The 71463-nt window shown below is 39.3% G+C and overlaps 4 protein-coding genes and 1 pseudogene across 6 annotated transcripts; 3 read left to right on the top strand and 2 right to left on the bottom strand.

The window, feature by feature from the left end:
- The first annotated feature begins 3483 nt into the window (after positions 1 to 3483).
- Positions 3484 to 12099, top strand: tsku (tsukushi small leucine rich proteoglycan homolog (Xenopus laevis)). 3 transcript variants are annotated; one of them, XM_071471654.1, is made up of 3 exons: positions 3484 to 3896; positions 8454 to 8764; positions 9763 to 12099. In XM_071471654.1, exons 2-3 carry the CDS (start codon positions 8459 to 8461, stop codon positions 10501 to 10503), a joined length of 1047 nt encoding a protein of 348 aa, XP_071327755.1. In that variant the 5' UTR covers positions 3484 to 3896; positions 8454 to 8458; the 3' UTR covers positions 10504 to 12099. The 3 variants fall into 3 exon arrangements, with proteins under 3 accessions (XP_071327755.1, XP_071327756.1, XP_071327752.1); XM_071471655.1 differs by lacking the exon at positions 3484 to 3896 and adding an exon at positions 3938 to 4654; XM_071471651.1 differs by lacking the exon at positions 3484 to 3896 and adding an exon at positions 4892 to 7706.
- Positions 12100 to 18746: 6647 nt separating this feature from the next.
- mmp13b (matrix metallopeptidase 13b) lies at positions 18747 to 22658 on the bottom strand. The gene is made up of 11 exons (XM_071471644.1): positions 22533 to 22658; positions 22256 to 22366; positions 21671 to 21798; positions 21431 to 21579; positions 21202 to 21327; positions 20945 to 21100; positions 20662 to 20782; positions 20267 to 20400; positions 20006 to 20165; positions 19766 to 19869; positions 18747 to 19648 (listed from the first exon to the last, which is right to left on the bottom strand). The coding sequence occupies exons 1-11, from the start codon at positions 22653 to 22655 to the stop codon at positions 19548 to 19550; spliced, it is 1413 nt and encodes a 470-aa protein (XP_071327745.1). The 5' UTR covers positions 22656 to 22658; the 3' UTR covers positions 18747 to 19547.
- Positions 22659 to 30820: 8162 nt separating this feature from the next.
- LOC139614384 (uncharacterized) lies at positions 30821 to 46963 on the top strand (annotated as a pseudogene).
- Positions 46964 to 47997: 1034 nt separating this feature from the next.
- tbrg1 (transforming growth factor beta regulator 1) lies at positions 47998 to 54568 on the top strand. Its single transcript, XM_071471582.1, has 15 exons — positions 47998 to 48317; positions 48571 to 48708; positions 49025 to 49082; positions 49205 to 49287; positions 49438 to 49474; positions 49829 to 49891; positions 50443 to 50679; positions 50895 to 50965; positions 51201 to 51442; positions 51601 to 51737; positions 51902 to 52048; positions 52214 to 52311; positions 52488 to 52598; positions 53119 to 53264; positions 53826 to 54568. The coding sequence occupies exons 2-15, from the start codon at positions 48590 to 48592 to the stop codon at positions 53912 to 53914; spliced, it is 1638 nt and encodes a 545-aa protein (XP_071327683.1). The 5' UTR covers positions 47998 to 48317; positions 48571 to 48589; the 3' UTR covers positions 53915 to 54568.
- On the bottom strand, positions 54463 to 59244 carry siae (sialic acid acetylesterase). The gene is made up of 10 exons (XM_071471583.1): positions 59105 to 59244; positions 58797 to 58958; positions 58290 to 58444; positions 57502 to 57640; positions 57075 to 57243; positions 56829 to 56914; positions 56605 to 56738; positions 56186 to 56340; positions 55337 to 55523; positions 54463 to 55097 (listed from the first exon to the last, which is right to left on the bottom strand). The coding sequence occupies exons 1-10, from the start codon at positions 59190 to 59192 to the stop codon at positions 54831 to 54833; spliced, it is 1542 nt and encodes a 513-aa protein (XP_071327684.1). The 5' UTR covers positions 59193 to 59244; the 3' UTR covers positions 54463 to 54830.
- Positions 59245 to 71463: the final 12219 nt, after the last annotated feature.

The following is a 71463-nucleotide window of genomic DNA, read 5'->3' as shown; positions in this document are numbered from 1 at the left end:
ATAAGGCCTTTTCCCCCACCAGTTAACATACTCCTCTGGAAAAATATAACATTATAGCCTTGACCTCTAAGTGAATAGAGATAAATATTTAGTATACAATCATTTTTCTTGCCATGGAGACACCTGTGCCGTGCTTTAATTGGTCTAATATGCCTGCAGTACAGCAGGTCCCACAGATCAAATGAATTTGAACCCTGGCGGAGTGGGAGTCATTAAAGTTAACGAAGGGCTCTCCCTGTGGGTCCCCTGAGTTCTGCTGCGTTCTGCCTGCGTCAGTCTTTTCAGCTCTTTCTCAAAGGTCTCCACTGGTGAAACAACCCGGCTGGCAAATGACAATAAGAACAGCTGGTTGCCACAACATCCACCTCTAGGATGACAGTGTAAAAGACAAAATATGGACTGGATGGATGACTTAAAAGCATGTGAGACCATGCAGTGGGAGCTTAGATTAAAAAGAAGGCGATCACCATGTGTCAAACAGCCACACAAACTTTAGTTTTAATTTAAGTTATTTAGACATTTTTTTAGCTAATGTTACAGATCATCAAGATATCATTTTTATGTGACTTCTGACCAGTTATAATTACCCCATTAGGCTGCACGCTGTATGCTCTTAAAATACAGTAAATAAAAAATTCTGCCTTTGCTTATGCTCAAGAGCTCATCTGTTCAGAATCTATAGAGCGAATGGTTCAACCAACCAGGCTGCCGCTGTGTGTGTGTGAGACAGAGAGAGAGAGACCTATCCACCCCTTCTGTCTCCTTCTTTCTTCTGTGCCTGTCTCTTTCTCTGACTGTGTGTGTGTGTGTGTTTGGAGGATATTAATGCCATGCCAAAATCCCTTTTTCTTTTAAACTCAGTCCTGACCATTGACTACTAAAGACGATCAACATTACATAAACTTTACAGAATCCAATATAATTCATAGTTACAAGAATATTACATTGCATTAAATGCACATGTTGGAAAGTGATTCCACCTTTGTTGACCCATATCCCACCTAAGCTGATGAGCCTCTTAAACGTAACACCTTGACACCGCTGTCCTGCATCCAGGAATAGAGGACAGAACAGACGACTCAGCGCAATGTCCACCCAGTGAGTAGGGAGCACAACACATCAGACGCTGCTCCTGAGACAAACTCTGCGCTCTGTATGGAAAACTGTGAAAGAAACACAGATATTCTTTACAAGCAAAAATAAATACAACTAATTTAAATGATGACAATAAAAAAATATATAAAAATGGTGATGACTCAAAAAGTAGGCAACTAATACTACACAATGATGAATCAGACTTCAAAACCACATCTCTGTCATAATACTGTAAGCAGCTAGGTGAATTGGAAATTCTGTATGGGCAAAAAAAAGGATATAAATAATTAATCTGCCTGATAAAATAGGACATTCGAATAGGGATTTATCAGTGCCTGCAAAAGCAGTCCCCAAATGTCGTTTATACAACAATAATGATTGAAACAAAAAAAAAAACCCAAAACAAAACTCAGAAAATAAGATAAAATGTACTATATTCAGTTAGTTTAATTAGCTTGATGAGAGTAGGCCTGGCCTCTATCAAGGAAATTTTGAGCAATAGTGTAAAAAAATACTTATGGCTTGGATCTTATGGCCCCTCACTGTCAACTGGGACCACATACACACTCAACTAAATCTGTGCATCAGTACAAATCTCAGGCCTATCCTGAACATTATTTACATGGACGCTTTTGGAGAATTACCCCCACATGCAAAAACACACCCCGTGGTCAACTAGATTTAATAGGCCGACTGACCGTGATGATGCTATTGTGATATGGTGGCCACACTGTCCACTTGTGTCTGCTGACATTTTCTATTTCCTTTTACTCTCAGTGAAAGCTGTCGTATGTTTAATAGTGAGTTGATTCACAAGCCTTCACAATGCAACTGCAGACTGAATTTATTGGAGGATGTCATTAGCTCTGGTGCCATCTAGTGGAAGCAGAGTATGCACTGATGCGTGCTCTATTTTGCATCTTAATAAAGGGGGTAGAGTTCATACATCATGGAATCATAACCTGTTTGGGTCCTAAAACACTAGTTTCAGCATAGATTAAATGGGGATGTTTTTTTTGTAACATTCTCCCTTAACAACAGAGCACAAATCCCTTAAGATGAGCTGCATGCTCTAGGAGACAGATTTTTTTTGTATCTTTCTTAAGCAGAAAATGCCCATTATGTGGTAATAATTTTTAAAAATGAGTTTTTAGCAAAACTGTATCACTGCTGTTAAATCTATTATGTTACTACTAATCACACCCTGAGTATGTAAAACATCTAGGATGAATACTCTGCATTCTGTCTGCCTGAGTCCCTATCTTATCTTCACCGCCTTGAAGATTCCCAGACACTGCAACATTCAAGTGGGTTGTGTGTGTGTTTGTGTGTGTGTGTGTGACTGTGTTTACAAGTGGCAACATGAACACAATAATCTCCGCTCTTTTCTTTGGCCTTAGTCTGTGTGGACTCTTGAGAGTGCGAGAGTTGTACTGTATGGGTGTGTGCTGTGATGCTGTCATGCTCTCATGAGAAAAACAATGGCCGAGGGTGCAGATGAAGAGTGGAGGCCCCTCAGCATTTGTGTGAGCAGCAACAGATGTTCACTTCAATTCATCACACTTGACCTGTGTGTCTCTGGCCTTTGTTTTTGAGAACTGCAATGTGTGCAGGATTTGCCCTGTTATAGGTTGTGTCAGGGTCTCTAATATTCCTGCCTAGATTAGCGTTTAAAAATGATTTTCAAAATAGCCTTTTTTCACAACACACTATAATTGCCTATTTCCAAGTAAAACTATGTGAAATACTTTATAAAATTACTTTATCTAAACCTACAAGATCTGCCTGCAAGGTTTTAAAGAACCAGGGCAGATATCCTGCGCAAGCAGCAACAGGAAACGTCTGGGTTTCCGTTCACTTAATTTCTTTTATCAGTTTCATCAAAACGCAGACTTCAGGGCCAAATGAAACAAACCGCCGCCTTGTTGCGCAACACCGTGTTTCAGCTTTTGTTTTCGAGCGGGTCTGCGTTAGCTGCGGCTCCACTGTGCGCCGAGGAGCAGCGTTCAATCGACAGACAGGGCCCGGAAGTTACACATGTGAGCCTTTAAAAATAAAAGCGTCGTATTTCTCAAGGGAGCAAGTAGAAACTCTGTTAAAAGAGATTTAGGCTATTGCCTGTCAGACAAAATATAATGAGACGTTTTTAGCATGCATTATTTTTCAATTCTGTGTGCGTCATAGACTGTATATAAAGTATATATGGTGTGTTTGTTAGGTGTAAAGTTAAACAAACAACAACAAAAGAAAGAAACACTGTGTGACGACTGAAAAAACAAGATTAAAACGTTTAATTTACCGTTGTGGTTTAGCTAGGCTAATTAGCTGAAGTGATTGTTCCACCATATCCTGTGTGACATTAAAAGCACCGTGGCAACCGTAGCCTTGGCAACACAATGAAGAAAACGGGTAACATCAACAGCTCGATAAAATGTACAACAATGGGATAAATGTGTGCTTAAACGCGGAGTGAAACCTTTAACAGGCCGTTTTACTTTTGGAAATCACCGACAGGAAGTGCTCTTATGTTGTACGCCCGCGAATTTGACAGTGGTAAAACGAGCCGAGTCCGCCAGGCAGGACTTTATGGGATGGGAACAGACGAATATGCCCCGGTGTTTCCAGCCGCCGGCAGTTTACTGCAGCGGGGCAGACACACGGAGGGATCTGCGGAGCTCATGTAGACCAGCAGGCGGGCTAGCCACCGGGACTCAGCGGCGCTGCGGGGGTCTGGAAAAATGGGAGCGGTGAAGTGAAAAACGTCCGAAAAAGAGCGTACTGTCTGGATGAAAGGCACCAAAGTAAGTTACTCGGGACATAGGCTGACGAGAAAAGTCATGAAAGTTGGATAGTTTTTTATTGTTTTACCCCTAATTTTCTGTCAAAGTCTCTGTGCGAAACCCTCGTCTGTCAGCGGGGTAGTTTCGGACAGAGGTCCTCTGTGGTCAGATCAGATTTCACGTTTGGCTCCGTGTTTAAGAAACCGCCCCTGGTGTCCCGACGGAGCTGACCAGGCTCTTGTGTGTCGTTACCGCAAATTATCCAGACACAGGGGAAAAAAAAAAAAAAAAAGAAAGTGAGCAAACTCCTGTGAAAGATGCGCGCAGAGTTGACATGTGGAGCCGTGATTGACAGCTGAAAGGGGCGGGGTTGCCATTGAAGGTGTTACGAACGACACTTATAGATTCACATATTATCACCGTTTTGGGTATTTTCTCCGAAAAGGCCACAGTGGAGGTCTCTGCACTCTGCGCGGTTTGCCACGTACGGCTGCAGGAAATTTGATCTGCAGAGGTGCCCATGCGGAGTCTGAACACCCGCCCTTCATGTTTACTTCCCAGGGTATGGCATGGTGGCTCACTTTGTTGTAAATGAGAGAGGGCAGTGACAAACTTGTCATGGTTTTCAGTGATTTTTATGACAAAGAGGCGAAACGAGGACGGAAAATTGGCATTGAAAGCCAGAAAGAAGAACTTTAGTTGGGATATCCACTGGAAGAAGAATTTCCTTTACTTCAGTAAAACTGGCAATGGTGCAATGTAAAAGTACTCTGTTACAAGTAAGTCCTGCATTACAAATATTATACCGAAATATTATATACATACATACATACATCTCTCTCTCTCTCTGTATATATATATATATATATATATATATATATATAATCTGGTTGTTATTACTGATGGATCATTGTGGAAGTAGCATTTTCATGTTATAGCTGATGAAGGTGAAGCTACTAATAACTACTTTATATTCTGGTGGACTGTTTAATCTATAACAATGCATCATACTTTATAAAGTGATCATAGATTTTTTTTGTCACAAACAAGCCATCACAAACGTGTTGGAATAAAAAGTAAAATTTTCCCTCTGGAATGTATTGGAGTACAAGTACAAAGTACTATAACATGAAGATAGTGAAGTAAAATACAAACACCTAAAAACTGTACTGAAGTACAGTACTTAAGGAAATGTACTTGTTTTACAATACAAACTGGTAAGTTATAAGAATTTGAATCAGCTTAATCATTTGTCAAATAATGAATATATTAACCAGTAAGTTAGCATTTTTGATATTATCCCCAGAGCCTACAGTACAGTTAACCAGTGACACTAGAATTTCTTATTGAAAGAAATGGTAATTATATTCAGGCCATGCAGTGAGCTTCACCTCTTATGAATCTTTCATCACTGTCTCTGAAATACTGTCTCTTCTAGCCTCGCCTAAATGTGCTTTGATGGATTTGATCAATCTCTGTGCTTGTGAAAGTTTCTATCCACCGTAACTGCAGGCGTTTCCATTGCTGCCTAATTGTTTTAAAACACTTAAGTACCATCTATTTAATATAAACTCACTGCCTTCTCCTCAGTGTCATGCATTAATTTGGCTTAAAAGGATTAGTGTGGCATCCGTCTTCTAATTACACAGTTTTCAACCTTCAACTTGAAGATTAAATTGGGAAAGAGCGGTCTCAATGACATTAAGAACACGCTGGAGGATACTGAACAAATTGAGGGCTAGATGGGGTTATAGATGCAAATAAATGTGCTAAATGGGAGAACTAAGAGGATATAATGTTAGGCACATTAATTTTGTCTCCTGCTCTATGTGTTTCTTACTTTTCACCATCAACAAATCCACCTCGACAAAATCTCTTTAGATAAGTGTGTTGCTTGTAGGCAATAAAAATGGTGCTTTTATATTTGCTTTTGATAGCTAAATCATTGCGTTTAAACTGATAACACATGATGGTAATTGGATTATCACATTGTTAAAGTTGTGCAAAAGTCTGTACATAGGTCAGAGGTCATAAGTTATAATTTAGTGAAAATCGTGCGATAAAAAGTAACCACTGCTGTAGGTTGGTAAATAAATAAACAACAAATGGCTGATGACCTTCAGAAGATGGTGTGCTGCTCTCCCAGGATAAAAAGGTGTGAAAAAACCTCTGAAAGTGAGAAGGTGTCAGGGTGTGATTTCACAGGCCTTTGCCAATTGTCCACTCTGGGGCGGGGGGCACAGCTATAACTGCCGTTACCATTGGATAACTGCAGTCGTTAAATGTGGCTGATTTGAAGGCAGCGCCAGCAGCAGTTTGCTGTTGGCTGAGATTTATTGACCAGAGGTTGAGAGGAACACCTGGTGCAGAAAGTTCACAGTCCTTGCTGAAGCAACAGATGGAGCCAAGGATACAGGAGGGCAAGGAGGGACAGATGAACGTGGCTGCAAAACCACACAGAGGTGACGAGCTGCTGAAGACCACAGAGTTTGTTGCATGTAGTTTACATCAGGTGAAACAAAACTTGCAATTATAGATAGGGCTTAATAGTATTTCTATGACAGCCAATGATGTGATTCATTCACAAAAAGAAGAGTTTAGCAGTTGCTGTAAAAGCTGAAGGTGTAAAGTTAATTTCCAGAATACTATGCATGACATTTGGTCACATCAGGCTGCCATATCTTTAAAATACAGAGAATTCATCAAGTTTCCCCTCTGTCCTTGATGTTGTTCATTACATGGATGGACTATTTTTTGGTTTATTTTCTTAAGTAAAGTGGCTCAGAGTTTAGTTGAAAGGTACTTTGAATGAAATTTGTTAATATTAAAGTCACTCCCTCTAAATATCAGAACAAAATAATAATGATATATTCATTGAGATTTAAGAACACATAGCAGTAAATGCAAAACCCTTTGTAGTTATCACAAAGTCAGTAGACAGAATGAGTGAAATACAACTAAATGCATTCAGTTGATTACATCTACTCCCATACTATCAGTATTACAGTAAGAAGGGTTAAAAGAAAAGAAACACTGCACAGGGGTGAGCAGCTCTGTCTAAGTAGACTTTGAACCATGGTAATCAGGCTTCATATGTTGGTCCAAACATATTATGCAGCCATGTAACTTCATCCTCTTACATAAGCTAGGATAAAAAACATTAACCCCTGTTAGATGTACCTGTTAACACCCTTAACCCAAATCATCAACCTTAACCTGTAACACTTAACTACAGATCATAAAAGTCAGAGATTAGAAACAATCAAAACATCAGAGAGTGTTGTTATCTTACTGCTTGTTGCAAGAATGTGCTTATATGTATTTCTTGGAAAAGCTAAACTTTCTCGTGAAAAACACTTGTTTTTTTTGTTTGAGCATTTTCTGTGAATTGTGGTCACAGTAGCGCCCTGTTTGGTGCATTTTGGTGCCAAGTGAAAGACCAGTCAGTAATATTTTTTTTGTGTCTCCTGCTTAAACAGTTATTTATACACCCTGTCTCTTAAATTGACAGATTAGAGATAGATGTAAATTTTCAATGCATCTTTGAGGCTGTAATTTAATCTCTCACACAGCTGCAACGCTGTGAAAGATTTTATCTTTAATGCGTGCTATGCTGTGTCATGTGCCGGTGACTTGACCATGACTGTTCATTTTTACCTATTACACAACTCTTAACCTCTGTCCAGTATTCATACTTATTTGAGTGTTTGTGCGTGTGTGTGTGTACACACATAGCTCAAGTTGAACAGAGTTGAACAGGGTGAGCTGCATTCAGCTTTCATTTACACATGACGGATACACATAGAGGGACCTGGCAACAGTTGACAAAAGGTATGAGAGGTTCTCCTCTGGTTTAAAAAAAAATATATATGTATTTTAATTCACTTATATTTTCGTGTGTACTGTAATTTATTAACTTGTTTGTTAATGTTTTTCATGTCCTTTTGTTTCATTTATGTTGTTTGATTTTGAAGCTGTAATCTGCTGCTATTTCAGATGCAGTATCTGTTATAGTATCTGACATATGGTATTATAATTTTCAGAGTTAAAAGTTGTTTCTGAATTAGTTTTGTTCAAAGGCAATGAGGCTGAAAGGAGTGGGTACATTAAATTTTCCTAATTTTAAGATGCAGTAGAGATATTTTTAGGGTCTTGGTTCACGATGCACAGACATTTTCGTTTTTACAGCAATGCATAGTCATTGTAGTGAGTAAACTAAGAAAGTGCAAATTAACTCTTTGATCAAAGAAATCAGGTCACACCCACTGGGAAACCAAGAGGGAAGGAAATTGAGGCTACTCCAGTTGCATGGAAAAAAGCTTAGTCTTTTACCGAAGATTAACAAATACCTTGAAGACAGCATTTGAACAATGACAGCTCCTCTGATTTCTTTAATCACTAACAAGGTGTTCCGATCTGGTGATTGAGGCTATGTAGTTTTCTCAGATGGTGTTTGTAAACTGAAAGGTGATTAGAAACATGATAAAGGATTTCATTAGAGAAAACTTTCCAAACCTCAATGGGTGTGCCGTGGTTAAAAAGATTTCAGTGTAAATAATACATTTGTTCTCTCCCCAGGCATAATGTTACTCCTCCTGTGTTTTGGCCTGCCGCTGCTGGCGGCTGTCCAGTCCAGCGCTGTCAAGAACTGCCACCCTGGTTGCCGCTGTGAGGTGGAAAGCTTTGGCCTGTTCGACAGTTTCAGCCTGACCAGGGTGGATTGTCGTGGGTTGGGACCAAGTACCACCATGCCCATCCTTATCCCACTGGACACTGCCCACCTGGACTTGTCCTCCAATGCCATGGGACCGCTCAGTGACACCATGTTAGCTGGTCCAGGCTACACCACCCTCGTTAGCTTGGACCTCAGCAGCAACGACATTACAAAGGTTGGTGATCGGCTGAAGTCATGTATAGACCTTAGAACGAAGCAATGCAACTTTCGAATGAAGAAATACAATATCCCGACTCATACAAATGAAGAGTTGAATCTATAATGAAAATACTGAATCCACTCTCAATTTAATACACGTTGGGGGTGTTGCTGCATCATTGTTCCGTATTCCAACACAATTTGTAGGTAATATTAGCAAATGTTGATTACCTTTAGACAGACATTGTGTAACCATTGTTAATAAGTGTTTCTGAAAGTTACTAAGTGTTTTGGTTTACTCTTTTTAAAACCTGTCTGGCACCAAATGGCAGACAGACAAAACTAGCAGCTAGCTAGTGCAGCATTTAGCAGCTACACAAGCTAAATAGCCAGATATTCACCTATGGAGTTGGTGGAGACTAAAACAGAGTGAATATTGGACTAAAGTTAATCAGCTAGGTGACAAGCTAGAGTCATGGCTGCGAAATAAGAGCCAATGTTTCTCTGTATATGCTGGATATGTTAATAGGAGACTAACAAGTTGATAATGTGCCAGTTTTGTGTTCTCAGCTTGTTTTTGCTCCAAAAAATCAGTTTTCATGTACTGCTGTTATGCTAGGTTTTAGCATTTTACAGATAAATATTTCAGTGGCTTTGTAATGGAAAAATAATAAATTACTCTGCTAGCTACTACAAGCTAACAGTTAGTGTGTTTTTTTAAATAATTTGAAGGGTTAGCTGGTCACTCCAAATCATGTTAAATGGATATATTTGTGGATTGCTGGATGAGTCATTAGAAATAGCTTTAATTTTTACAACAAGAGAAAAGTGAAAATACTCAGCAATGCTTTAAAAGAAACATATGTTGACGACTCCAATTAAACCAAAAGATATATGTCAGATATGTCTCATTTTATATTTTTGTTTCACTGTATCTTCAACTCTGAACCTTGCAACTCGATGATTTCTTATTTTTTCTCTTTGTTAATCTCTTCCCTGCCTCCTTATTTTCAGATAAGCCCCAGTGCTTTGTCCAAGCTGCGTTACCTGGAGACGCTGGATCTGAGCCACAACAACCTGGTGAGCCTCTCCCCGAGCTGTTTCTCTGGCCTCCCTCTGGCTGAAGTTGACCTCAGCCACAACAGCTTCCAGGAGTTCGACATGGATGTGTTCGCTACTAAAGTCAACGGTGAACCTGTCAGTGTGGATCTGTCTCATAACAAGCTTGTGTCCGTCTCCACGGCTTTGCATGGAAGAGTTTTACACATTCAAAGCTTAAACCTGTCATCAAACCGGCTGTCGAGTGTACCGAGGCTGGCAGGACTTCCTCTGAGGAACCTCAATTTGGATGGTAATCCCATCACACAGATCAAGGAGGGAGCCTTTGCTCAACTGAAAGATCTGGTTCATTTATCCATCAGCGGCCTCCATGAGCTTCAGGAAATTGAGCCCTACAGCTTCAGGGGCCTCCAGAGCCTCCAGGTTCTGGATCTCTCCAACAACAAAAATCTAAAGACATTGACTCCTGCTGTTTTTAGTGGACTAGACTCCTTGCAAGAGCTGAATTTGTCGGGCTCTGGTGTGACGTCCCTGCCAAATAACATGCTGACCCACCTGCCCAGTATTAAAAGTATTACACTGGGACAAAGCATCCACTGCTGGAGGACCCAGAAACAGGGACAGTTCCACCCGCAGCTGGGTCAGGTCCAATACAACGAGGTTCTGAACTGTAATGTGGAGGGCATCGTGTTGTGAGACTGTGCCTTTGGACATGGACCTCTGCTTACAATTCAGATGTCAGCTGTGCCTTATTTGCTTTGATATGCAAAACACTTTTTTTGTGTAACTTACCTCTGTTTCAGGGTGAAACTAAGGAATATGTCTTAATGGTCTAATGCAGCCTTCATAAACTCTTGACACAAGTGTTACAAATGCTGTACTTTTTAGAAACACAATGGCAAAATGTGCAGCATTAACATAGCAAAGAACAAGTTATTTTACATCTTAACATACAGTATAGTCTAAACTGGTAGAGAGTCTTTCATAAATCCAAAACTTATAAGTAATTTGTAAGTAATGTTCATACTTAATGTACATCATTTTAAGTGGGACCATATTAAGAGTTATTTGCACTTATACCAGCTGCATTTAAAAAAAAAAAATGCACATGGCCAAAATGTCATCCACTGTACTACAGAACCCTCTGTTGACCACTAACAATTTTCATTTGACTTTGAATGTGAGTGTTTATTGAAACGATTAAAGGAATAGTTTGACATTTTGGGAAATGCACATATTCACTTTTTAGTTGAAAGTGAGTTGACAAGATTGACACCACTCTTAAATCTGTTTGTTCAATGTGAAGCTACAGCTAGCAGCTGGTTAGCTGCTTAGCAGTGGGAAACAGCTAGCAGGACTCAGTCCAATAACCTCTAAAACTCACTAATGAACCATAACCTGATGTTTTTACAGTTTATTTACAGATATAAGAAATGACAGTTAATTCGATAGATTTTGTTATCTCCAGGCACAAGTGAGCTAGCTGTTTCCCCTGTTTCTGGTCTTAGCAATGCTAACTGGGTGGTTAGAGCTTCATATTAACCATACAGACATGAGAGTGATATCAAACTTCTTATCTAACTCTGTGAAAAAGCAAATTATTTATCAAGTGTGGTCTGGAAACCAACAGTAAAGACCTGTTAAACACACTGTGATAAAACTAGTTGGGTAAATATCTTTTCTTGTCACACCCACAAAATTACCATTGTATTACTTGAATTTGCTTCAACAAATATTACCCTGAATCTGACAACTTGTTTGAATAATTTCTCTTCATTACGACACTAGGTTTGGTGTATAGCCTTTGCAAATTAGGCGCATGCATCCTTTAATACAGGGCTCACTGTTTCAGTAACAATACATGACTTGATTAAACAAGCTGACGGGGAGCTTATTTTGACCTTCTGTCAAACCAGTCTCTAGTTTAACAAGACAGTTGGTTCAAAACACATCTGACCAATGAACTATGACAATTTTCACATATGTAGTATTGAAGTGATGCCGCTATCCGTTGATTTTTAAACGCCCAGCTGCACTGTGCTGTCACCTGTAACCTTACTTTAGCATTCCTGTGGTATTTCTAAGAGGATGATCAGCCTCAAGACTGCATATTAGGGTTTGTGAAAGGAATTCAACCTTTTTCAGCTGGGTAATTAAAAACCAGTCTGGGTGTGGAAGTTTATATTTGTATGTATGTAACTATATTGTATATAACTTTATATATATATATATATATATATATATATATATATATATGAATCATATGTGTAATAAATTGACTATTCTCACATATGTGGTCTGAATGACTGCTGTTACTAATGTTCTGTATGACGTAAGAATGGCAACAATGGTTTGGTGTGTCAGCGATGGAGCATAAACACAAAAAAACAGAGCCAAACACAAGGAAAGATTACGTCAGTGTTGACACTGTTTAATCTTTCGCTGAAAATACTGTTTTTCAAAGCAGTCTGTGATTTCTATGCACAGGACTGACTCATAGCAGGGTGTGCCTCTACAGGACAAGAGGAAAGCTTAGATGTTGGCGGTTTACCCTCACAGCAAGTTTCCGCACTTTTTACAATTTAGTAACATGTTGTGCATAAAGCTTCTTTTTTCTTTGTTCTTTCTTTACTTGCAAGTGTCTGGATACACCGACTCATACACACACTTGTGGTCTTGATTGGATCTCAATAAACACTGAAGTGGGCAGACATGCCAGGGTTTGGAAGGGTACCATGCCACACTGGGCTGGTAACCTGCCAAAGAAGTGACTGGGAATGAGACAGGAGGAGAAAGGAGAAAGAGGGGGAAAGAGCTGGGTTTTAGTCATGGCAGCTTACTGATCTCCTGTGTGTGTCTGGCAATGAGTGTTTGTCCTGTGAGACAGAGAAAACATTCACATTCTGCCCTCCTTTCTTTTAAACTCCAAGACACCCAGAAACAGTCAAAAACAAACAAACAAAAAAAAAAAAAGGCTGACTAAACAAACGGGTTTTCACAGATTGCATCAGAGTTGGACTGTACATGTCACATCCTGAAAACTGAGCGTTAGCATATAGGTCTTTACACAAGCCAAAGTTCCTCCAGTTGTCATGCATTTGAGTCAACTTCTGCCTGTGCATGTATGAATTTGACTCTATTCTCTTCAAGAGAAGGTGGGAGGCTGCTTGAGAGCCCCAGTGGATTTGACCCCGTTGCAGAAAACACTTCCAGATGTTGGCGCTTTTTCGTCCATCTCCTGAAGAGCTGGCAACCAAACATCCATCAGAGAGTGTCCCGCCTGCATTCAGTAGCTGTGTTACAGTGTTCAGTAACACTGTGAAATCGCAAAGACATTCAAGGAATGCAACAGCACAACAAATCAGTTTACATATCATATTATATATTTATTTGTTTTACTTGCTTTTTTACCTGTTGTTGTAGTTCTTCATATGTGAGTGTAAAGCCCAGTTGGGGTTCTGACAGTTTGAAGTGAAATAATGTGTTTAAGGGACATGCGATTTTAGCATAAATCTGAACATGGACTTATTCAGAAAAGCTACACTGAAAAAAAAAACACATCACATGTCTATTTATATTTCGGTTTGCTCCAAACAGTGTCCCTCTGTCTAGTCTGGGACGAGCACAGATGTGTTGAAAAGCGGCACAAATGTCCTGACATGCGATCTGTGTGAAACATCATGGATGAACTGGCTGATAGAAATAAAGTTCTGTCCACTCTAACTCGAGAAATCACACCAACTGAAGGGCACTCTTTGATTTTTCACAGCAAGCAAAGGTTTAAAAAAACAAAAAAAAAAGTGTCGCACAGCACTGGAATAAATAAAGATGTTGAAAGAAATGCTGACATTTCAGTTCGACGCTGAAAAACAAACCCCAATGAGCCCACGATGCAGTGCAATGAGATTCAGTTGGAGTACGGTTGCCTAACTGTTGACACTACAAAAAACACAAAGTTCATTTCCCCTCATAGTAAAGAAACAGATGCATTCAAATACGTCCAGAGAGCATGGACAATGTAGAAGCTTGTTCTTGTGGTTTGAAGTAATGTCATTACACAAATATAGTGCCTTTAAATATCTGTCAGTTACTGGAAGAGGAGGCAGTAATCAAGAGAACAAGAGACCTTTTTTTTAGGTTGCTCTACATGGATGAAGTTGAAACTGGGTCAACAGAAACTTAGAGAGAGTGAGCCGTGTTTTCAGTCACGCTTTCAGCTGATGACTGAGAAAAAAAAAACAAAAAACAGAATTTGCAGGTGTGTGTTATATGCAAATATTTGTGGTGTAATTGCTACTAAACCGTGGTTCCCGTTAATCGCAGTTTGAACAAGATTCAACAAGATTTACCTCTTGACTCAGATTTTACAGTATAAAAACTGACTTTGTCTTCCTGTTCTTCTTGTTCTTATGTTGCTTTTCAAAATAGAAAAGCAGCGGAGCGAGGATTTTAAACATCACACTTAATCTTTAGTTGTGGGAACATCTTAATTTAGGCGTGTTGTTTGCTTTATGGTGATGTGGGACATGTGAGTGAAGAAATCAAAAGGTAATCACTTGCCCCTCTGCAGTGGTCTGGCTCTGAGACGTAATTACTTCAAAGCAGAGGGAAGCTTTGAACTGTGTATAATTAATTCAGGCAAGCAAAACCAGGGTGTCTTTATTAAGTGCGCTGTTCTTGCTTCAACAACTATCAAACTAATGTAATTTGACCTTCCCGCATAGATCCTCTGGAGGATCAGGCTATCCAAGCAGCTAATACACTTTGCTCCAACACTGAGCCCATATTGCTCCAAATACTGCAAGGCTTTACTTTTCATTCCCTGGAGGAGGCTGTGAAATACACAAGTGTGTTTTCTGAAGCAAGTTTGTGTAGAATTTAGGGGTTAATATGTGAAGTTTTCACCTGACCCCAGTGGTGTTGAAGTATTAACGCCCTGAATGCCCTCTGGCTTGTCGTGCCACCGTGACAATAGACACCAAGGCACTGTGTCAGCACGCTGCCGCTCAGCACAGAGGTTTTGTTTTTCAGACAAACAAAAGATCAGCTCAACTTGTCACAGTCAACAAAGATTTGCTTGTTTTCTGAGCCACTAAAAAGCTGTTGAGGTTTGTACCACTGTATGGCCTTGTTGTGCCTTCTGTAAATATCTTCTGAATGCAAATATGTTTCTGATACATTTGGCTTAAGCAGTGAAAATGCAACATATTTATATCGGTTTTCCACCACATTTTGAAGTCAAATATTATAATATTAAGAATTTTTTTTTTTACACAAATTTGCTTTTCAGGCTTCTAAAGGTTAAACACACTTTTGTCTCTCTCTTTGACAGGCATACAATATACAACCTGAGACAATGGGTTGCAAGTAAACACTGCTTTGTTTCAAGGGGTCACAGTCAAAATACTTTTTGGAACCATTGGTTTGTTTGAATTCATTATGAACCAAAACTGCTACAGTGGCATGATTGGAAAATCCCACATCAGCAAAAAAAAAAAAGTCAAACTGATCAAGAGGAATAAACTTCTCTTTGTATCGATCCTTGCACTTTAAAAAGTGCATCATGACTCAGCATGTGGAGGAGCAGCTTAAGAAGGTAAGATGGTGGGAAATTCACCGAGGTCAAGTTATTTTATGAAAGGGCTGACTTACACATCTGTCCACATATCAGTAGCTTATGTTGCAAATAATGAAGGTGGTGTACTATTTTCCCCTGACATAACAACATTGTTACACCACCATTGCTGTACAATAGTAACTGCACCTTGTTCCTGCAGGTTATCAGCTGCTGAATCTATAATGGGAAACATCAGGTATGTAAAACAAAAGCATGACTTTGCTTGTCAAGGAACAAATTCTGGGTCAGCTTGTTCCCCTTTTGGCTTAATGATGCACTTTTTAACACAGGTTACAGGCTATAATTATTAAAGATAGGCATGTTCACACAAAAGATAGTGAAAACGAAGGCACCCAGGGGGCTGCTATTATACCTTCATTCATAAATACGTCCTTCAAGTTGCACCTTTTTCAAAACTAAAGTAAAGTTCGAAAGAGTATTCCAGAAGGAACTCATCTCTTCAAATTACTTTACGCTATGACTTGATCTTTTGGCATGAGTGATTTTTTAAAATCCATAATAGAAATATATCCAAAGAGGGACAGTATACCTGAAGTTGTAGCATTATGTAATTATTATCTAATCTGCTGCAAGGCTCCCTGTCATATCCAGAGATAAAATCAGCTACTGAGTCACTTTTATGACGCTGCTCTGGGTCATATCTGGTCTGAATTACCTACACTCACACGCCAACACAGAACAGATCCTGACTTTCTCCGCATTCCAGCAGAGACTTTACCTTTTCCGTGAGGTGCTGGTGGCTTTATAAACACTGCGACCTCAGACTCTTTCTATTCTGCTGTGGGAAAAGAAAGAATAACAACTGGCAGATGAGACAAGTAAACCGAAGGTACACCGAGGGCAACAGAAAAGGTGGAAGATAAGCTGAACAGATACAGGAGGATAATATTTGCCACTATCAACACTGAGCACGCAACACAAAACACAGTGATCAGCACCTTTAAAACTAGGTGATCAAGACTCTTGCCTGACCTCCATGCTGTAATATGTGTACATGTATATACTGTGTGTATATATGTGTCAGTTTGTCAGGGAACATGAAGCAAGAGAAAAGAGAAAATTAACAACCTGATCCACCGCTTAAATTCAGCAATTTGAAGTTTTTTTTTTTTTTTAAATGCAAAAAATAGTTGTGTTTTATAAAAGAGGAAAAGTAAAGACAGTTCTTTCGTTGCGTTTTGTTAACCTTGTCGTCTTCCCACACTCAGTATAATCAGCACAGTGGAGAAACTGTGTTGCATCATCGCGTCTCATATTGGTGGCCTGAGGAGGGAGTTTCCCAGAGGAAAAGGGATATATCCTGATTGTGCTGCCCTCGCTGTCATTCTCCTCCATCTGTTTTCCATCAGGATCTGCTGCGCTGGACTATGTGACGGTTTTCCTCAAAGGATACCACCTTTTCTCCAGTGCCATTTTTCATTGACCTGTTTCAACTGTCTCTATACTTGCTCTAGAGTTTTAACTACTTTCAACCTACTATAGTGCTTAAACAGAGGCAAAAAAAGTGAAAAAAAAAACACAAAATCAAAACAGTAAAATAGAAATGGGTAAGAACATTATGGTTCATTTTCAAGCTTCAGGGAGCTCATTCCAGTCTAGGAGCACTCATTAGCCAGAGCACATCCACCTCATCTTGAGTCTTCGAAATCTGGATTGAAATCTTCTGCTCACAGATCAGGGAATGCTTTGTAATGTAGCTAAAACACTGACTTGACTGTACTTCACACATGAGCAAACCCAGCATCAGTTCACGACCTTGTAACCAATGGAAAGACACGAAAATTCGGGGTTCACGGTCTTTGCATTTGGCACCAGCTCGAATCCTCCATGCTACATTTTGAATGAGTTGAAAGAGTTGGTTATGATAATGACTCCTGACCGGTGCAGGAACAGGGAAAGGTGCATGACTCTGACTGGAATACGATAAAAAAAGGAGACTTACATGACCTCTAAATCCACAAAGGCTGAAAGTGTATGTCTCTCAGTTGCACTGCTATACAAAAGTCAAAAGTCAAGTGAATACTGAAAGTTCCTTGATTTCTGCAAACTACTAAGGAGTAACAGCATGCCAGCAGTAGAGACTTAGAGACCAGAGACTGTCTTGGTCATTTTTTCTGAGGAGTGAAAACACATCCAAGTTTAGAAGACAACATTATCCTGACACTAAAATAAACATTTATTAGAAAAAAGCTGGAAATGTTACACCCTCACTACTTTACTGCAAGTTGCAAGTTACTGTGACTTCTCTTTTTCAGTAGTTCACTGCAAAATTACAATTCACACCCAGACATTAAAAAGATAAAATGCCAAGAAAATGTATGATAGAGTTGATAATCTTAAAAAGACACTTTACTCCCTACATTTACTAGTGTTTCTCTGAACTGGAGCTTATACTTTCAAAGTCCACATCAGTGATGAACACACAGAAATGTGACACAGTCTACACCACGCAATACCTCGGAAATAAGCTAATGAGGTGACTGCTTCACTGCACTGTAATTACATCCACATGATTGGGCCTGTGGATTATGCTGCATGGCTTTAGCTTTGCTGTTTCCCAAACCTCAGATGGAGATACTTCACTGACCTTTCAAAACTGGGCTGCTCACTGTACATAAATTCTTCATTTTCATGAAACATCTCCCATATCTTTTTACTTTCTGTTCAGATAATTGGCTTTATGCTGTTACAGTATGCTGATGGATGAAGGTACTCAGCATAATGGCCCTTTATTAATGTGATTAGTGCTTAGTCTGTTTGATGTCTGGTATGCTGACATTTAATGTGGCCAGGGCCAAAGATTTTCCCCAACATTTGTTGTGCTAATGAAGCATACAATGATTTCTTTCTTCCCAAACTCAGGAATGGAGCCACACACTTAATGGTTTAGAGACTGAAACATAAGCAGTGGTTTTGTTGTCATGATGCTGCCTATTATGACAGTCACTTAACCTGTCCCACAATTACTGTCAGGATTATCAGCAAATCATCAAGCAGGACATTATATACTCAAACAATTGATAGCAGTGCTCTCTAGTGGAAAAGGTAGGTAACTACAATTCACAGTTTTACAGTTTCTTTGTGTGTACGCTTTACTGTACTACATATGCTATAATATATATATCATATATAGTACTATATACTCACTATACAATATATACTACTACAGATTTCTCACACAAACAAATAACGTATAACATAGTATGAGGTTTGACTTGCACTTTCTCAATTGTATTCATGCAAAAGATGTAAGTAGCACAGATAACTTCATTGTCCTGGTCAAAGATTACACAACACTGCCTTAGTTTCACATATTTTTTATTGATGAAATCATTTTTCAACACTTTTGAAAACACTGACAATAAAATGCAGAGAAATGTTTCAGTGCTGAAATGACATCAGATGAATTGCAGTTTGTTAAAAATAAAATCTGGTGAAAGTAAGTGGATCTTGTGAAGTGTTAAACGTAATCTCAGGCATAATCAATATACAAAAATGCTGCATATGCTCTGCAATGTTGGGGATAATAAATTAAATGCAAACTTTGGAACTACCTCAGAATGTAACAAAAAAAAGTTACAACAACAACACAGCTCTTTAACACTTTACTCTCCACTCTACTTTTATGGATATAATTCACAAAACTTCTAAGGACAAATACAGTATATATGAAACTGCTATGCTCGTTGTTGAAATTCTCACATGTTATTGTGACAAGAAATCAAATAATAAGCTTCCAGGCCAGTCAAGCCAAGTGCCACTGATAAGAAACTTAACCTGCTAAGGATCTTGCTGTTCATAGTGAAACTTGTGCAAATATAGAGTTGTAAAATAAATAGAAACGAAGAATTTTCCAGCATTCTGTGTCTGACAAATTACATGACCTACATGTGTCCAGCACTAGTAAAAATACACATTTTTCATATGTTGATTCTTCCTTCCATGTGTCCACTTCACTGCTAATTCACTGGGCTGCATCTTCTCATCTCTCACTTTAACATGTCTGCTTGTTTGAGTATCCTTACTTTGCTGTCATTTGCCATATAGCCAGCTATATCTATACATATTTCTAAGCCATTGCTGACAGTTGCAGACCACCTTATCAGCAGTTGAGAATGGAGTTGGCCCTCTGGATGCGTATGACCTTCCTTGAAGTGTAACTGTATTCATACTGTATATTATCATGGAAGAAATACAAGTATCCTGAAAGAGAACAGCGGGCGATAAGTGTTGGATAATTAAATTCAGAAGGAGTGCTGGGAAAAAAAAATCCTGCTTTTGAATTATCATGAAAATATGGTATTAAAGGCTTCACGTTACCGTAGTGATAAGTAGCAGCATCGACCTCGTCATCCATTCCAGGAAAATCATCCTCGATGCTTCGTGGGTAACCAGTGTCCATGGTTCCTGCTGCTTCATCGTAGCTGTGGGTGACAAATAACAGCAAAACGGTGTTGATGAAATACAAAAAAATTAATTTGGCAAGAATACTCTGCTGTGCATATTTTATGACTTTAAACATTAAAATAACTGAGATGTGTTCCATGCATCGCCACATACCTCCAATAGTCCTCTTCTGTGAAGAGTAGAGTTTTGCCTGTGTCTTTGATGTACACAGCCGCATCTATTTTCCTTATGGTCTTGGGAAGGCCGAGTTTGTGTATGTACTTAGGGTAACCATCCACAAGGTTATACCCATTCAAAGCCCACATTCGGATCCCTGAGGAAACATGGATCAGAGAGCAAAGTCAAAATAAAACAGAATAATATAATAACATGAAAAAAATATTCGATGGGATGACAGCAACATTAATAACTCACCACTGAATATGATGACGAGATCCTTCTCTGGGTTCTCGTAAGCTGCGTCCACCTTGCTGGGGATGGACGGCCATGTGGACTTGATCAGTGTCTGCTCAGGCTCTGGCATCTGAGGATGGATACGCCAGTAGAATCTGCAACGAGGTGCAGCATGTTACCAATATATAGCACAATAAACAGATCTACAATCAAATTTAGATATCAACTCTCAATAGCAAGACATATTGTATTTACAGAGATTTTTTTTAAGTGGAACTTTGACAGGGGAAAATGAGTCCCAAAATCCTTAGTGTCAAGTGGTTATAGGTTTTAAATATAAGTGTGGTCTGTGATAATAAAGATCTAAAGTTTATGTATTAGCATGTTTGCATGAACCATCATGGGTCTTACTGTACCTGTCTTTGAAGATGATGGTCTCCCCTCTGAGCTGTGTGGCGGCATCAAAACTTAACATGGGGTTACATTTGTCTGGTGCGTCAGGCCTCGGCTTCACTTTCCTTGCGTCCGGGTTTGGACCTGTGATTGAACATCCAGCATTAATGGGATGTTCACAATAAACAAGAAAAATATTATGTTTTGAAAAACATTGTATTGATAGCTTTGATTCGGCTCATGAATTTCAGTCATTCAGTTTCTAGTTAATCCTGAATCAAAATGCAAAATCATATATCTCCCCACCATAGAGAGCTTGAATGCCTTCAATGTCATCTTCAGACAGCGGGTAGCCTGTGGTGTATGAGTAGATGGGGTACATCAGGGCTCCTGGGTCTGAGGAGTGGGACATACCGAGGGCGTGGCCCAACTCATGGGCTGCCACTACGTACAGGTTGTAAGCTGTAGAGAAAATAAGTTCAGTCAGAATATTGTTTAGATGAGTGGCAATCATTACACTACAATATGGTGACTTATGTTGAGTATTTGTGCAAAATTCTTACCGGTTGAATCTTTAGTCCAGTGTTCGTCCTCATCAAAGTGAGTGTCTCCTCCGATGCCTTGGCCGGGGGGGTAGGCATGAGCCAGCAGTCCATCAGGTCCATCAAAAGGGTTGTAGTCTCCATGCTCTGCAGAATATATAAATGTGCTATTATACTGTGTCAATTTTAGAGCATGCAATTATGCTTTCAGTCATTGTCCAGCAGAATTAACATTGCAGGTTTATTGTACCTTTTGATCCAAAGCTGATCATAATGTCAGCATCACCCTTGTACAGCTTCTTAAAGGTCAGAGGCGTGACATCAGCCCAAACATTCAGCGCATTGCGAATGGCTCTGTCTACATCAGACTTCTTCAGATCTGGTGTATAATTCATAATTCTGAAACACCAGGGAGTAGAGGCTAAGGTAAGCGAGGGAATATGAAAAGTTCAACTGCTTTTATATTCACAATTATCATTTTAAAGCATACCTGAATGTCACATTGTTATTTTGCCATTTGAGGTGTCGAGGGAAGTGGTTGTACTCCCCGATATCAGGAACACCACATCTGGCCAGTTTCATCAGCTCCAAAGTGTTATCATCCAGATTCCCTGTCACCTTCGGAGGCAGAAGACGTGGAAAGACAATATGTGTTACCATGATAAGATAGAAATGATCAGTAAGAGTATTTATTGGCAGATTTAGTTGTCATCACATTATCAGCTTGTGTTTTTTTTTTTTTTTAATTATTGGTGGTTGTGGTTTTTTTAATTCTAATATACAGTACCAGTCAAAAGTTTGGACACATTTTCTCAGTGTGTCCAAACTTTTGACTGGTACTGCATAATAAACCCTTTGCGCTTTAGGATATATTTTCTTTTTAGGTTAACTTCTTTCCCAGAGAAAAGCTTTCCAAAAACACAAAAGAAACATATAGTTTTACAATAAACAATTGCACAAAGGGTGGACCTCTAAACCCATGACTGACCATAACTGTGGATTAAAATTAGTGAGGAAAGATCAGCCCTAATACCTACAACTAAGTAATAATTAGATATTTTTCATATCTGGTCACCTTGAGTTTGAAGAAACTTTGCATCTCCTTGATCTTGGTCTCAAAGGCGCTTGATGACCCCGGTCTACCTTGGAGACCAGCTGGAAGACCATAGAAGCGACGAAGGTATCTCTGTTTGAAAGAGAACAAAATGTTGTTGTCATGTGGAAGCAAGAAAGGGGAAAATCAAGGCAGCATTGCTCCATCTTAGACTGGGTAGTCTAAAGATTGTTTTTTCACAGATTTTCGACCAAAAAGCCACTTGCATGATGTCTGAGTTAGAGACCTCAGACCTTACCTCTGCTAAAATCCAGCTGTCTTTGTCCCCAGATGGCAGAGGCAGAGTAGAGGAGTGAGCAACCAGCGCCAGCAGCAGCAAGGCTATCATTGTTGTTGTCTTTGTGTTGTCCAAACCACTCATTGGGTTCACAAGGCTGTGAAGGGTATTTATACTGTTTTGGGTCAACTTTTTTTTTTTCAAAGGGTCCCTGTGATTCATGTAAAAGCACCTAGCCACTTCCTCTTTTGCCTGTTAAGAATGTGCTTGTATGTGTAAAACTACAGTGACTGTGGTTTGAGTGTACTCCTTTGAACCCTCTTTAAATGCTTTGATAAAACATTTCCCACATTCTCTTAATGTAAGGAGTTTACCAGTAGATTTATCGAAATTGTCTATGAGGCAAAAAGTCTATCCACTAATCCACTCCTGTCAGGAGATTCAGAAGACACTACCCTTTTTGGCAGAAAATACTTTGGGATTAATAAGGATGTCATATAATAAGTTATTATCTGTCCATCTTCTTCAGTTCAAAGAAGAAAAAATGCCCCATTATTTAAAAAATGAAATATAGGGAATCTTGGGAATACTTTCATGCTGCTGCTGGTCTCATGATAGTCATTCCGTGTCTTGTTATTTTAGGTAAAGACGTTTTCGGATACGTGACTAACAAACACACGTCAGTAAAGAAAGAGAGGATGAAAACATGAAGTTTATATATATTATGTAATGTTTTTTATATGTTCTTTATGATATTATGCTTTATGTGACTGTATTTGACATAATTGGAGCACTCTCATGAGGTGGTTCCATGCAAACGAATGACCTGCATGGGTTTGGTTTTGTAATAATTAAAACCAGCTTTTCCTGACTTCAGTGTTTTCCTATGTCTCCATTTGCAGTAGTATATGATTCAGACGTACCAGAGTTCTCAGTTATCAGGAACTGTAGTCTGACAAATTACGACTAATTACTCATTACAGCACTGAGTTTAGATATACAGAAGCACATACATCACAAATATAACATTTAAATTGTTAATTTTTCTCCAAGGTCTAATGACTGTCAGTCTGTTGGTTGGTCCGCTACGTGATCCAGAATGGAATATCTCACTGGATTGATGGCCCAGAAATTAGGTGCAGATATTCACGTTGCCCACAAGATGAATCTTAACCCTAGAACACTAACGTTGGGTGATTTTCACCCACACGATTCTTGTCATGTGATTTTCATTGTGTTGCTGCTGTCTGAGTTGCATGGGTCCTTGGGTAGCTTCTGGCTGCTCATTGATGTGATTGATGGTATGTTTGTTTCCCTCCTCCCATCTATGGTTTTTTCAAGAGGCATGCGTTCAGGTGATTTTCACCCGACGTTAGTGATGGTGTTACTAATTTTAACGTTAGTGTTCTAGGGTTAATGATGTTTAATAATTATCTGACTTTTCATCAGGTGCCACCAGCGGTTCAGATGTTTTTCATAGCTATATAAGTATCTGGAGACCAGGCAGGTAAAGACATGCTGTCTATTACTGCTTCTACTTCCATCAGTGTCTGTGTGAGACAACAATGCCATATAATTACTAGCTTCTGCTACATCAGTGGAATTCCTTAACTTCCAAATAGTGAAAAAAGACCACCCAGTGATGACTAGAAGTTCTTCACAGTGGCATTGTTTACGCATTTGGATACAAAAGCACTCTTTCATAGATTCAAAGAATCAAATTCAACTTAAATTGCTGCACTAACAACGATTATGAGATGGCAAACATTTGACAGAATAATTTGACAGTGTCATAATTCTAGTCATTATCAACACACTTTTGGAAACTGTCTTATAATGACAATGTTTTGCTAAGTATGAGACTGTATGTCATGTTTCGTAGTTCAGGTACATACCTAATCTCATACACTGCATTAAGTTCAGAGTACAAATAGTTGGCATTATAAAAAGGAGCAATTGTTACAGCGGCAGATATATGTGGAACATTTATTAGCACACTTTTCTCCTGAGGAATAAAAATATGCTAATTATTGATGCTGTTTAGAACTGTAAGGGTACTATATACAAATATCATAGATGTCATGTTAATCTGCAGCCCATTAGTGATATCATGTGTAATGTGCAACAAACACTGTGTCCCAACACTCTAGTATCCTGTGGAGACAAATATTTTTGGAGTAACATCACTGTGTAGACGGTGGTTAACAGGGCGCTCCTGACTCATGCCTGGGGGAAGTTGACAGACAGGGGATTTTTGTTGTTATTTTAAAATGGTCACTGACAAACACACACATACACACACACACACAAACATTTGGAAACATAGACACTACTGATATGTGCTGACCCATTTCTCATAGACAAAGATACAGTTCTTAACTAGAATTATCAACTTGTTGTATGCCTCCACCACTCTAGTTACGAACCTGTTTATACAGAGTCATAGAGTATCAACCTTTTGTGTGACGTTTTGAGTAATGGCTAGTAAAGTGTTTTGTGAGGTCACACTGACCTTGACCTTTGACCTTTGACCTTGCGTCCAAGTGGCCATTTGTGCCAAATTTGAAGAAGTTCTTTCAAGGCATTACTGAGATATCATGTTCACAAGGCCAAAACTTTCTTTTGTGAGATCACCATCACCTTGACCTTTGACCTTTGACCACTAAAATGTAATCAGTTCATCCTTGAGTCCAAATGGGTGTTTGTGCCAAATTTGAAGAAGTTCTGTCATTACTGAGACAGGGCATTACTGAGATACTGTGTCCATGAGAATGGGACGGATGAAAGAACAATCCAAAAACAATATGCCTCTGGCATGAAAGGCATGTTGTATCTACAGTATATTGTAGTGGCAAGTCTGAAAACTCAAACCTGTAAAAAAAACTAATGAGACCCTGAATGATATTCAGTGATGTGAAGCTGTAATGCTCAGTACACAGCAGAAACTAAAACAGTCAGAGGTGAGGCAAAAAATGTGACACTTTTCCTGATGCTTGGCACCAGGTTGTAATGCTCACCTCTACTTCATCAGGCTTAGCTCAACATCCATGGCTGGATGTGTTCAGCTGCACTGTACATCCTGTGTTATCCCAGTTGCAAACTGTTAGTTTTACATTAGAGATGCTTGATATTTGTAAGAGCTGTGTCTCAGTTCAATACTACATACTGACTCTGTACTGTTTTAGCAATTAGACTACAAAAATACAAACAGGAAATAATATAGCACATGTGATATCAATTGAACTGAAAAGAAACATCAAGATGTTTTTCCTACGATTAGAACAAACTAACGTTTTTGTTTTCCAAACTTTTTTGAAAATGTTTTAGAGTTAATTTTAGAGTTAGTTAAAATTCATTTCTCTTCTCTTCATTTCCTTGATGTGTGACATTTGACAGCAAACCCAAAAAGCCACCGCTTTTGTGTTCATACTGTGTATCATTTATGTTGTCACTTTTCAAGTGCGAACACACTACATACTAAAACTCATCTGGTCCCTCATCAAACGACATCAACCTTTCTCTGACACAACAGGGAAGTAGCTGATGCCTTTACAGGGGCATGACTATGCTACTTGGTGGTTTGCTGCCTTGCTTCCCTCTTTGCTTCTATTCAAGACAGATCAGCACTTTGGTGGTGTCAAACTTAAAGTCTTTGTTATTGTTAACTTCAGTGCTTGGAACTGATGACAGACATGACCTGTGATCACCGCCTGTGCCAGGGAAAAGCTGATGGCCAGTACACTCTATGAGGTTGCACAGAAATGAATATCTTCAGTTTTGTTTACGTTGTATGGTTCTCTAGTTACGGAGGTTAGATTATGAGGTTTACTAATTTTCGAGCTAAACCAGTTTCTACTGTCCATATTCAACTGCGATTGCTAATAGCTATAATGTTAACTATTCATACTGTGCAGTAAGACACTGCACACTACAGTCCAGCACGCCCAACCATCAATACCTGCAGCTTCATGAAATTCCTGCAGTTATGCAGCAAAAATATCTCAAACATATTTGACTCTGATGTACAAAGTTTTATCAAGGCAGGAAAGACCGGTGTTCGATCAGCACAAAGCTGCAGCTGAGCTATGTATCAAACTTTGATTGACAGCTCTCAACATCATTCTAACATTACACAGTACCTGACAATTATTGATCATTGATCCAACCTGCCAAAAACAACAAACCAGCCGTAAATATGAACACACAGTCAGACTGAACCGGGTGACCTTAAATCTGGTGACTGTAACTCTTCTTCCCCTGTGCAAAAACATCCATCTGGAAAGCTTCATTTGCTTCATTTTCCGTTTGACAGAGCGGGACATCCCCTTGTTGTCTTGGCTCTCAGACCCAGTTCATTCATTCATTCTTCACATGTCCCAACTTTAGAATGAATACTGTGATTCACAGGTTAAAATTCACTGGATTAGACAAATTTGAGATATTTTGATCACTTTTTGTGGGAGCATCGGTGTTGATGACGATAGGGAGGAATGTCAGGAGAGGAATCAGAAACAGTCAGGCTGTTTAATAGTTCTATGGAAAACTAATTGTGCTGTATGTGGAGCAGGAGACCAGATCTCGCTTGACACAGGTATCCCACCCAATAGCTATCTTATGCCTTGCATGCTCAAACACATATTTTACTAAAATAGATCCATTCATTTAACTGTTCAAAGAATATCAATAAACTGTTTCTCTGGTAAATAAAACAGGGGGACTTTAGATTTATCCCAGCTCAGCAAAACTCAGCAAAAACATGTGTCTCATCTCCCCTCAGACCATAGTTAAACAAACACAGAGTGTGTGGGGGAGGGGCAGAGATCTGCTGTGGACACTCTGGGCAACTCCCTGGCTCTGCCATTGCTGTGCATTTATTTAGCTCCACCCATTTCTCTCTCTCTCTCTTTTTAAACAATAGGGTCATTTTTAGAGCCAGTTCAATTCATTCACTTTTGCATGTACATTGTAATTTACTTGTTACACTCAGAAGATTTGGGAACTCTACAATGAACTCATATACAGTAGTGGATCTATTCTAACCTGTTCACACACAGCTTTTATTATGGTCTGAAATCTCTGACATAAATGCAACAGTTATAATTGTGTTAGTTATCTTTAGGATGTAAACGTGAGGCCATTCACTTTGAATGTTAACTGACAAAGTGGAGTTTGCTACAAACACCTTGGAGGTGCGGGAAGACGCTTCAGGGGAGGCCAAGCAGGCTACGTCTATTTTAAATTGCATTGCTGCTGGTGTTATCATGGTCTTGGCCGAGGCTGCAGGTTTTTCCCCCTTTCTCATTGTGTTTCTAGGGTTTGTGCCTCTATCTCTGTCTGTGCTTGGTTGTGTGTCCCTTGGCATGGCGATCTACCCTGCACCTCGCCTGCTCCACTCTACTCCTCCTCCTGTTCGTGTCAGCCAGCTCACCTGCTCCTCATCATTTCATCAGTGTGCAGTTTTTAAACCTCTGTTCTTCAGTCACTCAATGCCAACTTTATTCAGTCTACCTGTGTGGTACAAACACCAAGGTGTCATTGTGTTTTTTCATCAAGGTCTTTGTGTTTTGCCTTTTCCAACTAACCGTATGTCTCCCGTGCTCCAGGATTAAACCTCATCTTCCACCTTTCCTGTTGTTCGACATCTACCAGCCTTGCTTCACCTGCCATCTGCTTCTCTGCTGCTTATCGCCTGCCTGCTCTCATTCATCTCTCTGTCTGTCCCCAGTGTACTCAGCCTTCATTACCTCTACAATAAATCTTCATCTTGCTCAACCTCAGTCTGTGTCATGCATGTGGGTTCAAGCATTCATTGGCTGTGTTATTTTGCTGAAATTGCAATGAAGCAACATAGAAGCATTGATCTTTTGAATCATAAAACACAGCTTGACATTTCAACACGATTCCTGGGAACAAACTAGGGAAATATAATTCAGGTTTACGAATACTGAGCTCATAATTTGAATGTATTACAGGATTACACAACCTAGCAAGGATATGGAACACTTTCTGTAAGTCTCTTTGGACAAATCCATCAGAAAAATGACTGTAATGTGATATAATGAGGCTGGCCATGTATATTGAGACTCAACAACATGAATCAGCTCCAGCCCACATTAAAGGGAGGATTTAGATTACGTGGATGTCAGCAGAATTTAGAAATGGCGCAGTACACAAAAAATGGGTTTAAATTAAACTTTTGAACAACCGCTAAAATTCAAACCACACTGACTGCTGCGAGGTAAGGTCTGGCCCATCCAGCAGAATTCAGGAGCAACATGTAGTGGAGAAATGCCACAGGAGGGCAGCAGAGACTCTTTGGAGTGAGAGCTCACAAACTGCTGTAATCCATTTATCATGTGACAAAGACAAAGAGAGAGAGAGAGAAAGAGAGAGAGAGAGAGAGAGAGAGAGAGAGAGAGAGAGGAATTATCAAATGATTTTCTATCTCCTTATTTGTTGCTTTTAGGCCATTTTGTAATATAACAATTATAATGTAATAATACACACATTTAGTTGTCAACATGTGAGTTGGCTTTGCCACAGAATGAGTCAAGTCTTGCATGTCTTTTCTGGATTATTGTGAAAGAAAGCATCAAACATTATCATGTAGTCATAACTAAATGTGTAGTTAGGTTCCTGCAGTGGAAAATACTCCCACAACAAAAACATAAACTGAAGAACTATAAGCTGTCTTTTTAAAAGACACCCTGTGTTCAATCTTATGTGATTTTAGCATATTTTAAATTATTCTAACAGAATTAGCTTTTGTGGGTAGAAAAATTAGACACTTCTCATTTGAAGAGTTGCATTTCTCCATTCATCTCAGGTCAGGTGTGAAGGGGGAGAGTAGGGGGGGTGAAACTTTGCTCAGTGACTTTATGATTCTACCACTAGGGGATGCCAAAGTCAGATATTTTCAAATTCAACACATAGTGGCTTTGAAGGCACAATCATTACTGGTTCAAGTATTCTGAGAAAATCAGCAATCATTGGTTTTGCAGAAGCTTTGTTGGGTCATTTTGTCTCAGTCCACTTAAGTCCATTTCGTACTTGATGTTGAAGCACAAGATAAATAACAAAAACACTGAGAACACTTCTGAATACAGGGAAAAAAGACAGAAATATAAAAGACAGATATTACGGATCTCATCTACTTGCTCTGATATGTCACATCTCTGGTGCCTTTTAAGTGTGAAAGCGTATTTGTGTGGAAAGCAGGCATGTTCCTGGCATTGCAGTTTCCTCCAGCTTGTAACCTTGCAACTCCAAACTGCGCTCTCAGTCATCACTTCTGCTTAAAATGACTTCATTACCACGTCTGTAGTCACACCATAAAACCAGAGCTACCCAAATCCTTCAAGTGCGCAACATAGGCTGGGAAAGTCAGCCTATGTTGCCTCGCTGAGGAATGCCGTTGCTCCCATAAAGCACCACAATGACCAATCAACTGTAATTGTAGCTTGAATTTACCGCGGCACCACCCTTGCCAGTCTAGGCATCCTGGCTGTCGACCATTTTCTTTTTCGAAGGCCTTAAATCCACCCCTGCAATTTTGGCTCCCCTTCAGTGAACTCTCTTATTGAAAGGTCTGGCCTGTGTTTGCTAAAAGTGGACAAGAATGGGCTTTGATGATGTTATTTCGGGAGAGCTTGCAGAATGCGTGGGACTGGGAAGTGCCACCCAGCACATTGTGTTGCATCAGTCTGCAGGGAGTTAAGCTGAGGTTCCTCCAGGGACTGAGGAAATCATCGAGTCAATATCAGAGATGCTTGATTTATCATCATGGAAATATCAACATATTGACATATCTGCAGAATGAATCTTTTTCTACACTGTATCTTGCCTCTTGTTGTAGTTTCACCACTTGTTTGGGATTATCTATACTATATAACTATACTATAATACTTTGCACTCTAAAAACTCCAATCAAAAATTACTATTCACATTATTTGTATTCACACCATATCAACCATCACTGAAACAACTGGTTTCAGTCCTGGATTTGCATTGAATCTAAATAAGACGTTTACAATGAAACCATACATCTCATCCTTTTAAATCATCATTGGAGCAAGCATGTCATGTGACAAAAACTGTTCAGATGTCATTTCTCTCTGTCTTGCTTTCGTTCTTTTTTTTTTCTTGCTGTCCTTGGCTGTCTGCAAACCCCTCCCTAATTCCATAGTACTGTCTGAGGCTTTCCTTGGATTTACAAGTGGCATGAGTCACAATAACCATTTAAAAGCCTTTCTCATTAACCAGAACTCCCATTTCCATGTGTTTAAGATAGGCCACTGCAATTCATGTAGTGTTAAGTCTGTGAAATGCATGTCATGCTGCTATATGTCTGTGTCTTGGTCTTGCTATCGTCCCTTCCATGTTTTACGGCGCCCACATTTCCTCCGGCGGGAACGAGCGCTCCTTCCACAGAACCACAGGTTGACTTGAAGCTGGCCACAGTAAGTGCATAATTGCATGAGCTGCATTACAAATGTTTAAGATTGGACTGCATGCGATTTAATATCTTGCACAATGCCAAAAACCTGCAAGAACTCAACCTCTGAGTGAGTCCACTGCCCTCTGAGTCCTATCAGTTGTTATATTGCATGCTTTTGCAGATCCTTTAAACGTCCTTATTTTCTCTATTCTTATCTTAAATCCCTATCAGAAATTAGTTGTGTTTCTTTGGAAGGAGCTGTTGGAGGAGACAATCTGCATGGGAATTGATTAGTGTTACCTGCTAAGTCTTCATTCATATTATTGTTGTGAATGGATTTCTCGGTGTAATTGGTGAGGGTGTAATTTACAGTAGGTGCTGTAAATCTGATCACCCAAGGGCTGCAGATTAGTATGTTTATGTAGAAGTTATGAATGAACATAATGTGTTCTATAATGCATGCTGAAAATAAGGAACCCATTCATGAGGAGAAAACAACTTTTACCTTTGCATTAATTGAGTTGTACAGAGCCAATTCATTTACCTGGCTGTTGCAAATATCAGATATCAGTGCAAAATCATCTCTGATGTGGATCTTGAATCTACTGACAGGATTACCTTGAGCAGTACTACAACCTGCAAAAAGAGCCTTTGGGGCGCATGAAGCGGAGTGGGCCCGCCTTCACCTCCAAAGTGAAAGACATGCAGATTTTCTTTGGGCTCAATGCAACGGGGGTGCTGGACTCAGACACCCTGGAGGTGATGAGAAACCCTCGATGTGGCGTTCCAGATGTGGAGGAGTACAGTCACATCCAGGGGACCCGGTGGAACAAGAATGTCATCACCTACAGGTACGAATTTGGCCTTTAATGATGTTTTAATGATCAAGATGCTAGCACTCTTTTTAACCACTAACGTTTAAGTAGAGTTAGCTGGAAAGATATATGCTTATGTGATAGATACAGGCATGTCTGACCTCGACTGAACTTGCAAAAAAGGAAAAAAAAAAAACAAAAACCAGACTGGTTGTACTCAAACCCTGCCAAATACATGAGCCAGCAGGCAATAAAACCTTTGGTAGAAAGGGGGAATAGAGACTGTCACAAATCATTATGGTTGACAGATTTTGTGGTTTGGGACTCTTGCCTCCGAAAGTTATTATGGGATTTTTTTTAAAGTGCCAGTTTACATGCTTGAATTTATGTAACACTATATCACACGTCCGTATTTATTTCTGATTCAGCCATGTCTGCAGGGTTAGACATGCAGAACAAATATATAATTTAAGAGAAAATAAGAAACGTAGCTAGTGTTATTCCAAACAACTGTATAACCACACATTATATATTATATAATTTATTTACACCTGTAATTATAAAAAGGACTCTATGTTTTGATCTTGATACTAATCAACAACAAAATGACACATACTTTGCAGCATCGGCAGGTACACCAGAGATTTGCCTCGCAGCACTGTGGACTCTCTGGTTGAGTCAGCTTTCAGCGTTTGGGCCAGAGCCAGCAGTCTGACGTTTGTAAGGTCACACACCCGCAACGCTGACATCATGGTGGAGTTTGTGACCTATGGTGGGTTTGTCTTTTGTTTAATGAAGGACAGTAGCAGAAGATGCTTGAAAGTTCAATGATCAGTTCGAGTAATGCTCACATAAAGGAAGCTCTACCTCTGTATTATGTAAATATAACAGTGCAGTGGATATGCACTTGGAGAGGTTCAGCAACTAACCATGGTAGCGTCATCATGCACTGGCCGCTGAACGTGATAGACTCCTTTAGATGAGGTGAAAAGAGGCCTGTAATTTTCTAGTGGCATGACAGAAAATGGGTTTCTCTGTGGTTTCTATTTCATGTTTGGCCTGGATTATGTTATGAAGAACATGGTGACTTGTATCCTTTTGACGGACCCAGAGGCACGTTGGCTCATGCTTTTGGACCAGGGTTGGGTGTTGGAGGTGACACGCACTTTGACGACGATGAGCACTGGACAGCAGGAGAGACAGGTGCTGGACTGAATCACACTGGCACTCCACATTCATACTGAAGGAGCTGTATAAATATTTATTTGAATTTCTTTGTGGTATTGTAGGTTTTAATCTGTTTGTGGTAGCTGCACATGAATTTGGCCACGCTTTGGGCCTGAAGCACTCCAGAAACCCAGACTCACTGATGTATCCGACCTACAGATCCTCCCGTCCAGCTAACCTGTTATCAAGAGAAGATGTCATAAACATCAACGCACTTTACAGTAAAGAGTTCTGATTATCTACGGATGCACTTGAGCACTGACACAGTTATATTTTCACTCCTTTGTGCTTTCCTGAAGTTCAATATTACAAATGATTGTGTGCTGATGTATGTTAGGCCCAGTCAGAGGTCGTCCGAATCACTTTCCGAGGTACAACTGGAGCTCTCAGAACAACCCCTGGGTGTCAGGATCACTGTTCCCTCGACTCATGCAGTCCAGATGTGCTCCAGACCTGACCTTTGATGCAGTGTCCACCCTCGGGGATGCCACCTTCTTCTTCAGAGGAAGGTATTTGATGAGTTTTAATTTAAAGAGCTTGAAGGTTGTTTAAAGGTTTTATCATCTACAATTCCAGACATGTGTTATATTCCTTTTAATAGAGTAGAATGTAGAGTTATTAATAACTTTATAAGGTTATAAAAAGTTAATATCTCATTTTGGGCCCTCAGCTTTTTTAACAGTGCATCTGACACCAGAGTCCATTTAGAAATCTTGATTTTAATGTCATTTGCAACATATAATAATCAAAATGTATTTTTGACCTAACTGACAATTCTTTCCCCACAAGGTATCTCTGGATTAAACATAATGAGCAGTATGACATCAAAGAAGGTCCCATCAACAACTTTATGCCCAAGATTGAAACAAGCATCGACGCGGCCTTCTGGGTACCTCGCAGATCCACTGCTTACCTTATTCATGGTAACTATCTTTAATGATTTGATAATTTGGTTCACAAGTAAACTGCAACACTGGTTTCATTTATCTTATTCCATGTCCTTCCATGCCTTATACACAGTCAAATCATTAATTGTCCCAGATCTCTACATCCACAAGTCATAGTAAATTCAAAGAAAAGCCCTGTGACATAAAACATAAATAAATGCAATCATCGCTCAATAGCTGAAAGACAACAATTTAAAATTTTATTTTAGCAAAAAAATCATATTTCCGATTATCTTTCCTTTGACAGAATCCATGTTCTGGACAGTGAAAGGCTCTCAGGTGAAGGGAAAGCCCAGAGCACTCAGCCACTTTGGATTTCCAGCCTGGGTGCAGGACGTTGACGCAGCTGTACACGTAGTGAAAACAGGACGCACACTCTTCTTTATGCATGATATTTACTGGAGGTAACGCAACATATCAACAGCATGAATCCAATAACAGTCAGCTCAAAATATCATCAGCTTTTCTTTTTGATTGGCTTTGATTATTTGAAGTTATTTGAAGGAAAAGAAATGAAAGTATGAGGATATAATATTTTGCGCTGGGTAATATCTTTTTTCATTCATGAGAACAGGGTATTAGAGTAATAAATGTATGTGTGTGAACACTGCAGATTGAATTAAATCAAATTGATTAAATCAAAAATGTGTTATATTTAATGAAAGTGTAATGATATAAAAAAAAAAGCCAAATCACAAAGCACAGGTAGATATGGATCCAGCTGACTAAGATCTGACTGTAACGTTTCCTTTGTGAGCTGGACCTCACACAGAGCAAATGGCTTGATTTGGACTCTGAGGTTTGATGAGGTGATCATAAAGTTGCAAACGTACACAAATGTCTTGTCTTAGCTTTGTAGAATGAACAGCTGATCATGAGTCACAACTTGTTTATTTGCAGTTACAATGAAAACCGAAGGGTTATGGATTTTGGTTACCCAAAGTACATCAGCGAGGACTTTCCAGGAGTCAACACGACAATAAATGCAGCTGTCCATAAAGAGGGTGAGCAAATGGTGCTATTGTTACCCATAGTATATTGTATATTTGCAGTTTGGTACATACTGTATGTATTTACTTCATAACAAAAGATGGAAGAAGAGGCTCCACAGCAAAGTTCCTCATATACATAACAAGAGCAAACATACTGGGCGATGTTCAGTTTGAAAAGCTCAGTAACATGGTTTTCTGTCTGTAGCTCGAATGGCTTTAACTAGTTGCATTGATTATTAGTAGCATAGGAACGCTAATGTATATGCAACGTGAGCTCAGTGTAGTTAAGATTTTACAGAACAGCCAGTTCCCCTCCATAATTTCAACTGTATAATTTACCATTTAAAGTCCTTCATATGATATACTGTAATTTCAACTGCAAGCAACAGTGGATATTTGAGTTCAGAAAGATGCTCATCATCATCATCATAATGATGGTCAACACAATGTGAAAAAAGGTGAAACATGCAAATTGCTTTGTTTGCTTCCTAAAGATCTGTTTTTTTTTTTTCATTTTAGGTTTCATCTACTTCTTTGTCGGACCACAAGTCTACAAATACGACTACTCCCAGAAACTTGTTGTGGGAGTTGAGAAAGCAAATTCCTGGCTTGGATGTTGAAATACTATAAATCCATGAACATTCAACAAGTAAATTACCTGAAACCCTTGATTAAATTAAAGAGGAAGAAGAAAGAAACACTGTGTTTTTCAGTTTTGAGTGAAGCTTTATTTATCAGTGCTCATATGTTGTCAAAATAAAGAACTACAATTTAAACCTGACGTGTGTGTTTTTTTGTATGTATACCACAGCAAAATGCTCCCAGCATTTACAGATTATCTCATGTCTTTTTATCAAGTCTGCATATCACTGTGGTGGAGAATGATTCACAGATGGAGTGTAAATAAGGTTTGCATCACTAATGGCCACAAGATGGATACAAGCTACAGAATCTATATCTGGTTCTTATACTACAAAACACACAGTGCACATGTCATCGTCAGTCAGAAAGCCCAGACATAGTATGTAGACATTTCATTGGGAGGTTTGAGCCACAAAAACCTCCAGGAAACTGGGGCAGGTAGACCCAGCTTTAACTACCAGGATTATGTGCTTTTGGGATGTGTGATTGCCCAATAACCCTGAGAAAACTCCCATATAAAAAATGTGAAGCCTGGTGAAAATGTGCATTTAAAACATGGAGTTGCTCTGGTTGTGGATGCCAGTTTTGGGCTCTGTGATGTCTGCAGAGCTCTTGAGGACTCTACCCAGCGATCAGGACCAGCAGCTGAGGCCTGAGGATGTGGAGCTGGCTGAGGTTTGTTTTGTGGGTAGATGACTGTCTTATAGTTTATAGAAAAACCACATACATTACAGATAGATATCCATTTTAGATCTGTATCCATTGACTTTTGTTTTGAGGAAACTGGTGAAGAACTAATTTAAAACTATTTCAAACTGTAACGAAGCCATGTTTGTTACTCTGCCTGTATTTATAATGACAAATACTTTGAATGTAGAAATTATCACCTCATTACATTACTAGAGATAATTCACTACATTTATATGCAACTACTGATGAATTCAGCAACACATCTCAGTTTAAATACACCTACAACATGCATGTTTTCACTTCACTAATTCACCTAATTAAGAATTAGCTTAGCTTTGTCCTCAATTAAAACCTTAACAATTTGAACTGACCAGAAGCTGACGACGTCGGCTCTTTGAAGTGCATCTGCTGTAACCTGTCATAAAAACACTACACTGTATAGTATGGCACAGAAAACATATAACAACAACAACACCATTTACGGTATAAATACCTTTTACGACATCTCATATGAACATCGAACCTAACCCCCCCAGACCTGGACTCCTCTCACAACAGGGCTACCTCAGCAGGTTTTATAACCTGAACTCTAGAGGCAGAGCGCCAGCGAGAAAGATTAGGTCCATGTCAGCCATGGAGGAGAAGATCAGAGATATGCAAAACTTCTTTGGTCTGACAGAGACGGGACACCTGGACTCTCAAACCCTGGATGTGATGAGGGAGCCCAGGTGTGGTGTTCCAGATGTGGAAAACTTCAGCTTTTACCCCAAAAAGCCTAAATGGAGGAACCACACCATCACATACATGTGAGATGCTTTGTGTAGACTCAGAAACGTGCTTAGTTTTCCGATCCTTGCTGATTATGTTTTTTACTGATTACTGTGATATTGTAAAGTGGGTATCTTCTCACATTTTGTTGGGCCATCTTTCACCGGCACACAGGATTGCCAAATACACTCCAGACATGAAGAGAGAGGATGTGGAAAAGTCCTTTCGTTCAGCTCTGAAGATGTGGAGTGATGCAGCTCCACTGAGGTTCATCAAAATCAACCATGGCAAAGCTGATATAGTCTTCTCCTTCGCCCGCAGAAGTAAATCTGCAAACCACCTCTGAGGGGTTGTTATACTTGTTAAAATACACTCAACCCTAATTATGGTTAATAATGCCAAAAAAGATTTGATATTTTTGAAACAATGTGAATCAGACTTTCTTATAAACCCTGATTCTTCGTTCATTCTGTTGTAGTTCATGGAGATTTCTTTCCGTTCGATGGACCCCGGGGTGTGCTGGCTCACGCCTTCCAGCCTGGAGAGGGGATGGGAGGAGACGTGCACTTTGATGAGGATGAAACGTGGACAGCAGGGAAGCAAGGTTTGTCAGTCAAAGCGTGTTTGTAACTGTCTGAGAAGTGATTCATTTATTCAGAAAATAAAATACAATAGCTGATCCAAATGAATCTGGCTAAAAACTCACCCTTGCAGACATTATCTCAACACTCATTTACTTTTCTCATTCACCTCTTCTGTCTCATACTCTCCCAATGTCAGATAATATCTAGCACTTGCTCCCATGTACTTTGAACGCACTTACTGTGAGTCGCTTTGGACAAAAGCATCTGACAAATAAAATTGATGCAATATAAAAATCGGTTGCAGATTGTCAAAACATCATAATCTTGGTGCATTTTTGTTGAAAATGTAAATTAATTCTGAACCACAGTGTGAAAAAAGCTGTTTCATGAATCTGTGGGTCGACAGTTCTGGCCACAGCCCAATCACTGATATCCCACCAGGTGAAACAGGTGCCACAGCTGATGAAAAGCACCTGGTATGACATCACTGATGAGGGTGTGGCCAGAAGAGAAGCTTTGCAAACCCACAGACAGCAGTGTGGCAACAGTGGCAACAGTTTTCAGTGTAATTCTGTGCTAATTTACCTCTTAAACTGACTAATTGGCCACTGTTGCTGTATTTCAGGTTACAGCCTGTTTGCTGTTGCAGCTCATGAGCTCGGCCACTCACTGGGGTTGACTCACTCAAAGGACCCCTCTGCTGTCATGTACCCCAATTACAGGCATCACAGCCGTACACAGTACTCTCTATCCAAAGATGATGTGCTTGGGATCCAAACACTGTATGGTGAGGAACAAATTAAAATGTACAATTATTATTTGCTCAGAGACTGACTTTGAGAGAATGTTACTCAATAATATCTAATGTGTTCTCAGGCAAGCCCACCAAAAAACTGGAAACCCAACCTGCTTCCAAAAAGTGTGACCCCACCTTTTCTTTTGATGCAGCCGCTATGATTGGAAATGAGATTGTTTTCTTTCAAAATAGGTAGGTTATGGTTTATTTTATGATTGCAGGATAACTTCAGTATAGTTGAACTGCAATTGAATGTACCTGTTGTTTCAATCCAGGTACATGTGGATGAGAACATCAGGGACGTCCTATTGGAGTCGCCTGAGAGAGGGCCACAGCAGCACATATTCACCAAGCATCAGCTCTCATGTTAATGCCGCTTATGACATCCCTGCCAAAGGCGTGGCGTACATATTCACTGGTAGAGTAATGGGCAGTCTGCAAAGCATCACTTAGGCCTTGTCAGCATGACAAGGCTGGATTTCCAGTAGGAAAGCACAACGTTGAGCCTAAATTACAGCCTTGTGCAACTTAAGTGTTGCACTTCATGCAAGAGGCTCATTGAGTTTGGCAGCGCCTGTGGTATGTTACTGTTTTTCATAGTATCCCAAAATGCAGTGACATGTCTGTGTTTTTCCAGGTCATAAGTACTGGGTGGTTCAACAGCTTAAGATGAAAAGTCATGCCCGTTCCATCTATGAGTACGGCTTTTCCTCCAGAATCAGGCAGGTTGATGCTGCCGTGCATATCAGTGAATATGGGAAAACAGTCTTCTTCACAGGACAGTTTTATTACAGGTAATTTTTCTTTTTTTTTTTTTTTTTTAAATGCCAACTTACTTCACATTTTAAAAATATTAAAATATGTCAAAAAATGCAAACAATCAAACAAACAAAACAACAGGGAAAGTGAATCCAAACTTATTCAGTTTCAGTGCCAAACTGAATAAGGATCTAGGGCTGCCGCTAATGATTATTTCCATAACATTGAATCTACCAGTCATTCTCTTGATAATTTTATGAATCGTGTGGTCTATAAAATGTCAGAAAATGATGAAAATGTCCCTCACAATTTTCTAAAGCCCCAGTGATCTCTTCAAATGTCTTGTTTTAATAGTCCAGAACCCAAAGATCCTCAGTTCACTGTAATGTAAGGTAAAAAAAAAGGAGCAAATGCACTAATTTAAGAGGCAAAACCAGAACATATATGATATTTTTGCTGGGAAAAATGATTCAAATGATTAATTGATTATTAACAAAGAGTATCAAAATAATGAATAAATCAACTAATATCAGCTCTCCAACATTGTCCAGGTCATTGTACCTCGTCCACATGGAATAAATAAGCATGTTTCACTATTAAGATAATAGGCATTTGACTTTAAGGAAGCTTACAGTAGCTCAACAGCTGAGAGGGACAGACAGCAAATGAACTCTAGGACGAACTGGATGAATAAAACAAATGTGAATGATCCAACCTCAGGTTTGATGAGCGCAAGAGACGGATGGACCCTGGCTTCCCCAGACTCATCCAGACAGACTGGCCTGGAATCCCGAGAAGGGTCAATGCTGCCTTTAAGTTGCATGGTAAAATAAACAGTGAAACACAGTTTATGGTCATGAACTCTGTATAATGCGGACCTGAGCAACAGGATACAAATAGAAAACAACTGAAATAGAAGTTGTAATTTCTTGTTTTTACCGGGTTTAGGTGGTAGACGGGTGGAGCTTACCGCACTGGACACACTTTTATACAGAAAACACCACTTTCCACCAGTTTTAGAACAATGTGCTACTGAAGTAGAAATCTTCTATTTCCAGCTGAACTTTGTTGTCCACATTTCAGCTCAACATGAGGGGATAACACACTTGATATGAACACACAATTAACATATGACATGAAATAAAGAGTCTATTTTTTTTTTTTTTTTGTTAACAGGTAGCATCTTCCTCTTCAGTGGGTTAAAATCCTACCAGTTTGACTTCAGAAAAAACCAGGTGGTGAATATAATGCCAGCAAATTCTTGGCTGGGATGTTGATGCGGCTGACACAGTGGTGGAGCGAGATGAATTGTTAATGACAGTACTTATGATGTGAAAATAAAGTGCAAGTGTATCATCATGTGTATCTTTTTTTTTTTTTCAATATTGTGGACTTTGATGTAGTCAACCTTATTGTACATTAGGAAACCTCAGGACTGCATGACATTTGTACATACATAAGTTGTTACTCTGAGCGTGTGGGATGTGTCTGTGAACTAAATATCTCAATAAAGTGTCATTTTTGTTCGTGAAAATGAACAAAACGCTTTTGTACAACTCATCTTTGATCTCTGGAGCAGTGCTGGTGGAATAAAGTAAAAGCAAATTTGAACTTAACATAAAGAGTGAAAATTATTTTTTAAAATGCACTGTCAGAATGCAAATAAAAGTCTGAAGGCATGCTGGATTATTATTAAGGTTGCATTAACATGTATGCATCTTTTCAGTGTTGTAGCTGGTTGCAGTGGAACTAATTTTATTAACAGGGTTATAAACCATTGGGTAATTTGATGTACTCTATTACAATGTATTGTACTTTATATGTTCTATTAGGTTTATATTTGTAATAATACTTGTAATAATACTTATACTTTTAATAATGGGACCAATAACTACATCTGCCATAGACATGTAGTTGAGTAAAAAACACAATTATAAACAACAAGTATAAAGTAGCATTAGATGGATAAGCATGTGCCTCAAAACTGAACTGTTAAGGACGCTTGTTTTGTAAATGCAGGTACCTACCAGGAGCTTTGTATATTTGATATATTTTTTATCAGACAAACAGACGTGTAAGTAAACATTCAGTCAGCTGTAACATGACCTTTAGTGCTCTTGAGATGTTCTGAAAATGTATGTAAAGCAACTTCGACAACATCAGCATCCCCAAATGGCAGCGAGGTGTAGTCCACCGTCCATCAATGTTGACCCATCAGCGCTTAAAGATAAAATCATGTAACGTTGGGTAACACTGTACAGCATGCTCATGTTTACCCAGCAAACTGGACTGTGGTCAGTGTACATCAGAGGGTTATCAGGAAGCACAAGAGAACACTGTCTGCAAGTCAGTGTTTTTCTTGACAGACTTGCTGCCGTTGGGGAAACACTTTTGAATTTAGTTCATGTTTCAGTTTGTCCCTTGGGGTGATTTGGAGGTGCTCTTCACTATTACAGCTTTGTTTTTGATTTAGGATGATAAAGCACACACATTTGCACTGTATTTACACAAATATAGTATAATACTCAAACGTGGCAAATGATACACAAATATCACAAAACAAAGAAAATGGAAATTGTAAAGGCTGAATGGAAGCCAAAAACATCTCAGCAACAGACAGGACAACGGACCAAAACACAATCTGACTGCTTCACGAATGTTTCAAAGGTGAAGTTAAACTGATTGTATCATCTCCTCCCACTGTGTTATCATAGGGGCCCCTCTTTACTCCCCTTCCCCTTCTGGCACAGGGGCTTGTTTTAACATTTACTGGAGAGCTCTTATTCAGCTTTTATCAGCACGATACACACACCAGGCTGTAAAGGCTGCCTTTATAAGAGGAAAGTGGATGGTGGAGAAGAAAACATTTAAACAAGATGTCTCTCACTGATTTTTGGATTATGCTGCTGTGCTGTTTGGCACTTAGTCAAGCGGCGCCTACCATTGCTCCAACGGTGTCACCAGAGGATGAAGACCTGGCTCAGGTAATGTTCCGCATATACTCTATACTAGTCGTTAGGAGCTATCAGTGATAAGAAAGACATGGGTGAGATGAACAGACTTTAGGCTCAGATTGTGCCTTCATGTAATAAGGACTGTCATTATCATCTCTTTCTAAAATCATGTTTCGTCTCCCTGTGTCAGGAATATCTCTCGCAGTTCTATGGTGACGTTGGGATGACAAACAAAACATTGCGAAGCATCACCAACGAGTCCTTCAGCCAGGACCTACAGGCCATGCAGGCTTTCTTTGGCCTGGAGGTAATTACAATGAATGAAATATTTTATTTTCAGCGGTGCTCATAACACCTGAGGGAACTGGGATGAAGAAAGAAAAGCTGATCTTTGTGGAAATGAAGAGCAGTTGGATGTTATTTCAGTTCAGTTTTATCATGAATATAGAAAACCTTATTTCAGTTCCATGCAATAAAAAGATAAAACAAAATGTTGTTTTCTCGTAATCAAATATGATATGGCTGCTACAAACTTCAGCGCTGGCAGAGGATTCATTCCAGGAATCTTTAAGCTGGTGGCAAAATGTCAGCATGATTTTATGCAACTCTATGTTGTTGTTACCGTTTGTCATCATGTGACCACCAGGTGACTGGCACCTTGAATAAAGAGACTGTAGAGGTGATGAAAGCCCCTAGGTGTGGTGTGTCAGACATCAGCCGATATGGACACTTTCCCGGTAAACCTAAATGGGAGAAAAGGCTTATTACATACAGGTAAGAGGACCAGAGGAGGTTATAATACTGTCAGTACTTTAGTTACATTATCGTAATTCAGGTGGTTGAGTATATAAACATGACTCATGATGATGATAGTGATGATGAGGATAACCCTATATAATTTGAACAGGATCACTCAGTACACTCCAGATCTGACCCGGAATCAGGTGGATGCAACCATTGCTAAGGCCTTCCAGCTCTACAGTGACGTCATCCCGCTGGACTTCAAACAGGTCTACACTGGCACTGCGGACATCATGATCCTCTTCAAGGGCGGATGTGAGTCTGGATGAAATAAGAGGTTTTTAAACACATTTTGAACTTCTATCAGGAAAATTAAATGAATAAATAAATAAATAAAAGAGTCCAAATGTGTCCTATTGTTTTAGAGCAATCCGACTTTAGACACATAATTTGTCTTGATCATGTTTTCATCAGTGATGCCAGCTGATGTCATGGTTTATGGGAATCCTAGTCTCTGGATTCAAGTACAGACTTAAACGCTAAAATTATAGATTACATTATCCTCTTTGTACTTTTGCAGATCATGGAGACTTTTACCCTTTTGATGGAGCGGGTGGAGTCTTGGCTCATGCCAACTCTCCTGGACGGAATCAAGGAGGGGACACACACTTTGACGATGATGAAAGCTGGACTCTTACCCAAAGAGGTAAATATACTCCGCTATGCTATTTCAGTGAAGCTGAGGCTCTCCTGTCCACTGAGGACCAAGTGCAGAATCTGTTCATGTGTACATGTCATAAAATGTTTCATGCTTTTGTTATTGTTGTGTTCAGGCGTGAATCTGCTGTTGGTGGCGGCCCATGAGTTCGGCCACGCTCTGGGCCTGGATCACTCCAGGGACAGACGTGCACTGATGTACCCTACCTATCAATATGTCAACACAAATGGCTACAGGCTACCAGATGATGACAGGCGAGGGGTTCAAGCCCTTTATGGTAAGAAAAAAACCAAGCTGAATTGCTGAACTTCAAATATGGCTTTATTTGCACCAGATGACAGAAACCTCTGTTTAACCACTGAACAACTGACCTGTGAAGTCATTCCATGTGCTGCGGTTTATAATTAGCATTTTCCATTTTCATACAATGAACTGTACAGGAACTAGTTCCATTTTATATTTATTGGGGTTTGTATGCTTAACAATCAGACAGATTTTAAACATGAGCTTAAGATCCGAGAAGAAATCATCCTGAAAGTATACAACGGTCATTTGCTTTATGATGACTGAAGATCATAGTTTAGTCACTCTTGATCTCACCACTCCATTTCCCAGGAAGCCGTACACCAGTGCCCACAGAAGCACCAAAACCACGTCCTGGTCCAGAACCTGAACCAGAGCCAGAGGACCCAACAGAGAGACCAAACCCCGAAAATGAGAAGTGCAGTCGCGGCCTGGTGTTTGACGCTGCTACCTCCATCTGGGGAGATCTGTTCTTCTTTAAAAACGGGTATATTCTGAATATATGATGATCAGTGTATTCATCTGGAACAATCCTACATATTTTTTTAAATTTAAATTTAAATGCCTTACTAGATACTACTGGAGAAAGAGTTCAATGTTCCAAGGAATCCGCTTCACTAAAGTGAGCACCAAATGGCCTCAGATCAACTATGTTGATGCTGCCTTTGAAGTCCCACAAAGGGATGTGGTGTATCTGTTTGAAGGTAATTTTCAAAGGGTTTTGTTCAGTTTGAATGTGGATTGTAGTGGATTCAATGAGTATCGTGAGGCTGTACAGGGAACAACATGACAGAATATTCTGCAACTGTTTCTTTACAGGTCGTCAATACTGGGGCATAAGGGCTCGTGTAAAGACAATAATGTCAGGGTATCCAAAGTCTATCACCAACCTCGGCCTCCCCTCCTCAGTCAGTAAGGTCGATGCAGCTGTTTATGTGCCAACTACTAGAAAAACTCTCATTTTTGTGAACAACCAGTACTGGAGGTGAGTGTTGGTCATGATGAATTTTTATTTTTATCAACATGTCATCTTTCGGTGGATAAAAAACAAAATGACTGAGATGATAACTGATGCGTGAAATATTAATTCAGCATGCCTACACACACCAGTGTCTCACTTTTCTTCTTGCAGCTATGATGAGAGCAGAAACCAAATGGACTATGGATACCCAAGATATATCACTTGGGATTTCCCTGGCATTGGCTCTAAAGTAGATGCAGCCTTTGAGAATTATGGTGAGAAATATTCATTTAACTGACTTCATACAATTCAAAAATCACCTTTGGTTAGAATGACAAAAATAGACATTATATTTAAGGAATGACTTTCAAACAAATGAATGCTAATATTACTCCTTATGTGCTAGATGGACATTTGTAGTATAATGTGAATATTTTGTTTACAGCTTGTTTTACAGCCCAATCTATTCATTTGTCTGTCAGTTCAGCACTTGCTTGCATATAAACTGAGTCTTCCCTCCCACAGGGTATCTTTATTTCTCAGATGGCCCCAGACAGAGTGAATACAGCATGCCAAATAAGAGGGTGACGCGTGTACTGCTGAACTACGGCTGGCTCAACTGTTACTGAGGCACAACTGTCTATGCCTAAATGTAACTGCAGTTTGCATGCATATCGTTTTTTTATGATGTGGGGAGCTTAGAGACAGATGTTGTTTTGTAGTCTAACTTCTGCTTGGCTGCTGACCTGTAGCAAAAAAGTCAAACTGAGGCGAAGGTCAGTGAATGTTTATCATTTGATCAATTCTGTTAATAATCTTTGACCTGTTTGAAAACGCTTCTGGTTCATTTTCTTTCTGTATGGAACTTGCAAAGGAACATACTGATTGTCAGTTATTTGCTAAAACTTGTTTTGGGTGCACAATTTTGGGTGTACACTGCACTTTGGTTATGCAGCAAAAAAAAAAAAAAAAAAAAAAAAAAAAATTTAAGCCATTAGTTGTTTAGATCATGTTTCAACGGTTATGCTGTGAAATAACCCTGTCTTTTTCCTGGATTCAGCAATTTTAGAATTAGGACCACAGGGTTTGTTGAGCCACATAAGAAGAGATCCAATATAGAAAGAGAGCTGAGTCACTACTGTTTCATGAACATGGACAAATTAGGGATTTTATATTTTGTTGTGCACACACAGTTGAATCCAGGTTGAGGCACACAGGGGGAGTTGAGGCCAAGGGGGTCACACAGTGCAGGAGATTCAATCAATGAGAATAGGGGAGCTTCAAAGAGTTGGTTCACCAGAACAAAAAGATATTTTCCCCCTTATCTGTAGCAGTACTCAGTCATGCAGATAGTTTTGGATTTATTTTCCCAGATTTTGACATATCTATCTCTAATATTTCTGCAGCAACTCCAATGCATTTCTGTTGTCTTCAGCATTACACAACAGCAAAATCTCTTTCCAAAAACAATGTGTTCCCATACTCCAGATAATCCCCGGAACATACTGTCAGTATGTTTTATTTGGACCATAAGCAGAGTAGACAGCAGTTCCACTGTCCTCAATGGGGGCTGTGGATCATAAGATCAACTGTTTCTGAAAAATGATGCTGCTGTTACAATTTGGTTAATATTTTACTCCACTGTATTAGGGAGGAGGCAGAGAAAAAGGTTAGATTATCTCAAAAGTCCAGCAGATAAAACCACCTCTTTCTGCATGGCTGTATGCCACATGTGATAGGTGAGAAAATGCTTTTTTTTTTGTAATTTGGGTGAATGAACAATTTAATTAGTCATGACTTTTGATGGTCTTAAGAAAAGACTGATTGGAAATAACTTTTAAAATCACATTTAGGGGAAATCTAACCTTGTTATTGCCTGCCACCATGACAGAATGACAGAAAATAGGCAATAATTCTAGTGTAATTTAGTTTAGAGATGCTGATTTCTCAGCACACAGAAAATGGTCCCGGTTTTTCCTCAACCGTGAATTTAAAGGGCTTTGTATTTCACTGCAGGACAGTCCTTCTTCAATTTATGTGTGGCATATTTATGCTCTGCAAGATGTCCTTTTAATCTGTGTCTTTTCCCTGCACAATAAAACAACCACACAAACATGAGGTCTGTACCACATACGGTAGGTCATTTTGCACTGAAAAAGGATATGAGGAAAGTTGTGAGTTACTTGGAAATACTGATGGTACCAGAGAGAGGAAAAAAAAAAGAAAATCTAAGTAAGGAGAATGTGATTTGAGAGCCATTTTGACCTTAGAGGCAGTTTTTGAGATCACCATGTATCACTACACCTGCAGCTGCAAGAGCAGAAGCACAGGTGCATTTCATCTATGGCTACATGCAATAGTTATCAAAACTTCACAGGTATGTACTCTCTAACTAACACCTTGACGGAGAAACATGAATCATCGTTTTTATATACAGTCTATGGTTATAGTGTTTCTAGATATCCCGTGATCTGGATGAGAGAGAATTAAGCAGAAGCAAAGTACTCAGATGTAAAGTTAAGATTGCTGCTAAGTAATGGCAATAGTTACGTATAAAGACAGCCTTAAGAATAATTAGACACAAATAAACCTGATTTAGGATTTTTTTTAAATTTATGGAAATTAATCTGGCACTGAAGACATCTCTTCCACTGATGTGAAGACATGTTTGGTTCACAGAAATTTGTGGTCAGTGAAATCATAGTGCTATAAATGTTTAATTAACTAGGCCTATTTCATAAAGAGCTGATAGTTCAATATGTTTTTAGCATAGGCATATGAAAGGTTGTTGTAGAAATTATTGCAGTTGAGAAAAAAAAATGTCTAAATGAAATCTGGGCACAAATGATATCAAATGAGGAAAGACTGGGAAAAAAAACACAGCATTTTAAACTTTGTGATATATATGCCCATTTTCCACTCTTTTCTCTACAAACTTGAATTTCTCAGTATACCTCTCGAGTATTCAAACTCACGGTTTCCAATAATTATTATTTAAGATAAGTATTGTCTTTTTTTGAACCGCAACTTGACACTATGTGACGTGTAGGCTACTTTTTTAATCACTTTTCTAACTGTGACATTATTTTGTCAATTTCACACGAGTCAAAAAAAAATAGTTAAACCGGATATCCGGTATGAGTGCTCCCGGTTAAAAATGTCCGGTGAAAACCTCTGCCTTTAGTTCTGCCGATCTCGTCGTGTCGACAATTTTTTATTTTATTATTTTCTTTACCGTCGATACTTTCCTTTTGAATCATATAACTAAAACATTTATTTTGTACAAAGCTCCAAAGTATCACTGTATTTACGACAGAGTCTGTTGGTCGCTGGTTAGCGTTAGCCTTTAGCTTCTCGGTATGTAAACAATGCGATGAGGGCGACTGAAGGTTCCGGCTGACACACGGAAACAAACAGTCCGGAGCACGAACTGTAAGAAGTGGGCTTGTTGGTTTGCTGCAGTTAAATTCAGGTGTGTGTGTGTGTGTGTGTGTGTTTTGCTTCAACACAACCTTAGCTCTTGCATTTTATGTTATTAGCAGCTGTTAGCACTTAGCAAGTCTTGCTTCACAGAAACAGAATATGCAGATCTCTGTGTTGAGTGCCTTGCTTACTGTCTTATTGTTGCCAATGTTATTCTAGCTGAGTGTATGAGGTATCTGTGCACAGGAAGATGAGCTGGATAGTAAATCATCTCATTAACGTTTCTTCTCTCCACTGGGCAGGGGCTCTTTCCTGTGTTCTATGGAGTCCCTCAACACGTTTGAATCTGAGATGGAGACCGATGGACAGGGGAACTACTCTCTGTTTCCTGCTCTGGACAGCATTGCAAGTTTGTCTGGGACTGCAGAAACTCTAGAGAGGTTGTTTAAAATATGCAGTAGTACGCAAGCATTAGAGAAGGGCTTTGTCTGGACAATTCTGGCCTCTCTGGCATTGTGTATTTTTTTCTTTAGTTTTTTGGCAGTCACATCATTTTACACATTACCAGCGATTGCATTATTGCTGAATTCGAAACATATAAACAATACCTCCTATATGCTTAGTTTCCTGGTACTGCACTATTTTCTTTTTATAATAATATAGATGAGTATATACTCTAAAATTTTTATATTTTAATTGCCAGTTAATCAAATAATTATGTTTCACTAAATGATACTAAACTTTTTCTCTTTGCAGCGAACCACCCAGCGAAATTGTGGAAAAGCCAAACCTCACATGGCTTGATGCTGCACAGGTGGCTGTCATTTATTCCTCATATTTCAGTGTGTTGTTAAATAATAACATTTAGCATGATTAAGTGCTCCAAGAGTTTTTATTTTTAAGCATTTTTTGTCTTAAACTTGTGAACTTGTGTAGATTGTCTTGGAGGAGGCAGGACGTCCCATGCACATAAAGGAGATTAAACAGAGAATCATCGACAGGGGACTTGTTCAATCCAAGTACAGCAATTGTCTCAATTTACCACACGTTTTTGCCCTTGTGCTCAGATGTCAAATCATTAAACACATTGAATATTTATGCATAATTCCTTAAGTAGACTACAGAGTTGAATCTACAGTACGACTCTGCTTATCTTGTTCTTCTTTCAGTGCAAAATCGAGTCTGGAGGCTGTCATGTACCGTGAGGTAAGGAGGGTATTTAAAACACAGCCTGACAGCAACCTCTGCTGTTGAGTATGATAACTTGCACCTCCATTTAGCATCTGTGTTTTTCTCAGTTAATACAGTACAAGCATTGTCTGTGTTTCTGTTACTGTTTTTTCTTTTGCCATGTTTTCCCATCCTGCTTCTTTGACCTTTTTTTACAATTATGAAGAGGGGCACTGCTGCAATCACAACAAAGGATGCCCTGTGCTCACATGCACAACCTTGAACCTTGAACCAGCTGTTATCTAATAATGATGGAATTGATCTAAATTGGGAGTCAGATTTGGCTTTTCTAGCCCCATGCATTTGGCCTCAGTCTCACATATGTTTCAGACACAAAAAGGCAGCAGGAGATTCAAGAGGATTGAAAACAGAAACGGATTCTTTGCACTGCTGGTGAGTTAACTGGGATACTAATTGCAATTTTACACGAACCCTGGATATGTTATGGGATACTGAAAAAGCACTTGACCTTTTATGCCAGGCTATTTGTCATGAGTAAATACTGAGGCGTTGCTGTTCACACAAGACCTGAGTCCAGAACTTTTGTTGGATACACATCACTGCCTGGTATGACTGTACCGTGTAGACAGAATTTATTGATACTGAAAATTTCAGTATCATTAAAATTGGCAGGCGCAGTGTTTTTGCAGTGGAGATTAAGTGCTATCTGCTGTAATATAGGATATCTGCTGTTTATTTCTTTATCAGACTATATCAGAGTAGAAAGAATTTCTTTATTTAGTTTTAACCAGCTCATGCACATTTTGTTTTCAGTAACGTTCATTGTTTGTCTTACGGCAGTTTAAGTGGAAGCTACATCTGTGTTAATTTTTCATCTGTATTTTCATCCATCCTCCTGAAGGCAACACGAGCTCAATCCTCAGGTACTTATCGGCATATATGAATAGATCTCTGTCTTTCTCTCCTCCTCTGTCTCCTCACAGACCGATGAGGAGCGGCAGCAGGCCCTGCAGGCCTTCACTGCCCAGTCTTTCCTCAGCTCTCCGCAGCATAATACCATCGGCAGTTCTGGCTCGGGTGCTTCAGCGCCTGGCTTCCCGTCCCCCGCAGGTTCCTCTGAGCATAAGGCCAAGATGAAGAGGGGTTCGCGAAAAAACCAGAACGAAAAGTACCGCCTCAAGTACCTCAGGCTGCGCAAAGCAGCCCGGGCCATGATATTTGTGAGTGAACTGTTGAGTAATATAAAGTTGTGCCTAGTTACTGTAAGTTTTCTTTCACATCTTGCATATATGGAATTATATTTTTTAAGGGTGACTCATTTTTAAGCCACTATTGGTAAAACGGTTGAAGATTAACAGAATTTAAGTTACTCTCAGCAACAGTTCAGATAGGCAGTTATTTAATGATCAGTGTTGTAATACTGTTGTACCCACAGGAGAATGCAGCTCTCTGTGATGAAGTTGCCCACTTAGAAGAGAAGTTTCTGAGGGCAAAGGAAGAACGACGGTAAGTGGACATGTTTCAGCTATGCTTGTAATTCCCATAATGTTCCAAAAAAAAAAAGTGGTATTGGCCATCTGGTTTGCTCAGCAAGGACCCACCCAGTTATTCCTCTATACTGTATGATGGATTTGTTTTCGTGATGCCATATGGTGAGGTTTTATGAGGGTTCTGTCTTTGCACAAAACGTGATCTTCAAAACTGATGAGTGATTAATTTAAATGACTATTTTAATTTCCAGGTTTTTACTGAAGTCGTTGTTGCAGTATCAGTCTTTATCAGAGGGGGAGATCCTGACCACACCAGGCTCCAGCTCTCATCCTCCTGTGCCACCTGTGCCATTAACCTCAGGTCCTGCAGGAGCTTCAGGCCTGTCTGGGGGGCATAACCTGGCATCAGCGGCGTCAGTGGGGGAAGAGGGACCTCTTAAGAAACCCAAGAAGGAAAGGAAAGAGCGAGGAAGGGAGAATGGAAAGGAAGAGCGTGAGTGCTATGGTCAAGTATTAATGCAGATACGCTCCATAAATAAAAAGTATTATTATTGTTGTTTTATTATGATTGATCATAGATGGAATTTGAATGGTTCACATTCAACTTTCAAGACAGTCGGTCAATCATTTTATTGCCTCATGTGTGTTCAGTGCCAAAGAAGATGTCTAAGAAGAGAAAGCTAGCAGACGGGTCAAGGAAGCTGGTGCAGCCCATCCCTCTGGACTCATCTGGTCGTCCCGTCTTTCCCATCGTACTGGGAGGTTTAACGGTCTACAGTCTGGGAGAGGTCAGTGTCTGAGAAAACCGATATGTCCCAGCTTGGTAATCATCATGGTAGAGTTCTGGTAAACCTCTGAACTGAAGTCCTCGTGCTATCAGAACTTAAAGAGGCAATCTTGAGTGTAGATTGATGGTTTAAAAAAAAAAAACAAATATCTGACTGCTCTCCAGATCATCACAGACAGAATGCTGTTCCATGACGAGTGTGCCATCTACCCAGTGGGCTTCTGCAGCACACGAGTCTTTGCCAGCATGAAAAACCCCGACCAGCAGTGCCTCTACACCTGCCAAATCAAGGATGGAGGAGCAGGTCCACAGGTAAACACACACAGTTGTGATTGTTGTCAGTTTTGCCAGATATTCATCATGGTAATAGAACATGTGGTCTGCTCAGAACAGCTACCACATTTTACTGCAGCCACAACCTGATTGCTGGAATTTTTTTTCATGATTTCCAACATTTTCAACATTGTTACCCCCCAGTTTGAGATTGTGCCTGAGGAAGATCCTCAAAACGCCATCGTGGCCTCCTCTGCCCTGACATGCCACTCAAACCTACTGAAGACCATCGCGTCAGTCAGGTACAGACGTTCATCACAACGGCTTGGATCAAATTGACTGTGGTTATTCTACATAAATTACATATCACACATGTAGAGGTTTTGTGCTGTCCGGTATGGTGCTATTCTAGCAAATGTTGTTGTCATATGTCACTTCTAATATATTTGTTTAGTCATTCAACGTGTCCTTCTCCTAGTTCCAAGTCTGTGGCGCCCATCGTGCCCTCAGGAGCAGACTTCTTCGGCTTCTCTCACCCCACCATCCAGAATCTCATCCAGAGCTGTCCAGGAGCACGTAAATGTACCAAGTAAGTTCACTCTGTTCACTCAGTGTAGACAATTATAATACACAACATGCACTTGACAAGTCTTTTCAGACTTACAGATTATTTGAAATATATTATTTAAAGACTAAGAATGAGATTTTTTTAAACATTTTAAACTTCAGCCGTTTAGTTGGAAAAGCAGACTTAAAGTCTGGACTGTCCAGTAAAAGTTTTCATTAATAAAACAAGAGCATATTGTTGGTGTTATTCCTGTCAATACAGGTTTAGTTGTCATTTTGTATTTTGGATGAGTCACCTAATCACTGACTGAAACATATTTTCCAACCTTTCTTTCCTTATTTATGATGATTAAGATAATGATGTTTCTGAAATCAAACTATTGGATCATTTAAAACAGGAGAAGCAAGAAAACCAGAAACAGGAAAACATAAACAAACCAGGGTGAAGAAACGTTTTTAGGTCATGCTGATGTAATGTGTGCAAAGTGAATTTATGATATATGAGAACTATCTTGTCTTGAAATTCTACCTTGTTTATTTAGCTACAGGTGGATTCGTTTTGAGGTGTGTCGCCCCAGTGATGGCCAGGTACCTCACAGCCTATCAGAGGACGATGCCTCTGTCAACTTTGAGGCCTACCAGAGACACCAGGGCTTTGATGAGAACATCAAGACAGAGCATATCGCAGGTTGCTTAAATACAAGTTTTCCAAAGTGGCAATACTTTTAGCTTGGTTACCTATACAAGCAAACATTTCACAAGCAGTGTAGGTGTGCATTAAAGCTGGTTTGTCCATCAAACATATAGTGACAGGGTAACCTCTGGGTTAGCCAGCTGGGATTAGTGTATAGCAAGCATATAGTGAGGTTGAAATCTCTTGGTGGGGAAACAAATGAGAAACTGTGCCTTGTTACACAAGAACTGCTGTGAAAATGTCTCAGCTCCACAGTGCTCTGCTGGAGTGCATCAATAAAATAACTACCCCCACCAACTGCTTCACCAGGCCTCTGCTGCAAATAATATATCATTAATGTAAGTGGCCAGGTTAGCTGAAAAATAAAAGTCTACTCCCCTGTAGGAGTCACAGGATGTTAGTATTAGGCTTTCAATGTAAATGTCTACCCAATTATTTCACAGCCTATGTCTAATTTTGTCATTTCTTGCATTTTCTAATGCTGGCATGGTGATGACACTGAATCTAACTGACATTGTCTCTTCTTCTTCTGTTTTCCCACCTGGCTTTCCTCAGGACAGACCCCACAGTCTCCTAGCTCCTCTCATCAGCACCACCTGACCTCCCCCAGCATGAAGCCCTCTACCTCATACTTCAGCTCCTGATTCTGATAGCACCGCTGTAATCTCAAAGTCTCACCTTATTGTAATCCTTGCTAATTTTCTTTCTTATTTACAAGGGTTTTTCCTGGTGAAGTTATTCTTGAAATGGTGACATAATAACTCAAATATATGCTATTTATCTTATATCGTCATCCACGGTATGTGTGCTAACATGGTTGATGAATTAGCTTTGTGCTTAACGTGCTAACCCAACGCGTCTATAGTGGAAATGACATTAATTATTGTATTAATGAACTTTTATGAATAAAGTCCTAGTTTACATTATGTTGAAGATGTAATCAGTATAACCTGTTTTACGAGTTGGGGATGACATGAGAAAAAGTAAAAAAAGGGTTATTATGCTTTCCCATGTACATGTTTTGGTACATGGCACACTATTGCATTGGTATTTAACTGCTGGTTCCCTATTTAAAGTTTCCCAGTTGAAACAAGTGTATATCATGTGTGAATGAATCAATAATTTCATTGAATTTCATTCTGTTTTTCCAATGCACAAGCTTTGGCTTTGAATGTAACACATCCGCATAAACCTAGTTGTTGACTTGTCATTTATTTGTGCAAATTATGTAAGTCAATAGGTCTTATCTAAATCAGAGTTTTGTTGAAATAAAAATACATCTGTCCCACTTTTCCACATTCATGCAGCCCAGAAGGTTATTGGTAGTGGTTCAAACAGCATAGTTGGTATGAAGATAAACAGTTCTGTATAATTTTGATTACAATCTGCTACAGGGGTTTCTGAGCTTCAATACGCTCTTTCAGTATTCAGGCTAATCATCTGAATAAATCTACAGCATGATGGTGAGTCACCTACCACACAGTATTTGTACAATCAGCTCATTTCACCTGAAGGACCAAGTGTGTGTTTTTATCACATTGTCTTCTAGTGGTTTCTGCTTCAGGAGCTTTTCCAAATCTTCCCTTTATCCGGGTAGCGGTTCAAAATAAAAGGAGGGGCAGGTAAAATCCCACTGGCGCTGTAGATTGGACAGGCTTTGAAGTCACAGGGCCAATCTCTCCATGCATATCGAACAGCAGCTACTTCGTCAGTGGGTGGACACAAGCTGGCAGACAACAGGACAGTGGCTGGACCCCACTGCATGATGGAGGCTGGAACCCAGAGCGACTTAGGCCCGCATGGAGCTTGAATCCCAGAGCAACAGATCTTTATTTAAAAAAAAAAAAAAAAAAAAAATGGACACGAGGGCTCAAGAGATGAGTTGAATGGTCAGACCAAACATCAGATACAACCCATGTTGTTAACTAGTGATAGATTCATGTGCAGCTAAGGCAGTAGAGCCTAAACGATGTGTGATACTCTGTGTATGCAATTACACATACTATTAAGGCAAACTTGTGTTAACTTTGTAATCAAAACACTGTATCCACTGTTGCCAGCCTTACCTCAAAGATGTCTTTAGACTGTGTGACAGAGACAGACTGGTTGTAGGTAATGTTGACATACATTCGTGAAGGCAGGATTTCTTTGGGGAAAGGTCCACGGAAGGGCACGTCCTTTTCATTATAAGCCACTGCCCTTGCTCCCAGTGTCAACCTGTACGCCACATCCTGCTTGTCACGGGGATGGATCCTTATGCATAAAAATTAAAAAACAAACACCACATGCCTGTAAGACCAGACAGGGAGCTTGGAAGTCAAATACAAAAGCACGTCATGTCACATCACATTTGTATACCTTTAATAAAGAACAACAGCAAAGAGCAGTCTCCCTGTTGGTTTTTGGTACATTGAGAAAGTGCTGATATTAGAGTTATGCCAGAGACTTACTGCGTCTTGGCAGCATATCAGGGGCAAGTCCATGAAACTTTTTATGGATTGTTTATAGGGATCTTAAAATCTATGCAGAGACTAACTGGAAGCCAGAGCAGAAAGGTTTGAACAGGTGTGATCTGAGCTTTTTGCTCCAATTAAAACTCCTGCAATAGCTTGTTTTCTACACAAACTTTGAAGTGACATTAGGTCAAACTTGTATCTGCTTCTGCATCACATTTCTAAAATTTAGAGTTAGCGTACATACATATGCAAGACTTGAAGGAGTGAAGGAGTTGCACAACAGAGATTTGAATGTTTCTTTAATGTGGTATCTCTGTAAATTAATGACCCTAAGGGCTAATACCTGCATGTTGCTGCTAAATGTGAATCACACATATAGCAGGTATCAGCAAATATGAATGTTTTGGGGTATTCTGAAGACTTCACTTCCTATGAATACCAATTAAATAGGATCCTTACGTGCCATAGGGGGATGTCTGATCTGGTAAATCCACAGCCACAGCCATGAAAGTTCGCTTCATCCGTTGGTTCGGGACAAAGCCAAAGTCTGCTGTCTGGTGCCAGCGGATGTTTGGAAAGCTGCCATTTGTGGAGCCTTTAATGAAGGTGCACAGCTGCACATAAAGGGGGAAAAAAATCATGGATCAAATGTACAAAAAGGCAAATGATATAAACAAAGGCTGCCTGTGTTTTATTTTATCTACAGCAGCATGTCTTTTTTGATGCTTCCATAGGGGGCACCAATGTCAAAAATCTTTAAATTGTATATACAGTGTCTTTTCAAAGTGCACATTAAGATTAGCAGTTAATGTTTCTTTGTTGTTCTTGTCTTATTGTCTGTACCCATTTCTATTCCTGAAATACACAGAGTAACATACCTGGACAAACCCAAAAGGGAAATCAATAGCCGTCTGCCCCCCTGAGCCCTGGTGAAATGCCATCCTCCAGTCATCAATCATAACAGGGAAGGAGCAATTGTACTTGTCCTGATGATAGTCTGCATTTGTCTCACCTGAATGTGTGAAAAACCTTACTGATACATGTGGTGTATTTGGCAATAGTGAACATACCTGTGATACCTGTGCAGGTAATCTGAACATACCTTGGTACCAGATGGCTCCTTTAATGGTCATGTTGAGCAGTGGGTGGATCATTGCATTCCACAAGACAGAATTCCCCTCTTTAGGACTGAAGAGATTGTAACATGCGGGAAGTAGAAAAAGTGCAGTTAATGCAAGTTTCGCTCTTCTTGGTTATTACACAACAGAAAATATGATGACCGCAGAACAGAATTTCCACATATATCTGACCGCAGGTTGGCTGAAATGCGCTGTCTTCATATCTTTACCTCTCTATGGTGTGCTCTAGCCCACACTGCTGCAGTGCTCGTGAAGATGACCAGGCTTCGACAGGAGTGCCTCCCCAGCAGGACTCCACCAGTCCTATGGGGTACTTCAGAATCTCGTACATGTAACGTCCAAAGAGCCAGCACACTGCAGAAAACTCAGCCACACTCCCTGCAAATACACCTGCCTGTTAATCAACCAGTACACAGAATGCAAGCTGGTGGTAGTATGCACAACAAAAAGCATCATGGTTGACATACGCTGCAACGGCAACAAAACAGTAGCTCAGATTTAGGGAACACATGCAGTTTCTGTTCCACAGCATTTATAACTGGATCAGTTGCAGTTCAATACCCCCAAACCAGACCCTTTAGCTGCAAACAAGTCTTTAAACAATTGTGTGAATAAATGAATAAATCATTGACTCACTTGCTGTGGGCACAGTCCAGGGAAGTTCCACTTGAATCAGATCAGTCAGCTCAGTTTCACTCAGGTTCAAGGCTGCCATAAAAGTCCTTACTTGAGGATACTTTGCTGCGAGGGCCAGCTCCTCTGATGCATTGAAAATCTATTTGAGGAATAACTGAGAGTTAATTAAAACAGTAAAATATGAATAAATATATACATACGTATAAAATAGAAGGTTCTTTTAAAAAGTAGAACATTTTTTTGTTCCATGTCAGAGATGCGGTTAGTCATCTTTCCAGCACTGATATTATCCTTTTAAAACCAAATGTGTTGCAATAAACCAGGAGTAAAGTCAATTTAATTGATACTAACCTTCTATATTTTGTGTGTAATTTAATAAAAAGGGTTGTGATTGTTCTGATTCAAGATTCATTGTAGAAGGACAGTGGGCAGGAAGCCCCCAAGCCATCCCGCGACCACCAACCCCAGCCGCGGCGGCCCGGCATTCCAGCCCCAGTGACCCCGCAGGACAAATGGGGGAAGGAAGGCGGATTGAGTCCCCCCCCTGCACCGGGAAGCTGAGCCCGGGGGGATAGAGAAAAGCGCCCCCCCCCCCTTGCCCAGCCCCAAACCCAATCCTCCAAATTTGCCGGTAGGGCCCAGAGCATCCCAGAATTGCCTGGATTACCCGTTGGGGTCCCAAACCATCACAGCATGGCCCAGGCCCCCATCTGGCCCACCACCCACGAGAGGAGGCTGCCCACCCTGACATGGGCCACCTGCGACACACCCGCGATGGCTCTGCCTACCTGAGATGTTTTAAAGTACATGTTGCTCTGTCCTCCACACAACCAAACATCCCCAAACAGCACATCTGTCAGAATGGCCGTGCTGCCCTGAATGGCTGCTTTCACACTGTAGGGGCCGCCAGCGTCGACAGGGTCAAGGGTGACTCGCCAGACACCTGTATATGAAATACAAACTCCATAAGTTTAAGTTAGTTTAAGTTATATTAAATAAGTGGAGACAAATTTAAAAAATGCATTTCAACCATTGGCACCTGTGATTTGCTCTAGACAAAGGTGGAGGCGAGTCCTGATATGTTATATACAGTGGTAGAGTTAACAGCAGATGTGTTTCCTTATAGAAAAGGCTAATCAAAATTAAAAACAGTGGTTATATACAACACAAACTCTAAAACAAAGCTGGGGGCTCTGCCATAACTGCTGTCAGGATCACTTAGCACCTCTGCTGCGTTCAGCACCCTGCAGATATTAGGGTAAACTTCACATCTGACAGCAACTGGCTGTATTTACCTTTTGTCACATTAACTGGTGAGGTTTTCTGTTTTTTTGGTCCTGACAAGGAGACGGTGACCTGTGCATCCTCTGGACCGTAGCCCCACAGCACAGCTCTCTCTGGAGACTTCTGCAGCACCATGTGATCTCCATAATAGGAGGCAAAGCGCAGGCTCCCATCTACACACAGGCAATTGTGTTATTCCCTTTACCACAGCAGTGCGTTTAATAATCCTAGGAGAAATACATGGCTAGAAGGGAAATATCAGCTTCAGTTGCACTGCCACACAGTTTAATGCTAATCATTTTGGCACAGCGTTACTCACCAGAGCTGTCAACAGAAGCTACAAGTATGAAAGCAACACACAGTGTTACTGCCATAAAACTCCCTAACTCATGCCCGGTAGCTGACATGCTCCATACAATAACAGTCAGTCAGTGAAAGGAACTACAAGGGATTTCATTAGTTCCTGGAACGTCATCCAGGCGCAGCTGACCGCGAACCTTCAAAATAAAAGCACATATATAAGTATATATATAATGAATGTATATGTATATAAAGGTCCATATAATAAACGAGGTGGACAACCAATATAAACGTATGTCTGTGTAATGCAATTTAATTCAACAGCTGAAATCAACATTGTAACGGTAATTTATTGCATTACCGTTTCGTCATGTTATATTTAAACATTTAACCTTTTTAACCTGTTGAAATTACTTACTGTGATTTTATGCCGTGATAATTTTGAAAAAAACAAAACACTACTTTATGAACTGTTGGAAAATACAGGTTTTCATTTTTTTCACGTCTGTCTCAGAACAATATTACCATATCTATGTGGCGATATCGTTATCAGTAAACAGAGTCCTTCCCAAAGCAGTAAAAATGCATTGAAAAAGTAAACTGAATCTAAGCATGAATTAGACAATTGCTATTCTTGCACTGCAGCAAGGAACTATAGTACAGTAAAATTAGAAAAAAAATAGCTCTAAAAAGGTCTTATTTTGTCCTATTCACCTTTGTCTTTTCTTCTCTTTTCTATGTTTTAAAGCTGCATTAATTTGGAAGACAAGCTGACAGTCACACAAACATATGCAAATAACCCAACCCTAACCCTTTAGCAAGTGACATAGAACTCCATTAGCATCCATCTGTTGGTGAATGTAAGTCCACTATTCAGTCTTATTTCATCTGTTGTTCTGGTCTCAAGCAGCTACTGAAAACATGCCATCCTTCAGCTTACAACGCAGTCTACTTTTTTCACAGTAATTGTTAACATCGTAGGTTTGTCAGTGATTTGTCTGCCAAAAGTGGCAGAATTTTGCCCCTAGAAACACAGGGTTGATGAGAGTGCTGAAACCAAACTATAAGGTAACAAACTCAGAAAGACTGAATCTTCCTTCCAGTTGCAGATCGGTATTGTATTGATCTGTGAGTTCTTAAATCTGAGTGACACCTTTTTTATTTTCATATTAATATAATATATTTATTAATGCAGCTGTAAGGTAAAAGAAATAGCCCTAGTATTTTTGTAGGAATTTAAGGGAGGATTTTTCGTTTTACTGGATAGAAATGTTATGTAGTGAGATACCTCATCTATGCTGTGTGTCCTGGGGTGTTTTGTCCTACTATTTGATGGTGCCTATTACAGGTGCTTATCATTCACTGAAACTCGGCTCAGTGATGGCACTGCATGCTGCAGATACTGCTGGTCTTGGTGCAGCTGCTGTTCAGTGATTACTACTTCAGGTAATGGAACACAGTATATTGAAAACAGTCTACAGATACTGTGCCTGCAAGGTTTGGCAAAGCAGTCACTGTTGTTCAATCAGTTCCTTGTCTTGTGTAATGGTGAAAATAGTACATTCATGTCTCATTCATTCATGATAGAAAATACAGAAATGTAGATGGATTCTAGTTTACTGGAAACTAATAAATATTCATTAAAATTAGTGGAATAGTGGAAAAATGGAATAAATGTTATGAAACAAATCATTAAATACACCAGTACAACAAATAGTGGTCGGGTAATTAAACATAATAAGAATCGCACAAAAATTATAGAGGACAGAAGGCACTTCTTGTGGCCCAGGTGGTAAATAAGACATAATTAGGGGAAAGACTTAAAATCTAAGAAAACTTCCAAATCCAAAGTCTGAAGATACAGACAATTTTGGATGGCTTAACCAAAGCTCTTATAACGTGTCCGGTTTAATTTCCCAAATACCGAAAATATAATGAACAATACTTATAATGCAATGTGATGTTTCAGGTCTGTCCTTCACCAGGCTGGTTGCTGTGGCAACCATTCAAGCGGTTACAACCCCTATTGTAAAGACCAGTGCAGGCTTTTTACTCTTCTTTTTTCTATATTTAAATTTTCTGAGTGAGTAATCATCTTAAACATAGAAAACTCCAGATTTTAATTTTTTTATTTCAATGTTTTTAATGAGTAAAACTCATATTGAACAAATAAATAATTAATCTGTCTGCACTGCATACAATAACATCCTCTATCCTTAAACCCTAAGTTAATGACAAATGCAAGTGCTTGTAAAACTCTAAAACTAGCTGACATAATTGCATATTTTTCAAATTTGCCCCTCAGATTCTCAAAGCAGCACACTAATATGAGGTGAATCTGTATGAGGGCCAAAGTCATTAACATCTATAGACGAAAGCAACAGCTGTGAAAAATGAAAGCAGGTGTAGCATTAATTATCCAAGGGTTTACCAGCCAGGTGTTTATTTGCCAAAGCATTTTTACACTTGTGTTGAATAACATGCCAACAGAACGCTGCGTGTTCATTTGTCTTTACTACAGCCACAAGACTCCAGCACTTACATAGAGATCACTGATGGATACAGGCAGGAAACTGGGAAAGCTGTTGGCTGGAGCATACAGCAATGAGCAAACTGTAGTGTGAGGAACAGAAATGTGTATTTTTAGTGAGATCTGACAGCATACATGAGTATGTTCAGAGGGCTACATGAAAAAAAATGCATTTGCATTAAGTGATCATTTGGCCCTGCAGCCTTGCGTGTGCACCAACTGTATCATTTACACACCTTTTTAAAAGTTATACATCCAACAACCACTGTGTGCTGCCAATTACAATGTCACAATGGCTGTACCTCAGGCTTATAGTGCAAAGTGAATGCTTAGTTCTTATTCTGGTTTGTTCATTTTTCACATTTCTTTTTTTAAAATTTCAGTTCCTACCCATCCCCAGTCAGCTCAGTTGCTAATTGACAGAGCCTTCAAATCCTACCACAACCTTGTTAGAGCATCTGTGAAACAGCTTTTGACACAGAGGCAGTTAATACATGATGAAAAGGAAACAGAATGGTAATTATCTCTCTGAACCGTGTCTTGAAGAGATGTGTCTGAAAGATACGCTGAACTGTAAATTACAATTACATTTCAGTTTCCATGCACCCTTTGGCTGCTATGATCATAAACACTCCTCAGAAATAGACTCTTGTCACATTTAATGTTCCTTTGCTTCATTTTGGAGGTACAAAAATACAGATGTTAAGTGTGTTTTTTTCAACTAAAACACAGTAGTTTGCTTTTGCTCAAAGTGTTGAACAGATGTAAATCACAATATAGGTTATGCAAACTTAAGATCTTGAATTGATTATTTCCTTGTGAGATGAGAGCTTAAGCTCTGAGGTGATGAGGGTGTTTGAGATAATAATCCCCAATCAAAGACAATGTAAACTATGTTGGCTCCATTGACCCTGCAACCTGTGCTCAGTTGTCAAAGTTTTTAGGCGAAACTTAAAGTATAGCATATTTTCTGTCTACAGGATAGGTACTGTCTATCTAGAATAAAAAAAATATCATGCTGAAGCAATAAATACACACATATATTATATTACATGTATATCCAACCCCACCAGGCGCTTTATAAGCATGAAATTCCATGTTTTCACTGACAGTGGAGAAAAGCATTTTCTTTGGCTTTGAGTGGCAATGTCACCATTTTGGTAGTTTTGCTAATAGAGGAAAAGGGAGGTAATGCACACTCTTTTATATCTCTTTTATACATTGTAAATGGAGAACATGTACAATTACCGGTACTATATAACACAAAGATAATGATGAAACTACGAAACTGAATTTTTGAATCATTTTACAAAAGACAGTGTAAACTATGTTGGCTACATCAGTTTAAGCTCTACTGCCCAATGTAAACACATTAATTAAATGCATCACAGCCATGAAGCCTGTAAATTGGAAAGGCTTGAGGACAAGGAAAGGATTGTACAGCTTTGTTGTCACAGAAAGACAAAAAAAAAAAAAAAATCTTTTTTAGTTATGATGAATACTAACTTGCAGATGATACCAACATCAAGATGGAGATACACCTGCACATGAATATAGTTGCTAGGTAATATCACACATCATGAAGACAAAGGCATCAGAAATTAAGAAAACAACATTTTCTCCATATATAGTTTCTACCTGACAGACAGACAATATATTGCCAAGCGCTTTGTCCATTACAAAGCGCTTAAGATACCAATGAACTAATGGGACACACACACACACACACACACACAGCAGAGATCAATGGTGATACATATGTCTCTGAATTTTTCTCTGGAATGAAAAAAAAAATTGTAATTATTTGTCATGATCAGCACCTCCAGATCTGCAATTTACTTATCATGTTACAGTACATGCAGACCTGAACAATATCAAAGTGATCCGATGCTGCATTTCTGTGTGAGTAATGCTTCAATATTACCACTCTGCTCCAGAGTCCAAGCCAGTGCTCAAATTAGATTGCAGAAATTGGGATGAAAATGGCTATCCCTCCTCTAGTGATCCGAGGAATGGGCTCTGGTCTGTTCCATTACATTTTACAGCTAATTTCATGTGGTGAAATAAGAGATGCAAATATGTTTGTGGTTTCATGCATGAACCAAGATTTATCACTGCTGTCTAGGGCCCTCATAGTCTCTTACCACATCAGCTCGCATCCATCATCTGATAAATCCCTTATATTAGTGCCTGCCTTTAAGTCACTCAGCAGCTATTAGGTGCATGAGAGGAGCCCAGGCATCATCTACTGTAGCACTGCACCATTCTTTTACACTTTCACACTCACTGCCACCTAAATCAGTTTACACAAGAGACTGCATTATCCCATTCATGCCAAAACAACTTGCTGGATATGAACATCGAACATCGAGATGGATGGATGAGGCTGTTGTAAATTCACTCTCAATACACTTCATTGAAGAAATACTCTACATTCTCCATGTATTTAAAACATTTTTTTCACCATAAAAACTGTCCTTGTATGTAATAGTCTTTTAAAATCAAGGCAATATAATCATGCAAAAGTATAGGTGGAGATTTTGAGAAAAACCCCTGCAGAGGGAAGATTGATACCTCATGTCTGCACAATAAATACTGAGCTAGAACCTACAGGTGGTTAGCTAAACATAGCACAAAGACTGGAACCTGGGAGAAAGGGGTAGCTAGTTTTTTCTAATTTGCTTTACCTATAGCTTATAAATGTGTGAAAAAACAATCATGTTGCATTTTTACAAGGGGTTATATGCCCAACTGTTTCTTGGCCAGGCACAGTAAACTCCTGGAGGTGTTACTGTACAGCTATATGGCATTAAACTTTTCATTCAAAGGCCTGCTTACACCAGCATTTTAAAGTGTGAAAAAACAATTCACTTCAAAATCAGTTCATTCAGTCCTTGTGAGGGCAAAATAAATGAATTTGACCTGCAAATTTGCACTGGTAACCAAGAGAAAGCCGTCTTGACATCCTGACAGTAGGCTAGCAGTAAACAGCCATTGTAGCTCATTCGCTGTAGCATCATCCACTTTTATTTGACCTCCTGGTACAAATACCTCTCTTGAATACAGCTTGTAAACATATTTTCCTGTTGGCAAGTGAGATAAGGTAACTGACTTTTACCAAGCTTATTAGCTCTGACAGATTTATCTTCCCTCTTCACTAAGTTTTTATTGATTTAAATTGACATAAACTAAATGCCAGGGGCTTGTAAAGAGCACAACAGAGGAACAACAGAGAAGAGCTCGGAGAGATACTGTAACTTACTGGTGCTTACCTGGCTAACGAGCATGTTTGCCATTAGCTGGCCAACCACAGCAGTGCACCAGTGAGCCAGTACGTGTCACATCAGTTTCCAGAACTAAATACTTTGCTACACAAATGAACAGATCAATGTTAATGTGCCACTTTCTGGTGTGATCAGGCCTTAACTCTTGAAACGAACAGGCTATGTTTATTTCTTAAAATGCCAAACTACTTGTTTAAATATTTAAACAATTGAAGTCCTCAGTATGGTGTATGTTTAGGATCTCCTGTGTTCCAACTCTGCAAGATATTGTATCTAGATAACCACACAGCCTGACACAAATGTCACAGAAGTTAATTAGTGGCAAAGCAAATATCCACAGTCACATCCAGCCTCACATACCACTGCAACTGTCAGCCTCCTACACAGATCTAAATTGGTTCCTCACTTCATGGTGAGCTAAGTGTTATAGCATAATAATGGTGTTGTTGCTGTACTGCTGTAATAAGTACGACTTATACCTGATCAGAGTAAGTGCACAAGTATGTCTGGCGTGAGCTGTTTAACATAAAATGTTAGACAGCTGGAGGTAGAGCTGAAACTATAATTCTCTCACTGAAGGCATACACTATATACAAAATATAACAGGGGAAAGAGGGCTCTTCACCCTCTTGTTATGATTTCTGATCAAATTGCCAACAGGAATACATATAGACAGAGGTTTGTGCCTTGTAGTATCATAAACAGAGTGAATAACCTGAGGGACAATGTGAAAATGACAACAAAGCAAAAATGCAAATGCTACAATGTTATAAATGACCTTTTCTATTTCAGTGGCAAGCCATTAGATCATAACGGAAAGCCCATATTGATACAAGCCTGGGAGGAACAATCCTGGCTGAGTGTCACTTTAATAAATGGGATCTGGCTCATCAGCTGTTGTGAGCTTTGTTTTGAAACCAATAGCACAAGTCAATATACCATTCTTATTTTTCAGGTACCTGTGACAGTTGAAATTTGATAGCATTTGATTGAAGGAATAATGAAAAACTTTCTTATTCTTATTATTTTATTCTTATTATTTCATTTTTTTGTTAATTTTCCAGGCATGCTGTGTTGCCAAGCAACCAGCACTTTCTCTCCCTATGAAAACAAAGACTATAGCTCTTTTATATTTCCAGGAATAGACAATAGCATGCACATGGGCTGACAGCACACACAACTACAATTATTTAACCATACCGCATGCAATTACCTGCACACTGATTTACTGTAAATCATTATTTTATCTTAAGTACCTGCTGTTCCACACTTAAAAAAAGAAAATTTAAGGATGTGCATTGAGCGATAAATAGAAAGGGACAGATCATAAAAATGCACATAAAAGTGTGTATATCAGGTAGTGTTTGGTTGAGAAGTCAGTATCAATTATAGTGTTACCAAAGTATTTGTCTTTTGTTTGTCTGTGATGTGGTATAATAATAATAATAATAATAACTGTGTTACTACCAATAGATTAAAAAAAATCTATTTTCTTTATAAGAATGTAACATCTCATCAGCTCCTTCACCATTAACAGACTGTATTTAAGACACTGACAATTAAACACTTGGTGCATTCAGTGCCTTTCCCCTTTAATATCACAGATTCCCTTTTCCTGATGATTAAGGAGCTTTAAAATAAACAGCAAGCAGACCTGGAGTGTTTCAATAATAAATAGTTGATAGACCAGCTGATGCTGCTGCTTACCTGTGAAAGACTGGCTGTGTTTTCATTTTTGACACATAGGGTCCATTATAGCAGAGGTATCAAACGGACACTGGATGTGATTCAGATCAGCAGGTGGCACCCTTATGACAGGAAAATAGGCATGGCCGTGTGTGTTTTGACAGGATGTGATGATGAATTTAGGTGGAGGAAATGATCCACACTGGGGAGGCTGATGTGTTTGGCTTTAAGTTTATCTTAAGCCATTCAAAGAGGAGTCAGGCATCTGGATTATAACAACCAAAGATAGGTTCAAAGATAGGCAACAACAACCAAGAGGGAGAGGGACTTTTTTTTTCATTCTATTTACAAATGACATGCAAATAATGCATGTAAATACTAAATCCTGCTTTTAATGACCTTGGTAAGCTCCCATGCCTAACAGTGTGAAATCACTTTAACATGATTGTTGGATATGGCAGCATGAATGCACTGTGTAATAAACACAGTATCCCTTGATCTCTTCTTTTCTTTCTGCTGGCCTCTCATAAGAATACATACATAGCTTTTAATAAGGCAGCATGGTGTCTAATGAATGTCAGAGGGGTCTAAATATTCCTTCTCCATAATATAATGTGACAGAATGTGTATACTGGTGACACATACATGCATGTAGTATCTTTAAATAAAAGTTGCATTTAATATAATCTTTGCGACTTAACACTGGTTTACCCTTAATGGATATACAACCATTACATAGGATTAAAACCTGAATCCTTATTCAAGTTTACATGTAAACACACTCACTGTTCATTTTTTATGACAATTATACACACTATCAAACTATGGAGTTGTTACATAGAAAGTTTACATATCCTAATTTAAGAGTTTCTTTTGTAATTTACTCAACTTTTATTACAAAATTATAGCTGCACCATTCACAGTTACTGTCTCTGTGTTTTCATGAATATTGAGGATGACAGAATCAGTTTCAGCCGACCTGCATGCATCACAAAGTCACAGCCAGCTCATGGTGAAATTACAATTACAATATCTGTAACATACATTTTTTATCTCATTCACTCACAGGTGAAGTATAGAGAAACTTTTGCAGCTCATCAGCATTAATCATGTATCTATCTGTGCTAACCGACATGTCAGATGATAAATAAAATTTAAAAATAAAATAGAATAAAACAAAATTCCCAACATGCTGCCGTGCATCAGCAAAGAACTGAGATCAGCAGGAGTAATTGCCTCCAGCTCAAACTCTTGATGAATTAAATAAATTAGGTCCCACAGTGGTAGAGGTCATGCACTGGATGAAATTAACTGAGTATTTCCAATTTTACCTTGGACCTTAACTCCCTCTGTTGAAAGCTGGGGTCGTATATAGTCCTGCCCCCTTTTGAAGTTTCCTCTTGGTTGAATGCTCAAGAGGTTACTAGGGCAACTTTCTCCATATTCAGTCAAACGTGCGTGAGGTGTTAACAGTGTAGCATACAGAAAAAACACGTGGACTTGTCCTTCCCACCTCACACCTCACAAGATTAATAAAGTCTGCCAACATGTAGTTCTTTTATGAACAAAATGTGCTCCTTAAAATCTGGTCACACTCTGTCAACCCTGCGTGCTATCAGTATGACAAAGTGCAAAAATACATCCAGGAAAATATGCTTTCTAAAGTGATACAAATGTAATACTATGCAGCATGGAGAGTTGCACAAGCGAAAGCCTGTCTCCTTTAATTTTCAAAGTGAAAGATTCACTCCCTACATGCACAAATTTCTTACTGCATACCTATTTCTGGTGAGATGAGATGAAACCATGATGGAGAGCAAGAGAGGAAGCAGGGATGCTAATAGCTTTATCTAACAGACTGACTTTGAACTGCACATCTCCTGTGAAAAGTCATCTTACCACCGCTTCAGTATTTCATTGTTATTCTGACTGAAATTGTCAGTATGAAAAAGACACTCATATTATCAAATGAAACTCCAGATATATGGATGGATGGCCAACATAGTTGTTTACACTGGGCTAATTACCTTTTACCCAAAGTCTAAACCACATAGGAAAACATTTTTCAATCCCATGCTGATTGTGTGAACAAAAGAGAAGAAAAGGGTGTTTTTTAAATAAAATTCAGATTGCTATGGGTCTTTTCAGCATGATTGCTCATTTTAACTTATGCCTAATGTACATGACTTTGAAAAGACACCCGCAGACAGAGTTTTTAGTCTCACACTGTAATTTTGTAGACTGGGGATCCTGCAGGGTCACTATTAGGAGGACCTCAAATAGATTCCTTTGAGATTAATTGCATCATGTTCTTGGTGGTCATTTACAGGAAGAAAAACTGTTTCTTTTCAGCCTTTTTGCTCTTTGAAATTCTACATTATTATTATTATTATTATGTAAAGCTAGTAATTCAACACTATTACTGATTGATTGATGATTCCCCCCCTAAAATGATTGTGTTTGTCATTTGTACTTCCTGTTTAATTTTGAAATAATATTCCTTGTGTCCAATTATCCTTGCTTCCCATGTGTATTAAAACTCTCTGGAGTGGCCTCCATGCTCACTGTCAACAACCTGTTTGGGGCAGGAGAAAGCATCATTGATTGTCAAAACTTACGATCACCTTACACCAATTTATTGAGCTAAAGGGAGCATGTTGCAACTCTAGCAGAACATTCAGGATTTTATTCCAACTCTGGAAATTTGTCTGTGACAGTGAAATCCCTTGAAAAGTTGTTTGGTGTGAAGCCAGCAGGTAATCCTTGTTATGCATTACTCACTATAATTAACCACACATTAACGTTTTTTCTTCTATCTAGCTAGATATGGGAAAAATTTTGAAATGCCTTACAACATTTGCCTAAGGCTTCATAGAGGAAAGAAATGGTCTCTGATTTGGGCTTAATTGAGTATGGGATTCTAAAGCCCTGCTGTGCACCCACTGAGAGATCTGGATTGCTGGTGTTTAACATTTAAATGCCTCATGTGAATTTAGAGCACAAAATGGCAGAGAAATAACATTTTGAAATGGTATTTTACTGTACATTATACCTGTTCTGCCTTCTTCCTCAGAGTCCAAAAGCAGGAATGAAACCTGAGCTTTCAGTCATGGGATTTTATCCTCTAAAATAGAAACAAATAGCAGCTAATGAGGACTGCGCCATACTTCTAGGGTTGCACCTGCAACATGAAAAGGATGCAGCCTCAAAATAATAAACCGGACTAAAAGAAAATCTAAGCTGAATGTAATAAATGACTCAAAACTATGCTGTGGGTTTGTGACTCTAAACTTGATCTTTTTAGCCCCCATAGAAGACTACCGTAGAAGAAAGTTTAAATTATTACAACATGACATTTTTGTATATATTTGAAGTTATGTGATCAGGTTGCTCCAGTTTAATATAGCACACAGAGCCCATGCAGAAAACAAATCACAGTAACACATCATCTACAGAGAGAGTAGAAAGTAGAAAGTCCAGTTCTTCTTAGCAGCATCAGCTAATACCAGCTCATCTGCACCAAACACACATGCATGCTCTAGCGCTCGCGCTCGCGCACACACACACGCACACAGATACATCAGAATCCAAAACACTGATGTGACAGTCCATTTAAGACAACCCGTTACTCTAATGAAAGTGTCACTCTTGCCGTTAATAAAGTTTGGCTCTGGTAAACACACAGCTTCCATCACTCCTGTCAGTGCTTGAGTCGTCTTCAGGACTGGCTCCTTCTTACCTTTGATACAATTCTATTCAATCTGGATTACAGACATGAGATAAAAACAAAGATAAGAAATGAAAGTAACAACTACCACATTCTATGGTTCGTACTGGACAGTCCTATCCACTGTCTCCATCCAAAGTCAGTGTACACTGCCAATGCGGGAAGTGCTCTGTTGTTGATATCGTGCAGTTGTGGAGATCCTGGTATCTTTTTTTTTTTTTTTTTTTTAAATTAAATCATGACATTAAGAAGTTTTCATTTGCATGCTAATGTGTGAGCCAAGGCCACGTGTTGATGTTTAGCAGTATAAATATTAAAAACAAGTAGCAAAGAAGTGTGTTATTTTTAAAGCACTCATCTACACAGCATGACTGCAAACTAACTGTGATCTCTCTTCTTCTTTACTTTAGTGTTGTCACATCATGAAATTGATTTTTTTTTATGGTTTGTCACAATTTTGGAGGCCATGTACAAATGTGATCGTCCTTCTAAAAGAGCATCAGATTAGAAAACTTGTATGTAATTCAAGAAGCTATTGATTCATGATGGGTGTTGTTGTTTCATTGGAAAATCTTGTTTCCTTGAGCTCTGTTCACATCTGTGTCCTTGTTGTGGTTAGTTTATGGTGACACTGCTTCCTTACTGAAGAGAGTTTTCCATGCTTGGGATATGGAGAGATTATATTGCACATAGCCAACAAACAAGTTACAGATATCACACAGGATTTGAAGTCGACCTAGACCTGAATAAATGATTCATGTGTTTTAGCTTTTCTCATATCTCTCATTAGTTCCTCATCCAATCCAGATTCTCTCATGTACCCAGAGAGAGGAGATGCAGGAGGATAAAACCAGCGGCGAGGTATATAAGGAAACAGGATTTAGCCATAATTATGCTTAGAGAATCTCTGTAGATATGCTCAACACTTACACTTTGTCTTGGTTATATCTGACAGCACTATCATGTAGTTAAATTTTACAAACAGAGATAGGCCATCGTAAATCAAATTGAGGGGAATAGGCTGGTTGAGCCCATCTAATGAGTCCTATCTGACTCAGGTGCCCGACTGTGATACCAGAGGAATTTAATGTGCAAACTCTACACAAATAAAAATAAGACCATTTTTGTATTTGTTATAGCTTTTTATGCAT

This window comes from Trachinotus anak, unplaced genomic scaffold (genome assembly GCF_046630095.1).
Source record: "Trachinotus anak isolate AG129_WGS33_773 ecotype Australia unplaced genomic scaffold, CSIRO_AGI_Tana_v1 ptg000034l, whole genome shotgun sequence".
Taxonomy (NCBI): Eukaryota; Metazoa; Chordata; class Actinopteri; order Carangiformes; family Carangidae; genus Trachinotus; species Trachinotus anak.
This window is presented reverse-complemented; position numbering and strand designations above follow the sequence as displayed.

Coding starts and splice junctions, on each gene's coding strand:
- tsku (XM_071471651.1), top strand. CDS start 7,664: ATGACGGATACACATAGAGGGACCTGGCAACAGTTGACAAAAG. Junction 7,707..8,453: donor CTGGCAACAGTTGACAAAAG/GTATGAGAGGTT, acceptor TTCTCTCCCCAG/GCATAATGTTACTCCTCCTG. Junction 8,765..9,762: donor GCAGCAACGACATTACAAAG/GTTGGTGATCGG, acceptor CCTTATTTTCAG/ATAAGCCCCAGTGCTTTGTC.
- mmp13b (XM_071471644.1), bottom strand. CDS start 22,655: ATGAGTGGTTTGGACAACACAAAGACAACAACAATGATAGCCTTGCTG. Junction 21,328..21,430: donor GATCAGCTTTGGATCAAAAG/GTACAATAAACC, acceptor TATATTCTGCAG/AGCATGGAGACTACAACCCT. Junction 19,649..19,765: donor TGCTGCTACTTATCACTACG/GTAACGTGAAGC, acceptor GTTCTCTTTCAG/GATACTTGTATTTCTTCCAT.
- tbrg1 (XM_071471582.1), top strand. CDS start 48,590: ATGGAGTCCCTCAACACGTTTGAATCTGAGATGGAGACCGATGGACAG. Junction 51,443..51,600: donor GGAGAATGGAAAGGAAGAGC/GTGAGTGCTATG, acceptor ATGTGTGTTCAG/TGCCAAAGAAGATGTCTAAG. Junction 53,265..53,825: donor CAAGACAGAGCATATCGCAG/GTTGCTTAAATA, acceptor GGCTTTCCTCAG/GACAGACCCCACAGTCTCCT.
- siae (XM_071471583.1), bottom strand. CDS start 59,192: ATGTCAGCTACCGGGCATGAGTTAGGGAGTTTTATGGCAGTAACACTG. Junction 57,641..58,289: donor TGTACTTTAAAACATCTCAG/GTAGGCAGAGCC, acceptor TTCCTCAAATAG/ATTTTCAATGCATCAGAGGA. Junction 56,739..56,828: donor AGGAGCCATCTGGTACCAAG/GTATGTTCAGAT, acceptor TCACACATTCAG/GTGAGACAAATGCAGACTAT.